The following is a 72,089-nucleotide window of genomic DNA, read 5'->3' on the forward strand; positions in this document are numbered from 1 at the left end:
TTTTTCTTCCCCATGATAGCCCATCAACTATTTGAAAACGTATACTATTTTGTTCTAAAGTCCCTTTCCAACCTTTTTTTCTAACTATACAAAATAGGACATAGTTTTAAGTTCCTTCAGTTTTCCAACTTCTTTCCCCTAAAGGAGCTTCGGTCTGTTTATACTATTTTTAAATTAGGATTCCCAGGATTGAAATGGGAACTTGAGACAATGAGAAATGCTTCTGTCTCAACAAACAGAAAATTCAGTAAGGATTTAAACCTTCAAAAAAATGTTCTCACAAAACAATCATTCCAAAGATGGTTGATTGTTGGCTTTGGTTCAGCTTCTCAATGACCTAGTCTTGTCTGCCCTACAATTGTTAACATAGAGCAAGGAGGAAGGGTGGCATATGTTAACATTAACAGTGTCTGCAACATGCAGAATAGGAGGACAATCATTGTATGTAACTGTATTAACACACTTCAAGAGTCTTAATTGCTCTTCGGCAACTATATTACACGATCGACACTGTATTTAACTGTATCAGAGAAACTGTGACACTGCAATACAATTTCTTTGTCACCTATATGCACCTTGGCTTTAGGTCCTTGAGGAATTGTGAATTATTTACTATTGCACCCTGATATCATTACAAGCTATATTATTTAAGTGATCAGTAAATATTTTTTAAAACTTATCAATGTATACCAAATATGTTCTAATCTTAAGAGCAAAATTTTCACTTGCAAGAAGTTGTTTATTAGAACATTTCTATTTATGACATATTTATTTTTCTTTCTGTTACATTGGATTTCTTGTTTAGCTTCAAAGGTCCATGAATTCTCTAGAAATTGTACATAATATTTTGTGTGCACTTGCATTTATGAAGCAAACCATAATTTTAATCAGGGTCTTAAAGTGGTATTTGGCTCAAGAAATTTAAACTTCTTATACAATATAGATTAAAAAAAAAGATAAATGGAAGATCAAAAGAAAATTACTCTGAGAGAAGAATTATTTTCAGGAAAATAGAACAACCAGAAAGGGCCTATTTTGGAGAGATCTCTGTCTTCCTATGACCCTAAAGTAAAAAAAAAAAAAAAAAAAAAAAAAAAGCATCTGCAATGGTAGCCATAGATTTCATGTAAAACTCTGTCTCTGGGCTCGCATACTGGAGTCTTGTCAATGTCAAAATTCAAAGAAGGTTTAGGACTCTATCTCTTCTGGATTATAAGAATAAAAATAGTGGGCTCCAGAAATATTCCACCAATACTGAAACAGTTTTGTTCTTTCATTAGGAGAAAGATGCAACATACAAGCTGTGCTTTCTATAAACTCCTGACCCATTTTCAGCAGTAGATGCCTTTTAAAGTCTGTGTTGATGGGTTCATATTGATTCATCCATAGTCTCTGACTAGCCTTCTGTAGGACCAATGGCAGAGGAACTGATAGGATTAGGAGTGAGGTCTATCACTTTAAAGGAACTAGAACTTGATGGTGGCTGCATTAAATAGAGCCAGATTAAGGTGTTATACACATTTCCTAAACAGCACATTTCCTAAGTCTTCATCCTCCTAATTAGAAGGATTTTACTTCCTTATGAAATGACCTGCAGATGATTGAACAATTTATTATTCTATTGTATACATCTGGCTTAATATATTTTAGAAACTAAAGATTTATTTATTACTTATTTAATTCCACATGTACAACTGATATCCAAAACTTTCTTTGCAATATTAAATTTGAGGCCTCCTTAAGTCAGGCACTAGTGGTCCACAGAATGACAACAACTTTTTAGACACATTGAAATGTTTTTTCAGGGAAAAGCAAGCAGAGTGGGAAAACAACAATAACAAAAACAAAGCAGAACAAAACAAAACAAAACAATAAAAATCAATTCATCTTCCCCAACCAACCAGAAAGATTCCCCAGTTAGGGCTGGTACACCAAGTTAATTACAAGACTGTGTGACTTATTGTCTGTAACTCGCTGATTTTGTACTCAAATGAATATAAAGGGTAACGATTTCCACTTAATTGTTAACTAGTATGCCTTTGTAATTCTAAACATTGTTGTTTCTGAAATGAAAACTTCCATATATTTGTGTGTAGAAATGACATGGTTGCACAGAAAAATTAACTTTAAAAGATTGATAGCTACAAAGAACAGCATATCGTATAATCTTTCAACTTTGGATGAATCAAGGAAGGATCTATGAATGTCGCTGATTCACGCACTGTGAAATTTTTAATTAGTTGTGTTAAAAAAGAATGTTCTGGGGCTTCAAAGTCTTTGCCTTAAGAAACCTTGTAGATTCCACTTGGTTCTCTGTAAACACCTACTCTTGGACCCCTGAGCCACCTTATAAGAAGACTGACCACAACCTGCTGAAAAGACCATGGGGAAAGACCTGAGACTACAAAGAAAGGAGGGTCCCAGCTGAGCCTGACCTTCTCATTGTCCTTGCCCAGGTACCAGGCATGTGAGTGAACCTATCGTGGACCCTCCAGTCCAGTCCAGCTACCAGATGAATCTCATCACATGACCCCAGTTGATGTGTATCTCCCAACCGAGCCCTGAGTCACAAGATCATGAGGTTCAAAAAACTGTTGTCTTAAACCACAACATTTGGGGATGGTTTGTTAATAGCAATACAAAATCAGAACATCCTTATTAAAATTTTAACTTATTTGATCAAAACCTTTATTTATTTATTGCCAACAAAAGATTTCTTAGCTGCATTTTGGAAAACATTTTTCCAGGCAGTAGATTTCTCTATTCCATGAACTCCTATCCCTTTTGCCCCTGTTTTTAACCTGTTTTTGCTTGTTCTTCTCACTGTGGCTACAGGTTCTCATTTCCCAACAAGCTTTTAGCTAATCCTGTCCTTGAGTCAGGGTGTATATATGGACCACTGTCCAGCAGCCCAAGTGACTCCATATCAAAGTTAGTGTAGATGAGGGTCTGACCTCAAGCCTTTGTGCCCGTTCTAGCAGGTTGGATTCTGTGTTTTTCCTGTGTTCCCCTTTCTCATAATGTAGTCCCAAGAACTGGTTCTTAACCTTGTTCATTCTGATTAAGGGTCTAAACTGGTAGACTTTCTAATACTCCACTCTAGATTGGGATCTTTCCTTGTTTTCATTTTCTATAAGTGCCATATCAAATTGCCAGACATTTGGCAGCCTAAAATAACACTAATTTATAATCTCACAGTTCTCTAGATGTCTAGGCTCAGCATGGCTCTGTTGGGTCTCTGCTTTGGGTATAACCAGATTGGAATCAAGGTGTCAACAGAGCTGCATCCCTTTCTGGAGGCTCTGTGGATGAGTCTGATTCCAAGCTCCTTCATATTGTAGCCAGAATCCAGTGTCTTGCCGTTGTAGAACTGAGGTCCCTGTTTCCTTGCTGGCTGTCAGCCAGGGGTCATTCTCAGCTTCTAGACACTGTCTACATTCCTTGGCTTCTGGCTCCCTTTCTCCATCTTCAGAGTCAGCAATGGTGCATGGAATCCTTCTTGTGCTTGGAATTTCGCTGGCTTCCCCTTCTGCCTTTCTTTTCTCCTTTTAAGAGTTTATGTGATTACTTGAAGACCCCCAGTTAACCCAGGATAATCTTCCTATTTTAAGTTAGGGGGGTTAGTAACATTAATTCCATCTGCAAAATAGTTTTAGAGCAGTACCTGGATTAGTGTTTGATTGAATAATCAAGGGATGGGAATTATGGAGGGAAATCTTTAGAATTCTGTCTTTTCAATATTCCATCCTAGGAACTAAAGATCTGCCTTGGAACCAAGGAGCTGAGTTCTTGCTACCACCCATCTACCCTGGCTCCCCTACTTCCCTGGCCTAACCCTGGCTTGTCTTTTGTCTAAAATGTCAGTGTTACCTCTTTGTTTAAAATATTTTCATTACCATGTTTTTTCCCCACTTGCTAAGATAACTTTGACCATTTTCTGAACCCCCTTAATGATGATTATCTGCCTGGATTGCTATCCATTCCTTCCTTCCTTCCTTCATTCGACAAGTACTTATTGAGTACTTATTATATGCTAGTTACCTTCTGAGAAGCTGGTGATACGGTAGTGGAAAAAACAAAGACTATGCCCTTAAAGTATGTGCATTTGTATGGATAGATAGATAGATAATCAGACATATACAAATGAGCATATAATAAAATTTCAAGTGATGATAAGCGCCATGAGGAAAAGTGAAGGAGGGCTGGTTCTCTTTGATTTAGGGTAGTCAGGGATGGCTTCTCCGAGAGACAACATTTAAGTAGAGACTTGAGGGAAGATTAGAAGTAAGTGTATATAAGGGCAAAAATGTGCTATGCAAAGAGTTCTGGTCAGGGTTCCTGCTCAGTACTGAGCGAATCAGATGGGAGGTAAAGCAGCTGGACCAGGGTGAGGAAAATAGGAAAGGAAGTCAGAGGGGAGGCAGGAACCGGATTTTTGGGGGCTTTAAAGGCCATGGAAAGGACACTGGTTTTTACTTTGAGTAAGGTAGGAAGGTATTGATGAATTTTCATCCAAGGAGTTAAATGCTCTGACTTATGGTTTTGCATGATCAGTCTGGCTGCTGAAGGAAGCAGGAAGCGCCATCAGGAAGCATTTGTTATCATTCAGGGTGGAAAATGCTGGTGGTTTGGACTTAGGTGGTCGCAGTGGCGGAGCTCAGAAGTGGCTATTAGCATCATCTCGAGGGAAGGGATATCTATTGCTTATTCCTGTGCACTAATATCCTGTCTGACATACCCACAGTGGTCACAGCTCTGGCCACTTCTTCAGGGTTCCACCTAATAGGCTCTTGTGTCTTTTGTATCTTCTGTCTGATAATATCCAGCTCTAAATGAGCTCCCATATTCAAACTGCCTAAAACAACACAACTAAGATCCAAGGAGCCCAGGACGGGCACAAAGGGTTGCGCCCCTCCCGTGCAGCTCCATTTTATGCGTGTTTCTTTCCGGGATACCCCTGACATTCCAGGCTTGCACATCTTGGTGGACCAGGAATCCCCCCTTGCTCCCCTATGGGATTACACTTCAGTGGCTCTCTTTGTTTAAAAGCTTCCGGGGGTGGTGCCGTTATTCTTTGGAATATTCTCAGTATTGTAAAAGTTCGTATCTGAGGGCACAGTTGATTTTTGGAAAGAGCCACAAGTAGGTCCAAGTCATATCTGATGAAGAGGCTACATCAAGCTGCGTGATCGTTTTTTAATCAAAGTAGAATGGATTGTGATTGGCGGGATTCCCAAACCTCATGGAAGCTGTGTGTTCTTGCAAATCCAGAGGTGCTGTACCAGCCACTGCTCCTAGATGTCCTCCCTGCCCTGCCCCTTCATGTGTCAAAGTCCTACCTACTTGCTGGCTTATAACAGTTAAATTTTTAAAAAATCTCCCCTTTCTAGGTTCTCATCAAATACACTACCAGCTTTCCCACAGGTACCCCAGTGAGTCTTTGAGACATTTTCTATCTGAATCAGGAAGAAAACCAAGGAATGGATGAAGCCCCTTGTCCCATTTCCAGTCTGTCCCCTCCCCCCAAATATAGGTGCAAAATACATGTAAGTTCCTCAGGGCCTCCCTCGTCCTTTCAGGGCTCTTGCAGGCCATTACTCTGATAAACCACTTTTGGTGAAAATGTGGGCTCCTTCATGTGTGCCCACCCCAGACTAGGCTGTGAGTTTTTTTTTTTAAACTTTGGTAAAAATAACATAAAATTACCATCTTAACCATTTTTAAGTGTGCAGTTCAGTAGCATTAAGTAGTTTCATTGTTGCGTAATCATCACCACCATTATCTTCATTGCAAAACTGAAACCGTACCCATTCAACAACTCCCCATTCCTCCCTCCCACCAGCCCCTGGTAACCACCATTAATTCAATTACTGTCTCATATAAGTGGAATGATACAGTATTTGTCCTTCTGTGATGGCTTATTTTGCTTAACATAATGTCTTCAATGTTCATCTACATTGTAGCATGTGTCAGAATTTCCCTTTTTTTAAAAGGCTGAATAATACTTTGTTGTATGTATGTATCATATTTTGTTTATCCATTTACCTGTCAGTGGACTTTCGGGTTGCTTCCACCTTTTGGCTCTTATGAATAATGCTGCTATGAACATAGGTGTACCAAAAAAAAAAAAAAAAAACAAAAAAAAATCCAAGGAACAAGAAAAAACATCTTTGAATAGGAAAGAGATAGTAAAAAGGCTCAAGACTAAAGGAACACTCTGGATAAATTCTTTACCATGTCTAGTAGGTACCAGACTTATTTGGAAGATGAATAGGTTAGTGGTCCCCAACACTTTTGTAGATGAAAAATTCTTTACACCTAAAACTAGTTCAGTTACTGTTTTGGGGATGAGTCTACTACAAATGATGAAGAATATACTTTCCTGCTTTCCAAGATCTAGATGCTTTTAATAGTAAATAACAACAACAAAAGGTCTGAAACTCCAAGGCAAACTCAATGAAAGCAGAAATAAGGAGGCAAAGTGCTATGGGCATCTAGAAATAAAAACAGAAATCAATATTATGGCAAAGTTAATGAAATTCAAGTCAGAGTGAGGTTCTGGGACTGCTTACTATCTTTCTCCATCCCTGGGAACTGCCCCAGTTGGTGAATCATTCTGGAATTCGAATCTCTTTAGCTATGAGATGGATATGGAGGAAAATTGGGAAAAACAGAGCTATGCTCCTTTGCTTGTGTCTACATTAAGACATATATATCTTTCATTCCGTGGGAAAACATAAGTTTAATTGAACAGATACAACAACAATATATCAAGAAAAACCCCACAGAATCTAGGAATTAAAGATGGTTTGGACTTTTCAAACGTCTGTTGCTCCATTTTGAACCATCTTCTTTGTTCAGTTTACTCCTAATCTAAAAACTACCCCCAGGACCATTTTTACGCCTTCGACCTTGCCTGAACCAGCTCATTATTAGCTGTGAAGGAGTTTGTAAGATTAAATACCAAAGTTTTTTTTTCCCCCTTCCAGCCATTTTACTAGTTTTCTACATAAAATTCTCTCTCCTTAAACAACAGTTCTTTGTACACTCTAAGCTCTTGTCTCTACTCTCACTGCTTGCCCGATTCTCCAGTTTCCATGCCATTTTAATTAGAATTTTAGGACCACTCTTGCTTTTACTCAAGGGCCCACACATTAGGGCATCTAAATACTTCCCCTCGTTTCCCCAGTCTCACACATTCTTCCATCCACCCTGCAATTCCTCCCTCAGACTCACAGTCCATATGGATTTAAGACTCCTAGTGCTTTGAAAAGCCAATAATTGATAATAAATATCTAAAGTGATTGTAACAGTGCCTGGCAGTTGGTGACACCTAGATGACCATTGACAGTTATGATGATGTGAGAGCCATCTGCAATATTGGGATCTTAAGACCAATGCCATAGGGGTCATGGAGAGAAACACCTGGGAGAAAGTTTGTGAGGTGTTTACCCAGGGCCTGACCCAAAGAGATGTTCAACCAATCTTAACCAAATTATTATATCCCATGCTTTTAAATGTTTAAGCATTCTAAATCATTTCTTTCAAAAGTATACATCCTACCAAGAATAAAATTTAATGTACAATTCTGAAATACTATTTGATAAGAGAGAGAAATTCAATGTTTGCAATATACACTAATAGTAATGATTTCAGGTTTAGAAGGAATTCATGTCCTTCGGAATCCTAATACTATAAATTTGACACCAAATATTAATAAATAGGCTTTTGCTAGTGGATATCAATTCTTTTTGAATTTCCATGCATGCATTATTATTTTGGCTCTTTAATTATATATCTAGAATATGTTCATTTTTTAAAAAGAAAGGATGAAGCAGGTAGATTATGTTGCTTGCTGCTTCTAATTTAACACCAGAAGTTTGAGACAAGACAGACTTAGGGGATGGTAGTTGGTAAGAAGAACTTGAAGCAATATAGTTCATTGTACTTTAAGAGAGAGAAAGTATTAATTGTCTGTGCCAACGTGAATGAGAGATGGTAGAAATTATAGAGAACCTAGGGCTTCATGAAGACCTGGCTTGGTCCTATTGCTGTTATGAGAAAATTAAAAATAAATGGACAATAGTTTCCACCTCTAAAACATATTATATGCAGTACATACTTTAACCTAGTTTACAATTTACATTTATTATGCCCAGTGAAACCACAAAGCCAATGTTTAATTTTACAGTTTAAAGTCACACATAGGGGAAATGCTTTACAAAATAAGATATTGTTCCTTAATGAAAAATATTACAGTATAGGTCCCAAAAGTCTCAGTTCAAGTGGTTTACCTGAATAACAGAGCTGTTGTGGAATGCAGGCTACAAGACACAGTAATGCTTTCAATAGTCAGTCGTTTCAGGTTTGAAATTTGCCAAAGCTGAAGAGACATTTGAAACAAGACCCGTCTTAGTTTTCCAAGATTTTTTTTGGTTTTCCAACAGCACTATATTTGCTGAAAAATGCCAACACTTCTGGAAAATTGAGTGTAAAAAGCAGCTTACATTTTACTGCTTGTATACAGCATGTAAATCTTCAATATTTTACTCTACCTTGAAAGCATCTTTCAAGATTTAAGAATCTCAGTTCTACCCATTTTTGTTTATTACCTGACTTGACTCACAGACTCAAATATAGAAATCAAATATTCGTGCCACTGCCTACATCAAATCGAACATATTCCCGCAATCTGTTTAGTTATCTGCAGTCTATTTACAAAGCACGTGCATGATTTCCTCTGATCAATGTGTCATGCTAAAATGTAAGCAGTATTTGTCGACTCCTACATTTATGTCATGCCGGAGTGTGTGATGCAAAAATACCATCCAGAGACTTTCTTAATCCAAAGTCTAGTTTCACAAAGTCACACACAGTATGATATTCTATCCTAGATATACTCAGCATGGGGTGAGTGTTTTTAACGTGTTGTGAATTGTTACAGAAAAGATGGAGATATAGTAGCCAAGTGTATGTATGAACATAAAATATTGCAAAGCTTAAAGTCCAGCTAAATATACACAGAAGTTCCTTCGTGTATAAGAAACAAACAAGTTTGTTTGAAAGGAATGCTGATGGCTTAGTATGTGATGGAACATGATATCTAAAAGTGGGCTACACCAACCTGTTGCTCTTCCAAGTTTGGATGTCACATTAAGCATCCTCAATGTACATATAGCTTATGCCACTAAACACTGCCAATCTGAATGACCATTAAATACAATTTCCCAAACTTTGAGTATCAAGTTGTGCCCAGGCTTGACAAACTGCTTAGAGTTCTTTTTTGCAAATTGAAAAATCATGTAGAATAAAATAGTAACTCAGAAATACCACATTTGGCAGTTGGTCACTGAAAATGTTAGCACCTTGATAAAGATTACAATTGTTCATTGGATGTGCCAAAGGAAAAGTAAAAGAAAAAATGCCCTGTTTTACTTATAAATCACAGTTTTCCTCACAGTGTTAGACTTGGGTCACTCTGATGTGGCAGTGCCTTATAGGACGATGGGCCTTTATTTATTTTTTTTCATTTGACCTATGGCAGTACACATGGACCAGCCAGTGGAGCTATGAGATAAGGACCACAGACAGCAAACTTACTATTAGTGCTAGAATATTAAGAGGGTGCAACTAACAGGGTTAATGAATGTATATGTTTCAGTCCTACTCCATTTTAAAACCAACGTTTTCTAACAACACATTCCTTTATCTTTTCTACAAAATCTGCATTAAAAATTATGATATAATGGCACCAGAAAGATATTTGCCAGGTTGAATGCTTTTCTGAGCTAAACACTACGTATATTCTCATTTTCTGGCTCACTAATGCATGGGTTGGTGTTTCAATATTTCTCATACATTAATTGAATAGAACACAAAATTATGTGGTACAGACTGATGTGTTTCATGTGTTATAACTTGAGCAGTCATTTCTGTAGTTCATGCTAACACGGAGCTATTAGAAAGACTGTATTTTTCAGTGGGCTATGGAGCTAAGTTGATCTACCTGTTTGACAACCTAAAGCTACATGTTGTTGACAAATGAGAAAATAGAGAAAACATGTAAATTCCTTTTCTGTGTGTCTATATGATAGATCACCTTGACCCTGTACTTGGTTCTATTATAGCTTTGGATGGCCATTTCTGTCTTCAAGGTCATTCATTTACTTTGCACCTTTGAAATGTTAAAAAAAAATAAGGTGTTTTTATGGCTTCAGGTTTAACTACTAATAGATTAGTAATAGTCACCAATCATACCAATGAGATTTCATACTCAGCCATAAACTATTAGCAAAATCCAGCCGTTATTAAATTCAATCTTATTTCACAAATAGTGAACTCTAAGTTATAGCACAAGTCCTGAATTTCTTTGACTCTGGCTGCTGTCCTCACCTAAACCATTACAATGACCTTGTCCAATGAGGAAGGAGTAAAGGGGAGAAACATCAGAACCAGAGATTGATCTAGTCAATTGTGTATCCGAAGGTGCTTTGCCTTACTGCTAGGACCAGACTGTGAAATCACAGTCAGGAACAAGCTGGTGTGTTCAGAGGTGTCCCTGCTTGTCCCAAGTCCTATTATCCCTCCAAGAGATTAATTTGTAGTAGTAAAAAGTCATATTGTATCAATGGAGATCCCACACTTGGCGAAACAGTTATGACTACAAACATTTGAATCATTTAAATCCACTTTGTTTACTCTCATCTATAGAATCTTAAAGATACTACAGACTGAATGATATTAATTTTAAGGAGGGTTTCTAGAGCAGCAAAAGACATTATTTGGTTTTAGATATCACTTGGAGGCTGTGATATATCAACAGCCCCTTGTCCAAGTTCATCAGTGAAGCTCATGGACCTGATTTTGAATTGTGTCTTAGCTTCTATGGGAAGCTTCCAGGCTACCTATATATCCTAGTTTAAAACTTAGACCGTAGTTGCTTGAATAAATGCTTTTCTTATCTGAAGCTTGGAAAAATTAGTATTAAATGGAATCCAAAAGACCTATTAACATAACTACAAGTGACGAACACTACTAGCCATGGAAGATTAAATTTAAAACTTACTTAGAAAGAAAAGGGATAGTATCAGAATAAGAATACATGAGGAATATATACATATACACCTGTTTCACACAGAAAGCTTTCCGTAAAAAAAAAATACAAAAGCAACCAGTGCCGTATATTATGTAAACTCACAAAGTGTACTTTATACACAAACATGAAGCATAAATTAAAAAGTAGGACAACAGCAAAACATCTTAAATATAGAAGAATTTGCACATATTTTTGTTAAATAAGAATAAATAATTTTATCACACAAATTCACATACCAGTTGCAAAAACAATAAATTACTTTTTTTTTCAGTGCTGCAACTTTTTTTGTTTGTGATTTATCCCTTCATTCTTAATGTGCTAAAACTGTTTCCACAGGAAGGCAGAGGCAGTTGAATTTGTTGAATAAATTAAAACAATATGTCCTTAAACCTCTGAACAACAAGGCAGGGCTTCGTTTGACTTTTTCTGTTCCAGAAGAAATAAATGCTATTTTCTTCTGGGCTCCCTTTGTATTTAATGAAACAACCTGGAGTATTTAGTTTTGTGAGTGAGATTAGATTCTTACCAACCTGAGCATTTTTAGACAAGCTCTTTTTTTTTTTTTTTCTTTTTAGGAAGTAGCCCCTAGCATCCTGAATCCTACACTCTTTATTCAAGATGTAACTATGGAAAGGTAAAAGGCATAACCCAATGTGAAACTGAACTAGATAATCTTCATTATAGAGGATTTTCCCTTTGCTCATCATTCTCTATGTCTACCAAACACTCCATTTCTCTGAATTTCAGTTTCCAGTCTATAAATTTTCTCAGGAGTTTAAACATACATTCCTTAGCCAGTCTATTGATACCCATACCAAACAAAACAAAACAAAACAAAAAACCCTAAAGGAAACTCCTTAAAAGCATGGAATAGTGGTTTATTTGTTCTAAACTCTCTAGGATTGCTCCCATGAGAAGTGTAAAACTTTAATATTTGGGGAAAAAAATGAATCATTGGTAAATCATATTTAAAAATCTATGAATACAGTATGGAGAAGCAGAGTAGGAGACAATCACGTTTGCTCTTCAATTATTTTTTAATGTTGCTGTCAATATAACCACAAAAGATTAAAAAAAAAAATTTGTCATAGTTTAAGTACTTGATTCAAGTTATTCTGAATACTGGAAAAAGTAAAGTTGGTCCTTCTCTTAATTCTCTCTGCATAGTCAAATGGTCGGTGTGATTTTTATTTTTAATTGTTTTTTTCTGACTGATATGAATAGCTTTTCTCCCTGTCCCTGATATCTGGTACCTTCATCAAATGGAGGTTACCAGTCTTGTATAGGCCTCCTTTTTCTAACTGGTAATTTATTAAGAAAAAAGGACCACGTCTAAGGCAAAGTCAGTCTATGAAAATCCAAAGGATGATTAACGGTTTTGATTTCTTAATGATTTCTTAAGAAAATACTTAAAACAGTGAGACATCCATTCCCCTGGTCTATTGAAATGAATGTGCTATAGCAAGATCAATTACATAATCCTTTTATATTAAAAATATCTTATAATAAAAATAAACTCTCATGAGCTTAAGGAAGCTCAAACAATAGTTCCCTAATATCCTTATATGCAAATCTTTAACAATAGGCACATTTGGTATGATTAGTATAAAATTTTATGAAAACAAGTAGCTTTGTGATATTTCACAAAGAAAAAGAAAAACCAAATGAAATGAAATATCTTAGATTTTCTGAGCTATAAGGTAGAGGGATGCAGTTTACTGTCTATGAGATTTTTATGCAGATGACTGTAAAAGTTTTCCATGTCTAACTATTCCAACTCACAACCTACCTAGACAGGCTATGGAGATAAGGGCAGACTTTGCAAAGACCATCACATTTCATCACTCAAACACTTACTGGTACAACCAAATGCTTTCTAATTGGGAAAAATCTTAAGTACAGTATAAGTATACTTGGATTAAGAAAAAAAAACAATGCAAGGAGTTATTGCCTATGGTGTGGAAACAGTATTATTAATATTAACCATTTTTTTTTCACTAGCCACATTAATGATAACCACTTCTAGATATGGCTAACTACCAAGTCAACAAGAAGTACAAAACATTGTAGGTCCTACAGAACCCTTGAACAAAACAAACAAGCAAAAACAAAATGCATTTTAAAGGCTCGCTGGTAAGAGGTATACCAGTGGTGAAGGTGATAGAAAACCCTTTGCTGTGTGTTCTGAATGTATATTACACATTGTGAGATATCAGATGGGAACCATAGAAAGAGAAAGCAGTTGTGAAAATATAACTTGAAAATATGGTGAAGCATGTATTTGTTTTCTTTTTCAATTCTAACAGGAGGAAACTAATTTTTGACTTGATAACATACACACACACGCAAACATTTCTTCTACCTCCTAATTATCCATTAGTTTGGCTGGCTGCCTGAAAAAATACAGGCAGTCAAAGGTTTAAATAAATGGACCCCTGTATGTATTTAAATGACTAGATACATTGAGCTCCTTTTTTCTTTTCAGAATTTCTCAGAAGATGCTTGCTGTCAAAATGGTTTTTGACGAAAATTTTATCTCTTGTAGTCTGAACGTATGCTAAATCTTTCTTAAAACAGCAGCAAGATCTTAATTTCCAGTAAAACATCCACAGCTCTTTCTAGAAACTGGAAGGAGTGGAAACAGCTGCAGACCTACTTTGGTCAAACACTTTTTTGTAGAAATATATATATATATATATATTTTTTAATAGAACCAAGTGATATAAAGTGACATACCAAGGAAGAATGTATCTACAAACAGTAAAAATAAGCTACTGTGTAAATAATATGCATGAAAATGATTACGATGCCTTTGTAGACATTCTGTAAGAGGTAGGTGACAAGGGGGAGACTGCTCTGCCATCTTCAAAGGTCCCCTGATTCTACATTCATCAGTGTTTTTGTATTCTTGTAGGCCCAGGGGATGTTCAATAACTCCCAAGTTTTTCTATATTCCAAGGTCACCACTGTCACATGAAGCAGTGCACATCTTTATTTGGTCGCTGAGAGCAGATTCTGCCCATAATCGGACTCCTGTTGACAATGACACTGAAGTGTGACTTTCCGTGCTTTCGGCTGACCTCGTGTTCACCACGACTGTATCAGTGATGAATCATCCAGTTGTCTCTGCAGAAGATCATAACCACAGGCTAACATTTCTTTAGCAAACATTGCTTAAACGCAGAAGGCCTCTGAGAGAGAAGACATCCCTTCGCTAACTTCCGGTTTCCATCCTGGCACTGCACCGTCCTGGTGTGCCAGCCTGTGTCACAGGTTCTAGAACAGGCGAGCCAAGGGCCCGTCACCCACTGCAGCTGTGGAGTGGGTGATCCCACTTTATTGCTGCTGTCGCTAGTGACAGAGTTTACTTTTGGAGTGGACTTCTTGGGAACAAAAAAACTGTAACGGACATCCAAGGCTTTAGTTGGGTCTGTTGCAAGAATCTGTACGATTAGAATTTCCTTCGTGGCTGAGTAGCCCATCCCATGCAAGAAGTCATCCCTGTGGCTCCAACCACTGTAGTTCATGACTGTTCCATTGATGTCAATGATGGTTTCCGAAGTGGAGATCATGTACTTTCCATTGATAAGGTACTCACCGTTTTTCTTCTTCAGGGCTAAGTAGGCAGTGAATCTAGTCTGGTCTTTGGCTTTGAACTGTCGGACTTTTATGTGAGTCGCGCCTTCGGGGATCCTCACAACATCAGTGTAACCCTTGCTGGAAGCAGGAATGTCCACAGGGGAGAGAGAGAAAAAAAAAGGGGAGGAAAGAAAAGTAAGTAAATGCTTAACAAATGGATAAGAAATGAATAGAAATTCTCTAAAAGTCTCACCTTATCTTAATATAAAGTTTTAATGTATTAAAAAGATTTGTTTAAAATTGCCTTCAAAAATTAATTTTCTTAGAACAAAATAAAGTTGCAGTCAGACTATCACATTGTATACATTTTTATTATGATGTTCAAAACTAGGATGATGTTAGCAACTTGCCTTGGTTTTAAAAATTTATACTACCTTTAGTTAAAGATTTACACAAAAATCACACATCCTTATCAAATCTTATCATCTTTACAAAGCTACTTTAGGTTTTTTCTGGCACAAAATGCACGTAAACACAAACCAACAAAAATCTACCCTCAATTAATCGCATAGAAGTCTTTCAATGAACGTTCCTCAAACTTGTTTGCATATTAAGATCATGTAAGGATCTTTTAAAAATTCCAAAGCCTACAAATTTAAATCCCCAGATGCCAGAGCAGTTAAATCCCCATCTTTCAGGATGGGTCATAGGCAGCAGTACTTTTAGAGTTCCCCACACTGTTCCAAGGTGCAGACTAGTTGGGAAACCACGGATTTAATTATTTGTTGGACTATAGACAGGTTAGAGGCTCTGACTCCATTTCTACTAAAACTCTGGATTTCCTGGGGCAGGACAGAAAATAGAACATAAAATTCTTTAACTGCGTAACCTTAGCTTACCAGAATCATCAAAGGACAAAAAAAAATCCTTAATGCCTTAGCAAATTTCCCTGAATGCTTAGGGTCTGCAAAGTGTTATGGTCAATTGAGCGAGGCTTTACGGTGAGTGACATATAAGATAGATCTCTAATGACCCATCATCTGCTCAGGAAAATGGGCAAAGGCATAAATATCTCTGATATCCATAAGGTTGCAGAAAACGCAAGGACAGAAAGGTTAATTAAGCACCAGGGGACTAACTATACCAGTGGGGAGGAGTCATCTTTTGCCCAAATCTTTGCCTCTCTAAGTAATTTCATATTAAGGTCCTCATATGTTTTACTTTCCTAGTTATTTAAATAGAAACAAATACTTTGCTTGTGCAGTTTGACTGATGTGTGTGAAATTTAATTATTTACTTCTGAATTCTTACTCAAGTTTAGAGGATACGGGATAACGGATTCATATATGTAAAATCCAAATGTGTTTCCCACTCAAGCATTTCCTCTGAATTGGAGAGGAGGCTTATCCCCAGGGAAGGCCCCTTTCTGTTGGGCATCTGACCTACCATGACGGCCAGACAGGTGTCAGAGCTTCCTACTGTGCTGAAGAGAGAAGATGCAATGCCGATGATGTTGTTTATCTATTCAATTTGATTCATTAGCTTTTTTTTTTTTTTTTGGCCGCACCACTTAGCTTGCAGGATCTTAGTTTGCCGACCAGGGATTGAACCCGGGCCCTCGGCAGTGAAAGCCCGGAGTCCTAACCACTGGACTGCCAGGGAATTCCCTCTCTTAATTTTTGTAATACATTTGGACTAGATTCTGTCACAGGATTTTTTTTTTTTTTGAAGTATCTAATATTAAGAGATGAGATGTTTCTACAATGGCTTCAAACAAAGCCAGGAGAAAACGTTCCATCTTACCTAAAAAGTCTATAACGTGGAGATGCATTAAAGTATTTGCACAAGTTCGCTCCAGAGCTAAGGAGTGGCACTTCTAGGCCTCTCGACTCACGCTTTATGCTCCTTTTACCACGTCCCCATTGCATGAAACCCTTCCCTCCACCGACTGTACTTCATAACAGTTAAAATAAGCTCTGGTGATGCTCAGAGTTTAAATGATACCGAACAGAGTGTCAAGAAAGCGAAGAATATAGGGTGAGGGAATTAGACAGGAGAGCCTTTTTCTTCATCCTTGTTCTTAGAGTCTGACTCATACTCACGAGAACCACTGGGAACTCTCAGCACTGTGCAGGCCTCAAGCTGAGCTTCCCGAGCCACTGGGAAGTATGAGGATTCATGCCCTGATTTCTTTTCTTTTCTTTTTTTTAAACATCTTTATTGGAGTACAATTGCTTTACAATGTTCTGTTATTTTCTGCTGTATAACAAAGTGAGTCAGCTATATGTATACCTATATCCCCATTTCCCCTCCCTCTTGCATCTCCCTCCCACCCTCCCTATCCCACCCCTCTAGGTGGTCACAAAGCACCCAGCTGATCTCCCTGTGCTATGCGGCTGCTTCCCACTAGCTATCTATTTTACATTTGATAGTGTATATATATCCATGCCTCTCTCTCACTTCGTCCCAGCTTACCCTTCCCCCTCCCCGTGTCCTCAAGTCCATTCTTTATGTCTGCATCTGCGTCTTCATTACTGTCCTGACCCTAGGTTCTTCAGAACCATTTTTTTTTTTGATTCCATATATATGTGTTAGCATACGGTATTTGTTTTTCTCTTTCTGACTTACTTCACTCTGTATGACAGACTCTAGGTCCATCCACCTCACTACAAATAACTCAGTTTTGTTTCTTTTTATGGCTGAGTAATATTCTGTTGTACATACGTGCCACATCTTCTTTATCCATTCATGTGTCGATGGACACTTAGGTTGCTTCCATGTCCTGGCTATTGTAAATAGTCATGCCCTGATTTCTTGATGTTTTAGTAAAATAGGTTTCCCTTTGTACTCCTTATTCATTTTCTTTGCACCCTTCTTGGTATCATTTACACTTTGGATATTAACCAGCTTCCCTGGCTACCATGAATGAATGCAGCTGTTTTCATATAACTATGAAGTATGAAGTGTGGCTGGCAAGGCAGGGGAATCTTCTTTTGTTCAGGGCTATCTCCCCAGTACAAGAACAGCACCTGCCATGAAGGAATACATGCATTCTTACATACTAAGCATGCTGCCATGGAAGGGACATTCTACTGGGCTGGGGCTTAGACCCCCAAACAAAATATGTGACGATATCTGTTGATTAAGAGCTGTGAAGAAACAGAGTAAGAAGACAGAGGAACGACGAGGATGGGGGAGAGATCCTCCTGTTCACTTATGGAAGCCACCACCTTGTTGGGGGGCAGGTAGTGGTGACATTTAACAGACATCTGAAGGAATTCTAGAAGAAACACTGCTTATTAATTGTTAAAAATTGTTCCAGGCAGAGGAAATAGTGCACATGCTGCCACTTGCCATGTTTGAGGAGTGTTGGGAAGTCCAGTATGTTAGCACAGAGCAAGGGAAGTGGCCAGTGTAGAAGGGGCTCAGAGCAGGGCAGCGACAAAATGTGTTAGCATCTCACAGGTTATGAAGAGACCTCAGACACTGCCTGTAAGTGAGAAGGTAGCCATTGGAGGGTTGAGCCCAGGAATGCCACCATCTGACTTAGGTGATAAAGTGATGGCTCTCTCTGCTTTGTGAAAAAGAGACTGTGAGGGGCCAGGGGCCAGGAGACCCGTGAGAAGGCTGCTGGATTGGTCCAGGCAAGAGACAATGACTACCAGATAGCAGTGCTCCTGCTTGGGGCGGTAAGGGGCAACCAGATTCTGGACATATGTTGCAAGTAGGACTGAGAGGTTGTTTGTGCAGATGGATGGATGTGGGGTGTGAGAGGAAATGAGGTGTGAAAGATGACGCCAAAGTTTTGGTACTAGGCAGTAGAAGGATTGAGTTGCCCTTTACTGACACGAAGAAAATTGAGGGAGGAGTGAATTAAAATTAGGATCATATTTGTGAAGAGGCTCGAACTTAGTGCAATATTTTAATATGCATTATCTCATTTGGTCCTCACAGCGACGTTCATTGGCAAGGTAATTACTATTATTTCCATTCTACTCTCAAGGATGCTAATTGTAAAGAAGTTGGGTGACTCTTCAAAGATCACATGGCTAGTGAATTACTGAGCCAGAGCGTGATTGTAAATATTCCAGCTCCAAGATCAATGTTCTCTTTTATCGATCACACTAGGCCAAGATAATTTATATAGGATACTCAAACAGGTCATTTGTACCACATACTATAATCTTGGTCAAATCAATTTGCAAGCAGTTATGTTGTATCCTGCTTGCTGCTATCATGAATGTCCTCCTTCACCTTTTCAGGTGACATAAAATATGCGGATATTCGTTGTAAATACAAAAAGCTTAATGCTAAATTTAGTATTACAAAAAGAGGTTTATAAGTTGATGTAGGAAGGATACACAGCATACAGTACATAAGGTTATTATTTTTTAAAAAATAATTTTATTTCTCATTTGGTTCCTGAATTTTTTCCCTTCCTTCTTTTTTTTTTTCTTTTTTTCTTTTTTACAAATGGCCTGTGCATCCTACTTTTATGACCTACGCTATAGCCTCTACTTTGGCATTTATCAGCCAAGTAAAGCTGGGTAAGTCTTAAACTTTCAGAGTCCCAATTCCCTCATTTGTAAAGCAAAACGTTAGACTGGATCATTTCTAAGGAGCCTTGCACCTTTGAAATATATTAAAATGCAGGATATAATTGGACTTGCAGGGTTTTTGACCTAGATGGCCCAACACAATTAGATGAATAATTATTATATCACTAGCAAATAGGATTAGTAATGCATATTTTAATACAGAATAAATTCTCCAGCCACACATTTTTTTTATCATATCAAAGGTCTTTTCTAGTTTTTTACATTACCATGGCATGCGATTGTTTTAAGAAATTCTTATTGTTGACTTGGTTTGTATATTCCTCTCCAGTTAAAGACAACACAGCACACATATCAGGAATACAGGTGAACCTGACCAATACCACTCAGCATAAGAGTGGTCTGGTGAAGAGGAAAAACAATCCTGCATTCCAGCAGACTCTTTAGCTGACTCAGCCATCCTAGCTGATAGTATAATATTTCACGCCAGAAAGTGGTACTTTCTAAACTTACATATATAAAGCAAGAGTGTAATCAAGGACCATGAGAGGAAGCAGGAAACTGACATTATTCTTTACAGAGTAGATATAAACGAGGATAGTTGTCTCAAAAACGGGCTTGCCATCTACACTACTGCAGATAACTTACATTTTGCATTGAGAAATGTTTTCTCAAGAAAACTACAGCCTAATGAGAATGGATTTGTAAAAAAAACCAAAACAAAACAGTAGTTAAGTTGGAAACCAGTCATCCCTTCCTACATGGTGTTTCAGAAATAATAGATTTGCAAGATGTGGCTAAAGTGGAATGTCACAGACTTTTTCTTTGCCTTTTTCCCACTCTGCAAAACCTGGACCCACGGCTATTGCAGTTAATCTGCTTGCAGAGGTGCCATGGGTTTCCAGTCGGCATGCAGAGCTCATTTCATGTCCTCTCCTTCCCTTCCCATATTCATAATGTGTAACTAGGTCCTGGCTAGATGTCCTCCCACAGATAGCTTATGATGTAACACGTGTCCTCCTTTATCAATTTTGCAAGAGTCTAAAGCTTCGTTCAGATCAGATAAGGGCAATCGTTCTCTCACGTTACCTTTTCTTATTGAAGGTTCCAATCACCTTTGTGCAGCTGGAGTTGTCTCCTCCACACACTCCGCACTTGTCATACTGCAGCTTCGAGCCAATGATGCCGTCACAGCCCGTCCTCACACACTTTCCCCGGACGCAGACGGAATTGCTGTATGGCCTGCATTCCGTTCCATCGGTCACCTGAATAACGAGAAACACGTTAGCAGTGGGAAATACTTGGAACTGCGTAGGTGGGTTCTTTGATAAAATTGCAAGTTCTAATTTGGGAGTTTTAAGTTTGATTGGAATAGATAGTACTTTGGAAACTAAACAACCAATCAAAAAGAAAAACCCATAGTTTCCAGGAGTATCCAACTGAAAAATTCTTGACATATTGGCAGAAAGAAGAAGACCTGGGATAGATTGGGGTTATGCCCTTTCTCTCTTCTTTATCTCTTGAGCTTAATTCCGAATGTGTTAGGAGACCCGAGGTCCTAGTCTCCATTTCTGTGTGCGTAATATGTTCCCATGGTATAGTCTTGCCTTTTTATTGCTAGAAACAATCTTTCACTTAGTGTGTGGGACTGTCTGTCACTTGTGTGGAGAGTAGAATACGAGCAGGCTCACGAATGCAGACGTCCTTTTTGTTTGCACAATTGTTTTTTGTTAATTAATTTTTATAGTTGATTTACAATGTTGTGCGAGTTTCTGCTGTGCAGTTAAGTGAATCAGTTATACATATGCATTACATCCACTCTTTTTTAGATTCTTTTCCTATATAGGTCATTACAGAATATTGAGTACAGTTCCCTGTGCTATACTGTAGGTTCTTGTTAGTTATCTGTTTTATATATAGTAGTGTGTATGTGTCAATCCCAATCCCAATTTACCCCTTCCTCCCTCCCCGCTTGGTAGTTTGTTTTCTATAACCATAAGTTTGTTTTCTATATCTGTGACTCTATTTCTGTCTCGTGCATAATTGTTATTACCGTAACAAAACTGAAAATCTACACTGGACAGTCACAACCTTGTAATGGTTGGAAAGCATTCCCTATTGTGTTGAACTGTGAGACACTGAAGTAGAGACAAAGTCGTGTAAAAAAGAAGTCTGGGAAGGTCAGAGAAAAGTACTTACTGGAAGAGACTGAATATTTTTGAAAAAAAGAATTAGCATATATTTAATAAGCTAGTTACAAAATACTATGTGTATGGACTCAGTGGTTTGTGCATATAAGTATGTATAAGTAACATATATAGTCATATGTATAAACATACATATTTTGTATTTGTGTATATACAAAACTCTTTCATATACGTGTGTGAGTATATGAGGGTGTATATGTGTATAAAGTGAGGTGGGGTGTTCTTCAACAGGTTAACAGCTCTCTAAATGATTATATTTCCAGGTAATATTTTTGCTTTTATTTCTCTATAATATTTTTAAATGAAAATGTATTATTTTGCAATAAAAAGATAAAACATTTTAAATGTTACATAACTTGGACATTAACGTATTTTTCAATAATATGTCATAAATATCTGAAGACCAGTTACAGAGGTGGTTTTAAATATAGCACCTATTTGCAAATTAGAGAAACTGTTTTAAACTGCTGCATAATGTTGCTTGTGAGAAATGAAACTTCAATAAGTTAGAAAATGCTCTTCTGTGGAAAACAAGGGATAATTTCACATGCATATATTATAAATGTGTATAACTAGAAGGACATTGATTCATTTTAAAGGTGCAAGACATTTTAAAGTCTAGGTCAGGGATGATGATCTTGAATCTATCTTCATGAATCGCCAAAGGAATTCTTCAGTAAAAGATGAAAATAGAAAATAGAAAACTTTCTTGTTTTATAGTCCCCTTTACAAATGTACCTAGGGAATACTATTTTGAAGTTAAGTTTGCAATTCACCTTCTTGACAGAGAGTTACACTTCTTCAAAAATAGCTTTTAAAACATTTACTTGTTCTGTTTACAAAATCCTTTTGATTCATTGGAGCAAGTTTGAAAATATAGAAATTACAGAGGTGAAAATAAAACCTTCCAAAACCTAGCCACCCCCCCCAAAATAATGACTGTTTACATTTGGTATGTGCAGGCTCCATTCTACCAAATAATTTCCACCAAGGACGCCTACTGTTTCTGGACAGTCTGCATGCAGTTACCTTTGGAGAAAACACTACGTAGTAGCCGGTGCCCTTAGCTCTGCAGGTCAGTTTGCACACATCTCCTGGCAGGACGCCTGCATATTTGGGAACCCATTCCACAAACGTTTTGACTCCTTTTGCATCAGACTGATATCCGTTTTTGGCCTCACACTGCTCATGACGAAAAGATTTACCTAAAAATCAAACATGTCACATTATTACTCTCTCTGTTTTGAAACTTAGATATATTCTTGTTCATTTAAATACATTTAAGGAGATGACAGATGATAACTTTCTTTTTTCCAGAGTCTCTCCACACCAGTGTTGAAGGATTTTTATCTTCAACACAGAGTTGAAAACAGCAATTATTTTCTTCCTACTCCCTGAACACTCAGCTGTTTATAATAATAATTTAAAAATCACTCATGTATTTGTTACTGATTTGCATACTGGTGGAACTGTGCAGTACAAGATTAATAGGCTATTTCTCCAGCCTCCGCTATTTATTACTGCTAGAATACAAATTACACCCGACACATGATGGCTGCTGACACTTGGGAGTAGCGTACCATTGGCCGGGCAGGGTATGACACTGCAGGAGCGGTAGATGGCCCTCTTCCCTGTGCAGTAACGGCCATTGTTTCTGGGCGCGGGGTTATTGCAGTGGCGATAGGCAAACTGTACTCCTCCCCCACATGAGCGAGAACACTGGCCCCAGGACCCCCAGGATCCCCAGCTGCCATGGCTCGATGTCTAAAACAGAAAATAGAAGATATTTTAACTGAGAAGGGAGGAAAACATTCAAAATATACATTTGGAAATCACATGCATTCAATGACTCAGTGGAATGTACATTTGGAAATCACTTGCATTCAGTCACTCGGTGGAAACTTCATCACAGTTAAATAAATTTAAACATGGTCACAGGTATTGAACACTCTGGAATTACAATGTGATTCCAAATCTTGGCAATCCACCTTTTCTGTCCCCCACCCCCCAGCACTAGAGGGTCTGAACACTTCACCCTAAGTACTGAGCACACTGCAAGGATTGCTCGTGGCTTCTTTGGACCTTCTGATACAGTGCATTTCTGTTAATAACCACCGAACCACGGTTCACTTTGTGTCCACCCTGATCTTCCATCTTTAAAGAACTGTGTGATGCTAAAGATTTTGTATGATTCCAGGTTGATTATGCTTACATCTTTTCTCCCTCTTTAGCACTGAAGTTCTGCAGTCCCTTTGTTGACATCACACGTCCCACCTGTGACAGACCCTCTGCCACATGCATAAATGTATCTGACCTGGGCTTGGCTTCATTACACCCCGTAAAGAGGAAACGGGACAGATACTGAAGAGCATCCAATCACATGCACCCACAACACAGGGAATGAAGAGTCCTGTTATGACATCCCAGGTCTATTGCTATGGAAACACGGCAGGCAGCAGGAAGCTGAGAGACTCCAAGAGGAAGATACTAGAAACGTCTTTGCCGAGGGAACTCCTGAAGAACTTCCGCTGGTTGTATGTGTCAGGGTATCTGTGTCAGGGAATCTGAGGATGCTTGCTTGTGTGGTAGTCTTGAAAGGCACAGGCAACACGCCTATGGCAACACTCTTCTAGGGACTTTGAAAATGTTATGAGTGAGAGGGAACAAATGCTTTGCTTGGACCTTGACAGTGAAGGTGGCAGTTGCTGACCTGAAGCTGGACCGGGTGCATAGGGAGGGAGGAGGTGTCTCCCTGGAGCAGGTGTGGCTACTTCAGTTCCTGAAGTTAGATTAACTTGCCACGAGGGGGAAAGCATGACCATTTTGGAGTTCACCAAGTATGTATGAGGACCATGTGTCAGCTTTGCTGCTATTTCCTTACCGATTTGAAATAAACGTATGCCAATAACTTTAAGAGCAGTTTGAAAGTAAACTCCCAAGTGGTAATTTGGGGCCCTACGTGGGGTCTCAATTAGACAGAATCTGGGCTCTCTACTTATTTGCTACAGGATATAACCTGAGATCTGCATTTTCTCCAGTAATTGACAGCTGGGGATGGCTCTTGCAGGTAAAGGAGGGAGCTGTAAATAGATCCCTCAAGGAAAAATATTTTAACTAGGAAATAGAGCCTGCTGTGGCCAGTTCCCGCACGTGTCACAGGAAGGTACATCAGGCCTTGGGTCTCCAGGTCCTGCGTGACAAGAAAATCACTTACTGAATAATATTTTTTCTTCGTCTTGTCCACACACTTGCCCTGCAGGCAGATCCTCCCTTTTCCACATGGTGTCCCTTCCACGGCTGGCAGCTTCTTGGTCAGACACACCATCTGGCCCTGGCGCACCACGGCGCACCAGAGGCGGGCGCACACGTCCATCCCGGGACACACCGAGTACTCGGGCCCGAAGGTCAGGTTGCACTGCTGACTGGCATCATAGGTCTGTCCCGGGAGTTCCTCGGGGCCCAGGAGCTGCTTGCGTGGCAGGTCTAGCAAACAGTTACCTAAAAGAATAAGCAAGATTGACCACTGTTCTGTGTTTCTGTTTCAAACCTTGAAAATTATGGACCTGCAAATGCAAGACTCCAGCTGGTGCTGAAACACGATGCATCTACAGATCTGCAGTGTGATGCCCTGGGGAGGGCACTCCCTGTGGACGTGGCTGCTTGCCTCTGTGAGCTCACCAGCGCCCACTAGGATTTCCCATGGATGATGTGCTCTGGGGTATACATAGTGATGGGCAGTGGTTTGATTAAATAAAATTACTTCATAATAATTAGCTGTGAAAATAGTCATTGTGCTGAGGGACTAACAGAAACTGGGATGGACCTAGAGGAAGTAAGATAGTGGGTATAATAACAATAACAACAGCAACAATAATAATAAATAGGTGTTTACAACTTTGAGAAACAGAGTTTGTCCTTGTACCCTTTCTATGTCCCTTTCTCCACTTCCAACTACCCCATTCTTACTTCTTCTTCATGCACCCATCCCTCATCCATGTCACCTTTCCATTAATTCCATAAGTAATAAACAAGTGGATGCCTCATTCATTCCTGCACTCACTCAACCAGCATCTGCTTAGCACCTACAATGTTCTAGCAAACATACTAGATATTAGGGATACAGAAAAATGACCCAGATCCGCCCCTAAAGGTCTCCCAAGAAACTGAAGGAAATAAAGTCTTTCTTTTAGACTGAAAGAATTTTAACAAAGAGCTTTCAAGCATCACATATCAGGAGCAGTGGGAGAAGAAAAGAAAATATCTTTGATAACTTGGGGCTAGGCCCATTTTTTTACTCTTTGCATCCCTTTTCTCCCCTTTGTATTAGTTATTGAATGCAGTTGGTATTTGTTGGGTCTTTGGAGTGTGTCTGTCACAAACAAGTTGGTGCTCTCAGTACATAGTGATGTGGGGATTATAAAGGGATGGGGGGGTGGTCAGTAGAAGCTGACATAGTGCAAATTCAGAAGCGGAAATGTGCCTCACCTTCCCCAGAAAGCTTCCCTAAGAAATCCCTTCCCAGTGAGTTAACTCCTTCAACTTCCTCTCTTCATACAGGAGCTTACATATTGCCCATCAGTTCTGGTATTTTTCTGTTCACTTGATTTTAAGATTTACACACTGATTATTAACAATACTAAAAATAATTAATATTTGTTACACACTTAACACTTATCAGTTCTTTAAATGCATTAGCTTACTCAATCTTTACGAGAACTCTATGAAGCAGATTCTTTCACTGTTTTATTTTGCAGATAAGGAAACTGAGGAATATAAAGATGTATCAGTTACCCAAGGTCCCACAGCTGTTAGGGTTTTATACTCAGAGGCCCATCCTGCCTCTGCTTAGCATGTGGATAGATTGCTTATTTTATTGCTAAAGGGCAGGCATGTGTAGGGATCCTTTAAATGGTAGCTAATGGTAGAAACAGTTGATCTAAAGTTTAATTCTGGCAAAACACTAAATGGCTGAGTGTTCTTGGCCAAATTAGTTAACCGCTCCCTAATTTATTTTTAAGATCTGTGAAATGTTTCTCTCCTCACTGTGACACTGGAAGGGTAAAATTAGCTCACAGAGCTATAAGGGGGGACCAGAAAAATATAAAACAATCATATCGGTACTATGCCCAACATATTTAACAACATTTCAGATGTATTCAAGTCATTCTTTTTATTCAACAAAGGAAAACCATGTTTAAATCCTACTTTCCACTGAGAAATGGAATATTCAGCACATTTTAAGTATACTGCAAATGTTTTTACAACTACACTCAAGTTTCTTCAAAGCGAATACCTTGAAATTTGTCAATCTGTGATGGAGGCATTATATGAAAATGAATAAAGAGCAAAGTTCCTACTTAACTTCTGAGCCAGAACGTTTGAAGAGGTAAAGCTTCTTAAGGCAAGCCAGAAAAAGCATTAAAAATCAGTATCCAGCCAAAGAGAACTTGGGGAGAAAAACATCAAGTTAAAAGAAAAACATCAACAGCAAGTCAATAGGAAGGAATGATAGTAAAACCTCACTAAGCTTTGTTTAGAAGATAAAGTGAGATGAGGCCCTTTGGAACTCCGGGAAAAGCATTATCTTCCTTGCTACATAAAAAAGAGTCTGTGTAAACCAGGGAATGCTTAGCGGATTGCTGATGGTAGAAGACTGTCAACAGATCTCTGAGGCAGAAAGAATGCTTTCCAGTTCTCCAAAAGTGCTGTTTGAAGAAACTTTTCTTTTTTTTTTAAATGTTACTGAAAAGCACAGACTGTAAGACTGGGTAACTAAATATTAGCTGGGAAGTCTTTAACATGTTGTGGGTGCATGTGGCATGGGTCGATCTCGTTTCTCCCAAGCTGAAATAACTCAGCACCTCTCCATGGATATGCGGTCACTGATATCTTCTCTACCTCCCTGATGATGTATGATGTGTGAAAAGAAACGTACAATGCAATTTGGAATCGGCTTATGACAAAGGGGGCTTCAAGATGTGACCTCTCTTTATGAAGCTCAATACCAAAGTATAAGTTTTAAAAATGTATAACATAGTTACTTGGCTATTAAAAAAAAGAGATATCTTAGCTCTATGGTTTTCCCCTAGAGGTTATTTGGAGATGAACTTTTCTTGCTTAAAATAAAATGATTTATCAGATTTGCTATTCATTTATTACTTTAATGCTTTCAACATTAGGATTTGTTGCTGCATTAGTTTCTGTTAACAGTGAAATCTACAGTCTATCCATTTCATCTATATGTTGAATTATGTCCTTTGGCAATAAAATAGGTACAGACAGTGCTACCAAAGGGCAGACTTGTGCCAAGGGACAACCATAAAAAAATCAATATAAAGCCTGATTTCGAATCTCACGATATGAAATATTTAAGATTTAAGTAATAGTGGATTGGATATACACTTTTCATCTAAAAAATATGTACAATTTGGGGGAGGGGTGAGAGAGAAAATTGATCAGTCTTTTAGTGTCTTTTATATTGACCTCTAAAAGTGTCCAATCTATTGTTGACTTTTCTTAATCTGTTTTACTTTTATTCTCAACCATATCTTCACATATTTTAAAATTTATCTTAGCCTGAAATCCTATCTGGGCTTTGCTGCTGACATTTTGTCTGTTTATTCTGTTCCACAAAATTGCCAAGTTCTTTTTCCTTTTCTCTCCTCCTTTTTCTCTCCCTCCCTCCTTTCCTTCCTTCCTTCCTTTTTTTTTAAACATTCTGCGTATATAGATGGATAGTTTCTAAAAGAAAGACAATGGAAATGTGTGCACATCACATATTTGTTTTCACCATCCATGTTAAGTTAAATGCTAAGTTAACTGTTAAGTTATAAGTAAAGTAGAAAATTTAAAAAGTAAGAGCCAGTGATTTGAGATGGACAAATAAAGGAAAGAAAGTGGTAGTCTCTCCATGGCCACAAAGTACACTTGGGGTGATGGAAGGTATGCCATGCTTCCAGGAAATGGAGCAGAAAAATCTTTGGTTTTTTATATCTGACTTCTAGCACTGTTTGTCTTTCATATTAATGATTAATGAAACTTATCAGATGAAGGTTGGTTGTTCTTTATTCTTCTCATTCCCCCACCCCACCCCGTTTCTAGCACTGTAGTTATTTCTGTCTTCTCTTCCTTTTTAATACACACACACTGAGAATAAGAATTGGCCCAAACAGGGAATCCCCTGGTGGTCCAGTGGTTAGGATTCTGCGATTCCACTGCCAGGGGCCGGGTTCGATCCCTGGTCAGGGAACTAAGATCCCGCAAGCTGCATGGCGTGGCAAAAAAAAAAAAAAAAAAAAAAAAAAGAAAAAGAATTGGTCCAAATATCCTTGGCCTAGGAAAAATCAATTAATATTCCTAATGAAACTAATTCAAAGAAGGCTCACAACACTGCAAAGTTTCTTCTTTTATCATCATCTCCCTGATCTTGCAGCTCTTCTTTGAGGTCTTTATTTGCATGTTTAAAAGAGTCACTGATGCATTATGGGTTCAGTGACGAATAAACTAACTTGGGCAATGACAAAGGCACAGACAGTGGTTGCTGACCAAAGTAATTCAAGGGATCTGTTTGTGGTACACTGTTTAGCAGATGTCATGCCAAGGAAATTCGATTAAAAATTCTCTGTGTTAAAGGCTGAAGCATAGCTTTTTAAACATATGGGTCACTGTGGACTGAAAGTACATGTTTTACTTGCAGACCATGTTAAAGAACATATTTATTGTGAAAATAAACAGACTACCATCATGGGCTTTGAATTTTATGAGTAGGGCCTTAAAAACTGAATGTTAAGATCTTATTACTAGCTTCACTGTATACACTTAACAAAGGATTCAGAGAACTGGTTTTCTAATACCATTTTCTCTCCCAAGTTCTGTGTTCAGTAAGTGGCTGTAAAGTTAGCTCTTTAAATATGAATTTTTCAAAGCTGTCTATAGATTTTCCTTAGCAGCCTGTGTCTTCTTGAGCTGTGTCTGCTTAGGCAGTGGTCCTACTTATCACCTGGCACTGTGAACTGAGGGATCCAGCAAACAGGGCTATTGTTTTTGGCTTCATGGTTATTAAGCATTTGAGAAAAGAAATTTAATAACCTGCTTTTGCTGAACAGTTTCTCTGCCACTGCTTACCTTTATTTTTGAGGATCATACTCCTAGCCAGCTTGCCTAGAGCTAACTTGTATAAACACTGCAGGAAGTCTACAAGTATCTTGGCCAGGCTGGGTTGGAGGAGGTGGTCTCCATAAGATATGGCTTCTTCCTTCCTGAATCACAAATCTGCAGGCCCAGTTATTTTAGAGTGTGCACACTGACTTTTCAACCATAACCTAATTGCTGCATATTTCTTGTTGGAACTAAATCGGGAAACACTCAATATTAGGAAATTTAAATTTGGCAGTGGTAGAGTGCTACACATGTCTGGCTACTTATGGCTAATAATTTTAAAAACAAATGAAATGATTCAAATTTAATTGCACTCTAAGACATCATTTCTCCAGCATTGCTGGAGGTGGGAACAAGACAGATAAGCTATTACATAAATGGATTCTCTAGGTAATGTAGTCTTCAGATACCACCTAAAAACTGTATCAATTTTGTGAGACTATCTACCTAAAAACATCAATAGCTTTGTTGCCTTTTATATGAGTGTCCTAATTTAACCTTCCTAAGTAACAGAAAATCACTTCTTTTCTGAGTATCGATTACTGTATCCTGCTGAAATCTTGAGGGATTTCAGCAGGATACAATAATGGGGTAAGAGGGTTTCTGACCTTCTGGAGCATAGTGCCAGACCACTGTGCTTTTACTGTTTCAGGGCTACATTTTACAGCTCTTCTGGTTTCTCTTTTATTGTCAAATGATTTTACTTCTTTCTCTCAGCTTACCTGTCTGGCATGCCCTATGCACCCAAATGACTATTTTATTGTTTTTGCTCTAAATAGTTAGTGGCCTAGAAAATTAGAACAGAAAAATAGTAGAACTATTTCTACTACATATGAATGAATGGGCTCTGCTTGCAAATGTGAGTAGCTCCCTACCAGTAAATTGAAAAGGTTTGATGATATGATATCAGCTTAGTCTTCTAACAAAGATGTATGTGTGTTTGCTTTTTCGTTTTGTTTTTCCATCGTCTTGGGCTTTGACTGTCCCCTTGGTTCTCTCCTAAGCTCTGGAGTTGAAATGTCAGAACTGCCACCATCTGAAAATCCTGTTGATTAGTTCCTATTGTCATACTTTGGCTTTAACTGACTTAAGTCAGTTTCTGGTTGCAATCTACATGTTATTAAATTATTTAAATTCAAGTGTAAATGACAGTGCTACAGAGAGTATTGTAGCTTCAGTTCTGTATCTGTTTTGAAATGAATATAATTGAACTTTGCCACTGTGTCACAGCTACAGTGCCTTTCTTAGATTCTCATCATTCTGAAATTACTTTACTCACTATAGGCTACTGATAAAATTGAAGTCTTTGGTGGGATGGGGCAGTTAAAACACAAGACTGCCTAACCAACACATTCAAAAGTGAGAGAGCCTACGCGTGATGAAATGAATGAATGAATGAATATATTATGAGAATTTCCTGTCCAACAAATGCTGGTAACTGAATTTATTTATTTATTTAACACATAAATGGGGAATTCAAATGTGATTTCCTCAGTGCAAATGAATAAGATCTATTTCTAGCAAAAGTATGGTTTTGGTTGTTATCTACCATGAGATCCTTTGGAGTAGACACAGAAAGATGTATAAAATTTGTTGTAAAATTTTTAAAAATCTGAGTGTAGATTCTTTTAAATACAGAAATAATGTTTAAAAAATGAAAACAATACTGGGAGCATCTTTACTGCATGGAAAGTAAAATCATGAATTCCACAAACATGAAATAAATGAATCATTCCAGAAATATGGCAATAGGAACAAAATTCTGCACAGCATTGTAATTAGCTGACCTAATACTTACACAGGGAAAAAAAAGTTGGTCCCATTTTAGCCATAAGTATTTGCTGCCTTAGCAACTAAATCTGTTCATTTAGTGATTCAAAGTTTAGCTCAACCTTTTGGAATGAGTAATGTGTGATTTTGAAATGAAATATTAATGTTATTCCATTTTTAGGAAACTTGAAAAAAAACAGTAAAAGTAATATTAAGAGTGGAAACTAAGATTCCACCCAAGAGGAACGTTATTAGATATGGACTTGATCAATGTAGGTAGGCAGATAATTAGGTAAGCATTCACTCCAGGACTATATCAGCATATAATCAGCATTATAAACTGGGCTAACTAAACAGAAAATTACCACTTTATTATTAGTCTAGGAAAAACCTAATACATTGATTCTTGATATTGTTTCTGAATCGTGAAGATATTAGGCCATCCTTTCAACTAACAAAGAACATTTATTTTGTATTAAGGGAAATTTTAAAGCAAGATGGGTGTGGATTGTTTTCAGGAATAGGAAATGTTAAGTAGTTGAGAGTAGCTAAAGCATTACCAGTTCACCATTAACATAGCAAAAATGAGTTTATGAACATTTTGGCTACAAGATAGCAAAGAACTGTGTAGTGGAATTTCTTTTTGTCTGAAAAGAACTGAATTTATTAATTGTTGTGTAATTATGTAGCCAAAGCTCAAGATGGCCAGCTCACTAAGAAATTACAAAAATTTCAAGCCATAAACTTTGTGGAACAAGGAAAGACAGTTATTACAGATTCTGTTTATCTAACTCTGAACCATACATCATGAGATAAAATTGTGAACAATTATCATGATCAAGAATTTCTGTCACATTCACTTCAACCACCAGTTTTAGAAAGAGACATGTTTTAAGAGAAAAAAAAAAAAAAGGAATGAGATATCCATTTCTGTAATATGAGAAACTTGAACGCTGTGGTCTCTGAAGATCTCTTCCAACTCTACCTCATCTCTTCTCCTGTGTTTCTAATATTTTAAGGTAACAAGGAATGCTAGGAAATTAGCAACAGCTTGTTTCAAAGATTACTTAAGGGTCAGAATTTACTATTTCTAAAACTGTGACTTCCTTAGTATTTTTATATAATTTACAGCACTAATCCTAGATTTACAGAACTTAACAAAATGTGCTATGCTCTTGAACTGTACTTAGGGGATAAAGCCAAGGATTTTCTTTTGAAGTTCTTAAACTGTTTTCTCAGCATTCAGAATGATTTTCTATTCCTGTTCTGCAGTTTTCACTCCACTTTCAGGAAAACAGGCTGTCAGGATGAAACCAAACTTTTTAGTGAATGCAAATCTAAAGAGCTTCCATTCTTGGTTTTATGTCGCCATAAAGAGAATCTGACAGAACTGTCACCTACATTTTAACCACACCCCTCTAATAAGAATGTAACAAATAATGCTGTGAGTCATATTAATAGCAGGGAAACAAGACTATCTGCCAATGTTCTCACAGTAAGCTAGTGGTGAAAGAGGGAATAAAAGCCAGGCTTTCAGGGCACTGGCTAGGCATTCTGTGTGGTCTCCCACATTGCTTCTCTTTGAACTTTGCAAATTCAAAAGCAAAAATACCATAGCTATAATGCCACCGAGAATGTTGGCATTACACACCAATGGACAGTCCCCTCCCTCGTTCCTTTTTCTGACACTGTCTAAGCAACCATTGTCTTAGAGGGTAAGGTGAACATCACGAGGATATAATGAAGTACAACTTGCAATAATTCCAAGTTCTGTTGCTGAGCCTATGAAACTATACATACCATGGCCATCATCCAGGAATTCTGTGATGGTGGTTGAGGTGCATTTGGACCAGGGCTTGGATGCATCGATGCTGGTTAGGATGGAAGACATTAAGCGCTTATCTTCTGTGGAACCGAAATTTTCTTCACAGAATTTGGAATCGTCATGGGAGAGGCCAAGTAGATGTCCTAAAGGACAGAACAAATGAAGTGCAAATAATGAGTGATTTTTGCATTTCTGCTTTTCCGTGGCAATTATACTAGCACTTGACTTTTTTCCTCCCAATTGTATATGAGTTTATTTTAACTGCCTTTTCACACAGAGGCTGGACCCCCGGGTAAATTAAAGCTGCATGTAGTTAAGAGTGGTCACTTCTGGTGAATATTTAGAGGAAAACTGAAAAATTACACTAGAGTAGATGTTCCTATAATCCACCTGGATCACACATGCTCAAGGATATGTAGAAACAGGCCTTATTTAGAATCTAGAATTTGCAAGGCAACTGTGGGATTATGTCATAGCCGTCACTACATATTATTTTGAATGCTTGTCTAATTTTCCATCTTCTCTGATCAACTATAAGCCGCAGGAGATCAGAGAGAATCTCCCTGCCTCCCCCCGCCATCCACCGTTGAAAAAAATCTGTATTTAACTCAATGTTCTGCAAGTTACAAACACTTAATAGATGGTATTTGAATGTCAGTGACTTCTATTTTCTTGGCCAAGTAAATAGGTAGCCATAAAAGAGATGACTAGAGGAGGAAAAAAAAAAAGAAGATTTCAAGTAAATTTCTGTTTCCATGCATATGTAAGCTTGCTTCACTCCCATTTCTTTTAGTTATTTAGTGAGTTGTGAATGTATACTAGTCCCACAAGTAAATGGTATATTTTGAAGATATACCCACTTACACTTAAGAAATGTCTAAAGCACCAAGATGCCCATTACAGAGTGTTAGCGCTTAGAGAGAAAACAAATACTGAGAAGGTAAGTGATTGTCCAAAACTACTCAGGTGGTGTTTGTGCTTAAGTCTACGAAACACGCTCTCTGCACTCCCACACTGCCATTCCCATTCTATCAAGCTAGGTATTATTTCACGGAGTACATACCTCATTCTTATAATCTGACTAAATTTTTTTGATTACATAAGACTAATTTTCACATAGTCTAAAGGTATAATGCATTCTCCAATCAATTTAAAATATTGTTGAAAAAAATCCAGGACAACAGTTTGGAGAGACTCTAAAAGGTAGACAAGTCATCCTAGTAGTGTTTTTTGCAAAGCTTTATAGAATCATACACAAACCACCAAAAAAAAAAAAATGTGGAAAATACCACAGAAATGTGATTACTGCATTCCCCTTGGGTTCCGGAATGCCAACGGCAGGAACTTTGTCCATTCCGCCAAGAAAAAGTCCAGTGAGCAACAGTAAAACCCAACAGAGATGAAATTTTTTATGCCAAATTCCAACTACTTTTGGCCAACTTGTTAAATCACTAACACCTCATAACAGAATTGTCCACAAGCAGCTGGTTGATGTTGTGGTTGAAACTAAGTGGCCAGGGCTCAGTGACCTTCTAAGGCTACACATTTTGATGCTATTTATGCAGTTATTTACTTCAGTAGCATTTACTAGGCTAGTCAGTTTTCTGCGGGAAACCCTCTCACCACCACTCACTTTCTATTTGGTCAGCAGCATAAACGCGCATCATAATCTGTAAAGTATCTTCCAAATAACATGCAAAAGAAGACTGGAAAGAACTCGTCCAATTTTTGGGTGGTGTGTTGAGTTTTTCACCGCACTCACAGAAAAATAGAACCTTTCATTCATGTCCTATTCAAAACTGTTAGAAGTTACTTAGTATATATCAAACACTGTTGAGAATGTAGAATGTTTATCAGCTAACACTGTGGGATTAGTGCGGAAGTTTCATACTTGAGTTTCCCCACCCCCCCCCCCCCCCCGCCCGGCATAGAAGAGAAAGGGAAAGTGGCCTAAGGGGACCTCTATAATATGAATCCAGGTTTTCTACTTTAAAAAACGTGATCTTTGCACTCTATTTCATAAGATATTTATATTTATTTAATGGAGTAATAGTCTTTTCCTCCAAATGTATCTAAATAAATAGCACTTTTTATATGCCTTTGTGTTACTGCATCAAGAGACATTCCCTTCATTTGGAGGCTAAATTTTAGATTTCCGATTTAAATACAAGCCAGGTGGTAAACACCACATTCGCTTTGAGGGACCTGGGACCTCCATTTTTTTCTTTTATACAGAATGGTGAAGCCTATAATGTTAAATATCAATTATCTAAGCAAAGCAATTTATTTTAAGATATTTTGGTCTCTTTTAATGAATCTTTTGGCATGCTCTCTGGCCCCTAAGTTGCTAATTTATCAATGTAATTTACTTGTTGCTGAAGATACATGTACGAAATGCTTAGACGGCCATCAGAAAAGATTGCCATTCTGGGCATGAACACATCTCAGTTCCACTTTAGCAAGAGCTGAAACGAGATGTGAATTTTGTAAGATCTCCAAGAGTCAGTCAGAAAGGGACTGCTCGAGGGTCAGCTGAGAGAGACAGACTCCTTGGAGGGAGGATGAATGTTCTGTTCTCCATGAAGAAAGCTTGTCAGCTGGCTGGGAGAGGTATGCTCTCCCAAGGACAATGAGAGTCATGGGCAATGTGAAGAACGTTTAGGCACCCAAAGGAACAGGCAGCCAGTGCCACAGGGGCTGGAACCAGGGCACAGCAAGAGAGACCCATGTGATTTCCCTTCAGGAGCCGAAGAGGAATTGAAATGGAAGAACAATGTGAGGGATGTCTGGAAGCTCTCCTGGAGAGACGTGACAGGCATACTAAAGGCTGTGAGCGGCCACAGAAATGGCATTTTCAAATGTGATTCCCCCAATCATTAAGCTAGGACACCTAACGTCAGTCTGAAATCTGCCAATATCTTTGAACCCTGAAATGACAAGATACATATAAAAGCATACGTTATTTTCAAGGGACACTTACATTAGAGATCACACACTATGATATTCAAAGCTTTTTAACAGAGAAAAATCTGGAATCTAGGAAATTTCAAATGTAATGTCACAGCTGACAACAACACATTTTAAGGAAATGTTGTGAAGAGCTTAATCAGAATTTATCACCATGTCACTGATCGCCTAGGAGTGACTTTTCCAGTGAGACTGTTCCTAAATCATCCACAGAAATGTTTAAGGATTAGAGATTAAGCATTTCTCCCACAAGCAGCCTTGGGCAGGATTAGTGCAGCTGAGATTTAAACACGTGTGCCCCAGAGAATAAAACAATGTTGGAGAAAATATTGACAACTCCTAAAAAATAACGTATGGTTTTTTAATCAAAATGTATTTTATGATGAGTTTTTAGAGCAATGCAGACCAGAGTTAGTTGAGGGGTGAGGTCTTGGAGGAGTCAGGGCGATGGGTTCCAGAAAGCCACAGAGAAAGGCGATTCTTTCCCTTGAAAGACAGAGGAGATACTTCTTTCTGTACTCCAGGTATAGGAAAAGAGTGAGGAGGGTTCAAGGCAATTTGGAAGGGTAAAGGAAGAGATCTGAGGAAGTTCAACCAAGCTACCTTAGTAAAATAGGATGTGAAAAAGCCTAGTGAGAGGACAGGGCTGATATGCATTAAGGACCACAATCCAAGGTCTGGGTTTAAAGCAGAGGTCCCAAAGACTCGCTGCAAGGAAGCATGAGCATTTGTATTTGGAACCATTTGTAATCAGTAGACGTGCAAAAGATTGAAGAGCGGTTTGTTGGCCTTAATGAAGTTAGGCAATCTTATTTACAATACTATCTTTCTTAGTGAATCTTTAATTCTTGACTCCTGTTATTGGAAGCCACTTCTCACCTAAAATCCCGACAGAGTTAAGGACCAAACAGTTATGTAGTGGGTGAGTTTGTTAATGGCATTTGTATTCACACACTACATTTTTTTAAAAAGTATTACAGAAGTCAGAGTAAAATTTACAGAGTAATGCAGGGGTCCAATTCAGTATTTTCCCAAGTGATGCAGCCTCCAGAACTGTGTCTTGCTGTTTGAAATCATTAGTAAAACCCAAGGTGTAAATTAAGCGGGCTTCTGCATAAAATACTGACCTATTCTTTTTTTTTTTAAATTTTTTTTAACATCTTTATTGGAGTATAATTGCTTTACAACGGTGTGTTAGTTTCTGCTTTATAACAAAGTGAATCAGCTATACATATACACATATATTAATAGATATTAAATCATGTCATAAATACAACAGTCCTGCTGAGTGCCCATCACACAAAATAACCTCAGGAAGGAATTTATTTGAATTATGCTAAGGAAATGAGTTTCATGGTAAATTACATTAAAGCAAAGTCTGTAGGGTAAGAGTCTGAGTTATAGTGTTAGTTCAGAAATAGCAAACAATTAGTCACCTGATAATTTTTCTAGGACAGTAATCGTCTTTTAAAATTGGTAAATGGGTGACATTTCATTAAATAAATTTCATCTTGGACATTCACAATGTAGATTTAAAAAGCATCTTGTCTCCTTAAATTCACAAGTGAATCTGGTGTTCTAAAATCTGAGATAATGGACACCCGGGTAAAGACACATTACTTTAAAGGAAAATGTTGGTTCAGCTTCTTATTCAACTCAGTTATTACCGTACAACTAGGGATGACTTATAACATTAACCTCAGGAGGGAAACTGGGTTGTTTTTCTAAACGTTGGTCTGTAAATTAAACAGAATTTCAAGCTCTTGTCTCCTGACCCCAAACTGACCAACAGACAAGGGGACACAACACCACATCTTTAAAAAATGTCACAAGAAGCTCTGTCATGTGTTTACTTAAGAAAGCACTGCTCGGATGAAGCATCTGTTTCTTAATGACGTGATGTTTTTATTTTTACCTAATTTTCCAGCTAAGATTATTGAGGTGCAGGAAGGTCTTGCCAGGGGTTGAAAAGAGAGTCAAAAGCTCACATGGGATCAGAATCTAGACTCCTTGGTGAAGGAAACCAGGAGCTCCAATAATTGGATCCTGCGTGTCTATTCAAACGCAAATCCTTATGTAGCAGTGATAAAACTCTTAAACTTCCCTTTCAAAACATTAAACATAAATGCTAAATGTTATATCAATGATGTAATTTAGAAGGAAGAAAACAAATTTTTTTCACCTTATAAAAATAGCTGTGTCAATAACCTTTTGAATCAAATTCAGGATTATCTCCTTCAAAAGGAACACTAGCAAACCATTATAGGATAGTGTCCAAATCTCGGGCTCTAGAGCCAGATGAACCGGGTTCAAATTTTCCCCAAGCAGTATACTAGTTGTTGACCTTAGACCGGTTTAGAAACTTCTCTGTGTATCAGCGTCCCCTCTTGGGTGACTCATTAATAGTACGTACCTCATGGGATTTTGTGAGGCTTAAAGGATATAAAAGATGCAAAGTGCTTAGAATACGTGCTTAACAAATATAAATACCCAGTGATTGTTAGTTAACTTCATTGTTCTCACTAATATCTTGGTTTTGCTATAACTTTACTTATGGGTATTCTAGTCTTTGGTAGTTTTTGGTAAATTTTGATATTACTAGACACTCTTGATTTGTGAGAGAAGGTGAAATTTTCTATTCGTAAGAGGAAAAATCACTCATTAAGTGTGTGATATATTTATTTTATGCCACCTTCAACTTGTTGGCTTTCCACACACGTGACAGACAATCTACAGGCCTCCCCGAGAGAAATACGAATTGGGATTTGATTTAAAAACAAACCGACTGATACTAAACGCTAAATCTTTCAATGCTGCCTCCGGACATGGAGCAAAGACCTATTCCCACCTTTCATCTGGGGGCCAAGAAAGACACAGTGTGGCATTGCTCCAAACTGGACAGAAAAAAACGCTCAGTTCATGCTGATTAAAGCTATGGGTTTGAGGGTAAATACCAAGTTTAAACCTAGCTTCCTTTTACCTCACATCTCACAGCCAGTCCTGACATCTGATTCTGTGCACTTGGCTTTGGTGTATGGTGTTTCCAGGGCCTCTGCAGCTTTTCAAAACATGGCCTCGTTTAATCTAATCATCGGTGGGAGCAGAGTCACATGCAGATCAACATAACCAGAGAACCGCAGAGAATCACTCCAACTGCAGCAAAACATATGCAGCCATACTGTTGTGTCTCAACCACTTCCTAAGCCTCCAGCTGAATACTTGGCCCTGACACTTTGCCTGATTTTAGCTTAAGAAGCATTTTGGAGACTTTCATGGTGGAGAGATCCACTTAGCACGTTTTATAATTAACTACTCTAAGGTTAAGCTTCGGCCTATTTGCAAATTATGGATTTCATTAGTCTAAATAAAATCAGATTGCTCCCCCTAGCACATTAGAAACTGGCCTAACATCAGTAAAATTATTATGCTGGAGAACCATGTGTGCAGCAGGTGAAATCTTTATTATTGAAAGCTGATAATAAAAGTTTGACAAGTTAAAAATATAAACTCCAAATGTAAACTTACATTCACTTGAAACTTGCTACAGTTCACATTTGGATTGTAAAACGGCTATAACCACATTCTTACCTCCACCCAAGGTCCAGGGATGGGGACTGAGTTCTTGATAGTTTAAAACAATTTTCTTAAACGTCCTAACAATTTACTCAGTGTTGACATGCCCCTAACATAGCAAGATGGCAGGCAATTTGTTACTGTCTAGGCAGAGTCTAGACGCATCAAACTCTATTTTCCAGAAGCCTATATTGACATCAGTTGACTACGCATCTCCAGAATCTAGCTCTTTTTTTGGAAAGAACTAGCAGGAAAAGAGAAGTGTTCCCATTTACACGTGGCACATGAAGAGTCACTTTTCAGAACTGTTCATTTAAGTCACTTCATCATGACTTTAACATCATGGATAGAAAAGGTACAAGATAAGGGCTTCAGGCTTGCCTCTGTTTATTGACATTTTACATAATTCTCAATGTAGGGGCATTTTTTGATGAAGGGAGTAAAAGAACAAAAAGCTTTTTATTCAACTGTAATGACTTTGTATTTTAAACCGCTATGTACAGAAAGAGGAAGCAGTGAGTGGGACATTCCATGTGAAACGGAATTTAAATCGGTTAATAGAAGTATTAATCAAATTTATCATTTCACTTCTTATAGAAGAAATAAAGTAGAAAGATCATGGGAACAGCCTGGAAATTTTCTCCACAGCTTATGTTTTGAGCACAGGAACGTATTTACACCGTATGCATGAAGCAAATTGCTCATTTTGGAATGGACTGAAGCGAATTCAAAACACTCTGGCAAAACCGAGGTTTCACAACGTCATTTTATCACCATATGTAGCCTGGATATATAACCTCCAAATTTGCAAAGTAGTAAATGTCTAATAAAAGGGAAGGGAGGAAATTACATAAGAAGAACAGAGTAGAATTAGAATCCAGAGCATAGTTAATTCAAGCTGATGGCTTCAAGCAACCATCTAAAAATAAAGCGCTGGGAACAGAATAGCGAGCTGCACTACCCAAAATCACACTGGCTGCAAAGGCAAAGCTCTGTAATTGTATACAGATGATTAGGAAATATTTTGTAAGGTTATCTTCCCTACAATTTTTAAGGCTTATACTTTATAACACATGTTCGCAATATTTAGGCGAAAAGTGAAATTAAAGAAAAATAAAGCAATTAGAAAACAAAGTGAATGAAAGCCAGATCCCTTTATGAAAGGGAAATTAAATCCATATCCCCCTATTCCCAGACCTTAAATTTCTCAGGTTAGGGCACATGTAATGCAAAAAGGGAAATTAAGTAGGCACTGTTTGATTGGAGAATGAATTACAGAGAATTCTAAAGAAGTAAATAGAAATGATCCAAACAAGAAATTAAAGGGAACACAGAACATAGTCAGACATCAAAGATTTAGGTATGATTTTTTTGCATAGAAACCCACATTTCTCCCACGTTGTGCTCTTATAAAACTATGTCCACTATTCTTGTATTATTAAGAAAAGTTCTTATTGTACACATACAGTTTTAATAAAATGTTCTCATTAGCAACTGGCTTCCTACCTCTCTGACTGCTGCCTGCCTGCATAACCTCTTGGTTTAGGAACTCAGGAGGGCTGGGAGAGATGATGCTGGAAGGTTCTTCATTCCAGTCCAGTTGCCTTGGGGATCAATGCAGCCTCAAAGAAGCTGCATTTACTGCCACAGTGGTTCCTTTACAAAGAAACCAGAGGCTGTCAATGTGTAAAAATGGATCAGTAGAGGATTGAAGGAAGAAACAGCCCTTCCTTCATGGAATCTGTAATCTCTATTTCACAAGGTCAGGATTTAGGGCTCATGATCTTATGGGCGGTTGTTGCCACAATTCCACTCTGTTGCTTCTTTCTTTCTTCTTTTTTTTTTTTTTGTTGGAGTAAAATTGCTTTACAATGTTGTGTTAGTTTCTGCCGTACAATGAAGTGAATCAGCTCTATGTATACCTATATCCCCTCCCTCTTGGACCTCCCTCTTCCCAAATTCCCCGCCCCCCCCCCACCCCGACATCTAGGTCATCACAGAGCACCGAGCTGAGCTCCCTGTGCCATACAGCAGGTTCCCACGAGCTAGCTATTTCACACGTGGTAGTGTATTTATGTCAAACCTAATCTCCTAATTCATACAACCCTCCCCTCCCCTTCCCGACCTGTGTCCACATGTCTGTTCTCTACATCTATGTCTCTATTCCTGCCCTGCAAATAGGTTCATCTGTACCATTTTTCTAGATTCCACACATACGCGTTAATATACGATATTTGTTTTTCTCTTTCTGGCTTACTTCACTCTATATGACAGACTCTAGGTCCATCCACATCTCTACAAATGACCCAATTTTGTTCCTTTTCATGGCTGAGTAATATTCCATTGTATATATGTACCACATCTTCTTTATGCATTCATATATTGTTGGACACTTAGGTTGTTTCCATGTCCTGGCTATTGTAAATAATGCTGCAATGAACATTGGGGTACATGTGTCCTTTTTGACCCACCTCCTAGAGTAATGAAAATAAAAACAAAAATAAACAAATGGGACTTAATTAAACTTAAAAGCTTTTGCACAGCAAAGGAAACCATAAACAAGACGAAAAGACAACCCTCAGAATGGGAGAAAATATTTGCAAATGAATCAACGGACAAAGGATTAATCTCCAAAACATACAAACAGCTCATGGAGCTCAATATCAAAAAAACAAACAACCCAATTAAAAAATGAGCAGAAGACCTAGTAAACATTTCCCCAAAGAAGACATACAGATGGCCAAGAGGCACATGAGAAGATGCTCAACATCCCTAATCATTAGAGAAATGCAAATCAAAACTACAATGAGGTATCACCTCACACCAGTCAGAGTGGCCATTACAAACAGCAAATGCTGGAGGGGGTGTGGAGAAAAGGAAACCCTTTTGTACCGTTGGTGGGAATGCAAATTGATACAGCCACTATGGAGAACAGTATGGAGGTTCCTTAAAAAACTAAAAATAGAACTACCATACGACCCAGCAATCCCACTACTGGGCATATACCCTGAGAAAACCATAATTCAAAAAGAGTCATCAGTATGCTAACACATATATATGGAATCTAAGGGAAAAAAAAAAAAAAAAAAGGCCATGAAGAACCTAGTGGCCAGATGGGAATAAAGACACAGACCTACTAGAGAATGGACTTGAGGATATGGGGAGGGGGAGGGGTGAGATGTGACAGGGTGAGAGAGTGTCATGGACATATATACACTACCAAATGTAAAATAGATAGGTAGTGGGAAGCAGCCGCATAGCACAGGGAGATCAGCTCGGTGCTTTGTGACCACCTAGAGGGGTGGGATAGGGAGGGTGGGAGGGAGGGAGATGCAAGAGGGAAGAGATATGGGAACATATGTATATGTATAAGTGATTCACTTTGTTTTAAAGCAGAAACTAACACACCATTGTAAAGCAATTATACTTCAATAAAGATGTTAAAAAAAAAAAAAAAAGACTCATGTACCCCAATGTTCACTGCAGCACTGTTGCTTATTTCTCATCATTCCTCTACTCAGTGTGAGACGAACCAGCCTCTACCTACCCAGGGCTTAGAACTTTTCTTACGGAACTTCTCTCGCTCTGAATAATGGTGATTAATTACTGGTGTACTTTTTAAATTGTCTCTGCGTCACTACAATGCTCTTGAGTATTTGAACTAATTCTTCTTAGCTTTGCTGCAAAATCAGAATATTGCCTTGGGTGGCTCTTGTGTTTCTCCCACTTATTCGTGCACATACAGAGATATGTAATAAATATCAATGAAGGATCAATGTTAGGCTGTATTTGTTATCAGTGAGTTTAATAGGCATGAATGAGAGATAGGTGAAGACATAATCCCAGCCCCAAAGCTCAAATGGCATTTGTGTTTTAAAAACACTTTCAGACATACCAGGTCTTCTACTGCAGCCACCACAGAGCCATGCCTCATTCATTATTATTAGTTCACTTACTAGGGAAGAAATGGAGACTCATTGTCTGAATCTCTTTCCTGAGATAAAAGAGAACATGGAGAGAGAGCTGGGATTCCATCTTGAAGCTAAAGATGCTCAATTAATAAAGTATTAAATTGAATTGTTATCAGTGATGCTATTGGACAGTTATTTACATTAAGATGTTATGTTTGTGTTTTTTTGCTTAGGTGGTAAGAAGAGTGTCAGTTAAGAGAATTAAGATCATGATTAATACATACGAACTGGAATTTAAGTACTGATTTCTATTTTACTGCTCCAATATACTGACTGATACAGTTACACTTTTGATGTGAAGTTATTTTAAGTCCCAAAAGAAAACATAGCAGCCAAAAATCAACACATTGTGAAATGTTCTTTGCCTACTAAAATTATGGGAAAAAAGTTTTAATTTCTATTTTAAAATTATGGTTTTAGCTTAAGAAAACAATCTGCTTAATAAAATACAGCAAAAAAGTACAATAATTATCAAGCCATACTTTGCCTCCAAAAAGATAATGCTAAAAGGTGACACATTAAAAAAGTAAATGAACTAGTTAATTAAAAAGAGAAACAGAAGTGTATATGGATATAAATAACAGCTGGTATCTGTAACTTACCCAACTTGGTCCCTGAAATAATTCAATGAAATAGGCATTATTATGCCTATATTTCAGATATGAAAACCGAAGCTTAGAGAGTTTAAATAATCAGACCAGCGTGACACAGGTAGAAAGTACTTTAGCAAGAACTGAGCCCAGATGCGTATAATTCTAACATTTAATCCTAAGTACTAAATTAACTTCTTATGTACCTAGTAGCTAGGTCAATTATTAGGAAACACATATTCCTAATTGCTGGGATACTTTTCATATTTAACTCAGTCCTAAATTTCTAGTTTTAGGATTTAGATGAGTTTCTTAATGTCACCAGGTAAGTGACATTTTAAAACCAACCCTGGTAACAGGTTTTGTTTCATTTGCTTTGCTGTTAAAAACAAGACAGGAATGTTGTCCATAAGCTATTGATTACCTTTTCCAGGAGCTGTTATCCCTTACAGTGGAATAAAACCTGATGAATTTCTGTGTAAACTGATTAGCCCTGGATGAATCAGTAGAGTAACTTCTAAGGCAAACATCTCTGCATTCCATTGTCAACTGTGACAAATTTTGTCTGAGTCCTTTATGGATGCTTCAAAAGACAGTAGCACTAGCGAATTTCTCTTAAACTTTTAAATGGCACTGACATAAAGGAAATATCTACTGTGTATGCCTGACTTTGTTTTCCTTCCATCTTACTAGTTAACCCTAAAAGTACAAATATAAACAAATGTAATCCCCAATGCTGCATCTGAACCAGGAGAAATCTGGAATTAATTGCCACGTATTTTGGTTCCTGTTGCAGCTGTTACAAGTGTTTGATTTGGCCAGGGAAGAGAAAAGACACTGCATACCAATTTCGTGAGCCACGGTGAAGGCTGCATGGAGACCATCATCTTCAATCACAGCACAGCTGCGTTCGGGAGAACATATGGTCCCAACGTCTGCCATTCCCAGGGTGTCACATGAATGATGACCACATAAATCCTGCCCGGGAGAAAGAAAGAAATCATTAAAATCAATTTACATCCAGAAGGAGCCACCTTGTAGAGTCACTTGCTCGCTCCAGATGTCAACACTGGGATATGTTTATGGCATCACCTGCTCAGCTCTGGAAACCTTCCAAAGACAAACTAATAGCGTTGACTCTTCTAAGCTTCTCTGGGTCCCAGAAGCGCAGAAGGGACTCAATTACGTTTTAAAAGATGTCATAAGATTGTGGCTTGTCCATTACAATAGCAGTCGCAGCCTTAACAAAGCTGTACTGTGTACGTGCAGGTACATATGCCATGGATCACATTCACATACAGTCACGCTTAGGAAAGCCTTAATATTCTGACCTAAATTCCTGCTAAATTTATCAGAAGCCAAGCCTAATAATTTGTTTTCCACCACAGGGGCAAATCGCAATCACCTATTTATGGCACAATATAAATTTCTCAGTAATTTGGGTAAGAAACTAAATTTTAATCTATAAGGGGTAATTCCTCAAAAGATCACCTCTTAATTGCCAAATCGAGTTGTAATTTCATAGGTTGTGTCTTCAGATATGTATACACTCTTTCCCACAGTGTTCGATGGAGTGTTTTTCAACCTGGTCAATTCTCAGAAAATATATGTAATATACTGTATTTATATAAACGGGCATACGTGTTTTTCTGGAGAGAAATTGCACAGCTTTTAAGAGATTCTCAAAGGGGAACATGATCACACCTCGCTAATGGTTAATATGATCAAATTAGACGAAAGAGACATCAGCAAGACAATTTTAAATTATGAAGCATAAAGAGAAGTTATAAGCCAAATTTTTTGACATGATAGATTTGTAATGATAAACTTTCCATTAAATGCTATTTGAGTATTAATGGACGTTAGACTTTCTTGTATTTGACTCCTGTTTTCAATGAAAATTAATTGACAGGATATATATTTCTATCCAAAGCAAAAGCCATAAGTGAATAACTGCAGAAGAATTTTTAAAAAATATTAATTACTGTGAAAGATGACTATTTACTAGTTAAAATAAGTGTTCTCTCTGTTGCAGTTATTATCTTTGTATCTCCAACTACCACAATGCCTGACTTATAATAGGAACTCAACAAACATTTGCTTAATTGAGGTGAATTCTGACATATAGTCAGATGCAATGTAGACCTCACATAATTTTATTTTTTTATTTTTTTACTTATTTTCTTTGATGACATGGAGCTAATATTTTTATTCTCCCAGGACAAAGACAAAAGATGGTTATCCTATACAGATTTTTGCATTACTGAACATTGTCACATACCTTTAATATGCTCTATGCTAGCAAGACCTCAGCAGACTCCAGGAAGCCAGCACGAGATATTACTACTACATAACTAATGCCGCCTACTCAATGTCAACATACCCTTCTAACTTTTCTCTGCATAAAAAGCTGCATAAGAGTCCAGTTAAGGTGAATGATATTTAAAAGGTATACCCTACGATCTCCCTAGTACATTTTCAGGTCCTCATTGTGTTCCGTATATTATGAGATCCCAGCTGGGATGAATTGCACTGTGGCCGCCATATTATTATAGCTGCAGACAGTAGAAATCTCAGCCAAGTAGCCTTGGTGAATCCAGTCACCAAACCAACAATAGCCTCCCAATGTCTCCTGGGTATCCTCATACGTCATCCCATGGGATCTCAAATTACAGCTGTTGAGAACAAATTAGTAGTTTTTAAAATTGAAATTGGAACACACTTTTGCATAACAATCAGTCTTTGAGATAATTATATAGTACAATACATGTTTTAATCCATTTTTCCCCCAGTCATTTTAGTAGCTTTAAGACCAAAGGCCCAGGTCATGGTGTAAGTGAACTGCTGGACACTGTGGGTTATTTCTGCACATGCATATTTTTTTTAAACCGAGCTTTATGTTTATCTTCACGATTTGGGGTTCAAGTAACAAAACCGAAGAATTGTTTCCCCTTCTTACTCCTTACTTCATTAATAAGCTCGGATGAACAGCCACAGCTAATGGAAATGGCCCTCTTGTTCTGAAGAGAGTTTAATGTGGATTCTTAATCTCTCTCTGTTTACTGCTAATCAATTGCTCATTAGAGCCCATCAAACCTCCTTGTCATCCTTGAATTGCATTAAATGCATTTGGCCCTTTGCCACGGAAATTTGTACATGTGACAAAATAATGAACAGAAGCAGTTATTTTTTTAATCACACTGATTAAACCCTTGACTGCATAGCCACAGACTATATTTCTGTAACTGTAATTATGTAAACTGGCAACCTTTCCACTTCACTCATGCAATTTCAAACCGTGGCAGCTCAGTCATGGTTTCTTCCTCAAGATATACAACGAATGCCTGTATTTCTTTGGGATGCAGTGTTCACTCCATTGCATTAAACTCAACTTGTGGATCAAATTATTAAGAATACAGCACATCACATCCATGTCTATTTTCTGATGGTGATTTATAACAACATTTACAGGTGCAAACCTTATTTGAAGTTTATAGAATTTTTTTTTTTTTTTAATTCAGAGAAAGAGGAAGGACACCATTGGGGCAATAGCATCTATCTATCTGTCTGTCTGTCTGTCTCTCTGTCTGTCCACCCATCCATCTATCTTCCAAATCCGGAAGCAGGGGATACTAAAGAAATGTAAATCACATACAGTAGCCACATAAGAGGCAAACAAAATAAAAGGGCTGTCAAGAATTTTTCTGCTTAGTCAGTGTAAATCTGAAGGGAAGTTATATCTCTGTTATGTTAAAGATGGTTCTTTTTATGCAGGACTGATATCTTATCATGATGTTGATATCGTGTAGACAACAATGCAATGGAAGATTTAATAAAATGTAAGGGTTGCAAGAGCATGCAGAGATTTAACTGGCGGGTTTGTGGTGTGGTCCTGGCCAGAAGCCAGGACTGGGACTGTATCTAAAATAGAGCCGAGATAGTCAGCAAGCCCAGCGAAGACTCGACAGGGAGGTCACTGACACGGTGACTAGGGGTGGTCATTTAGAGGATCATGAATATGGCAGTATCTGTGACTTATCGTGAAGTTTAGAAGGACTCACAGTACCTCAGACCTATTCTTGTGGATGGAGTGGGGTCGGGGAGGGAGCCAGCAAAGTCTGCTACCTTGAGAAGCAGGTGCCCAGAAGCTAATACAACTTGGAAAATCCCAGTGGTCGGTACTGGGTGGGGAAAATGAACTAAGCCGATGTGGGCGTGCAAAGTGGAAGGCATAACAGGAGACGCAGGATTTCTAGTCTTGATGGGAGATTGGTCTCTCAGGCAGCATAAATGCGCTGAGGGAAGGAAGGAAATGTGAAGGCTGATGAGAGCAGATATCATCACAGCTGCGGTAACGGCAGCCAAAATGAAGGCAGGGTACTTTGTATGGGGGAGTCTGGAGTTAAATAGCAGCATCTTCTATTTCTACAGATATTACCCCCTGGTAAGGACAAGCCCAGAGCTCAAGGGAAGGGCAGAGAAGAGGGTTTAAGTAGCCTCAGGTATCTACCTATCTGTCTACCAGATTCCTAGCGAAGAGGGATTAGTGACAGGAGAATTGGGCGTGGTACGTATTTTAGCCATCAGTAGTACACAGACATATACTTATTCATCATAATTCACATTTGTCCTGTGGATCTGATTCTTGAGGTGTCATTTGCCTTTCTGGCTACCTAAACAGCAGCCCCCGATAGCAGAGGTCTTGATTTGGACCTCAGCAGAAACTACATTAATAGGGTCTGTTAGGCCAACCATGACAATGACCCATGTTTCTGCAGTCTCTGTCCATGCTCCTGGATACAACTAGGTAACACAAAAAACATGGCGCTCTGCTGGATTAGGGACCAAGGGATCCAGGTACACTTATTCCTAAAACAATTATTGTGCGTCCACAACCTGCCAGACACTGTGTGAAGTGCTGACAGTGTGGTGAATAAATACAATAAGATCTGATCTTGACCCTTAAGAAACATCATGATCTAGTGGGCAAAACAAGACATGTCAAGAAGGAAGCCGATTGAACAGATTGCTGAGGGAGTTCAGAAGAGGAATTGCCAAGCTCTCCTTGGGGGAATCAATAAAGGTGTTTCAAAGGAGCTCACTGTATCTTGAGGGATGAAAAGGAGTCTGATAGTGTTAGAGGAAGGGTATTCAAAAAAAGGAAAGACTCGTGAATATATCAGGGGTGGGAAAAGGCAGGGTCTGTTTTGGAAATGACAACATGTTTCTTGTGGCTGGAGTACAGGATAGACCCGGTGGAGGATGAACAAGGGAAGCTGGAAAGGTAGTCTGGGCCCCGAGTTCCAAGATAGGGAACTTATCCTGGTAAATATGAGATAAGAAGAAGAGAAAGGAAAGATGGAGCACATTGGAGATTGAGGGGAATAGATGCTCAGAAGAGTGGTTTTGGAGAATGGAGATGGAAGCTGATTAGAGATAGTGATGCTTTAAATTCAACTCTATTAATTAGAATCATTGCGTGAATTGTTTATATGCTTTGAGACTACTTTCCTTCATCAATAGCATTAGGAATTTGGACCAGGTGGTTTATGGGTTTGTTCCAGCTACACGTATGTTGAGATTAAGGGAAAACACTTCAATTTATAGATGGAGAAATTAAAGCTCAGGGGTCATTAGTGTCCAAAATCAGAAGCTTGAGACTGGTGGAGCTGCAATTCAAACCTATATCTAAACACTCCAATTCCTGAACTTACTTCACCAAGGTGCTGTTAAATCATCACCTGTGTTTCCCCCGACATTACTCTTATATTTTACATTCATAATCTCTACTTGGGCAAGCAAATTCCTTTGTTGTAACAAATAACACAGTCTTTCTCTCCGTGGTATATCAGGTGAAACTCAATAATCTAGAGGCACAGTAAAATACAAAATGCACTGAGAAAGAGATTCCAGAAAGCAAGAAACTGGAAGTGATGGATAAGAAACCTGGTGACATCATTAACTTGCCTGTCTCTCACCTGCCGCATCAGATCAGTCACTGTAAGTCACTGACTCCATCTACCAAATGTCTCAGGTAGGTGTCCTCTCTTTCTTGTTCCTTCCTGCCTGGACTATCACCTAAGGCTTCTAAATGGTCTTTTCGTCTCCTGTGACTTCCCTACCTATATGCTGCAGTCAATTACCTTTTAGAGCCCAGATCTTATAGGATTCCTCCATTCCTGCAAAACTTAAAAGGCACGCCAACCTCAGCCTGGCATTTAAAACCTTGCACAATGCAACCCAGGCTTCCTCGTCAGCTTTAACTGCACCTTCATGATCCATTTTGTCCACTATTTCCTGCCTATCTCCCCAACTTTTTGGGCCCAAACTTTAGCCCAAATATTCCTCCTGCTAGAAAGGATTAATTTACTCACATCCACTTCTTTCTAACACTTATTGACTCGACCCCTGCCTCTCTATTTCTAATGCCACTGCTTTAGTTTAGACCATCTAGGGTCTCTCCTTGAAGATTACCGAAATAGTCTGTAAAGGCTCCCGCAGGCTCTAGCCCAACTACTTAGGCCAGAAGGCTCATTCAAGAACACACCTCTGATCACTGCTGTTTTCCTTCTGATGCTCTTTCCATAGAGTCCCACTGAATTTAATTTACAATTTAAAATCTTTATGCTACCGACTGAATCGTGTTCCCTGCCACTGTCTAAATTCATGTATTGAAGCCTTAATCCCCAATGTGACTATATTTGGAGATTGGGTCTATCAGGAGGTAATTAAGGTTAAATTAAATCATAACGATGGGGCCCTGATCTAATAGGATCAGTGTCCTTTTCAGAAGAGATGCCAGAAAACGCTCTCTTACCCCTGCCCCCTCAAACACACCATGTAAGCACAAAGTGAGAAGGTTACAGTCTACAAGCCAGGAAGAGAGTTCTCACCAGAAACCAAATAGGCTGAAACCTAGATCTTGAACTTCCCAGCCTCCAGAATTGAGAAAGTAAGTTTCTGTTGTCTATGGAGTTTTGCGATGGTAGCCCAAGAAGACTAATACACATGGCATAGAATTTCTTCTATAAGCTGGTTGTTATCATCTTCTCTAGACTAATCTATCACCCTTCCGCTCTCATACCGTCTGTCCTATCATACCTAAACCCCTATATTTCCCAGAATTACCATGCTGCCTCTGGGCCACTGCACTATTAGTTTGGTGTGTCTGCAATGCCTATTTCCTCCTTATAGATCTGGTTAATTCTCCTCTTTCTTCCAAATTGAACTCAGATGGGTTAGGCTACCTTCTAATGTACTTCCATGACATTTAATGACCACATTTATTTACAAAAGTCATCACACTGTATAACAATTATTCATTTCCTTGTCTGTTTCCTAGAATAGGTTCTTTGGAAAGGGGCTACTTTTCAAACCTCTTCATCCCTCTTTGCCTATTAGAAATATATTGAATGTTTGAATAAATTTGCTGTAATATTTTTATTTTAGAGACCAGTAGACAGGACGAACTTCCCTCTCAGCCATCTGTCAGCTGTTACTCTGAGAAGTTTATCTCTGTTTCTCTTTGTATGAATGTCCTTATCTGTCAACTTATGATAATGTCACTATGGTTGTAGACTGTTGAAAGGATTAATTATAAAATGGTTTATGACTATGGATAGCCTCTTACGAAATGCTCAATAAAAGTTGGTTGAATCCAAATCAAATCTGTCCATCCTTCGAGGACCAATTCAATTCTACATTTACAATGAAGCCTGTATAAAGATACAGAGGCAGAACTGATGCTTCCTTCCTCTTTCCTTTCTAAGCCTTTGTTTATAGCTTAGTTACAGCATTTATTAGAGTTTTCCTAACATTAGAGTGATTTATGCATATTATCTGCTTCCTCTCCCCTTGTGATAAGCTGGGCTGGGCAGGGACCAGGTATTTTCCATCTCGCTGCTTTCAGCTCCCTAAATGAGCGTCTCACACTTAGGAGATGCCCAGAGGCATGTGCTGAAAGTGAGGAAGACAACAGTGAAATATGTCCTGTGTGCTGTGGTTTACTGTCTCTCATCTAATAGACTTCAGATTTTACGTAATATTCTTCACAATTAATTTAGATATAATTTACTTACAACATTATATTAGTTTCAGGTGTACAACATAATGATTCAATATATGTGTATATTGCAAGCTGATCACCACAGTAAGTCAACTTAACATCCATCACATACATAGTTACAATTTTTATTTTTGGTGATGCAAACTTTTAAGACCTACTCTCAGCAATTTTCAATTCACAATTTATTTTTAAAACGTCAACTTGAGCTGCTGAATCTGCTCCCAGTCTTCCCATTTCTTAGACATTTAGCCTTCTATTGGTTAGAATTGACCTATCGGCTATGATTCCTTGATAAGGGTTTGCTTTTGAATTTAAATGGGATTTGAACTCAAATACGTGATTGAATTAGTCAATCCAGTCTGCAAGCAAATAAGAAAAAGCAGATCCGTTTCCTTCTTCCAAGCTTCCAGTCTTCCTCTAGGGCCCCCGATTGTCATAACCTTGCAAGGAGCCAGCTGTTAATTCTGGGTGGACTCTCCACCACAGCATTATAAGGCAGAATGCAGATTGGGAGTTTGGGATTGACATGTACACACTGCTATATTTAAAATACATAACCAATAGGTGCCTACTGTATAGCACAGGGAACTCTGTTCAGTACTCTGTAATGGCCTAAATGGGAAAAGAATTTGAAAAACAATAGATACATGTATATGTATAACTGAATCACTTTGCTATACACCTGAAACTAACACAACATTGTTCATCAACTGTACTCCAATATAAAATAAAAATTAAAAAAAAATAAGGCAGAATATAGAAGTGAGGTGTTAGCTGACACACAATTGCCTGTTAACTGGCACACTGATGATTATTGAAAATGAATGAACCTTTTCTATTGTATAGTCTCGTAGCTGGTTCAGTTTCAATCCAATGCTTCCAAGCCATGAAAAAGTAAAGCTTTCATTAATGTTGTGCAGGGGTGAGGGAATGTTAAACAGATGAGATCGGGCATGTTCAGGGTGGTATGGTCATAGACAGCAGGGAATGTTAAACAATTTCCCACTTTTTTTCTCAAGCAGGTAGGTGTTTTGTTTCTAAAGGAGAGTGCATCGTCTCCAAAATGGGTTTAGGAGTGTAGTGTGCCTTTAAGGAAACTATCTTAAAAGAAAAGAGGAAGCCAGGAACCAGAAAAGGATTCTGGAAAGCAATCATAAATCCTGGGGAGATCAGATTTCTACTGTTTGATGGCAGAAGTGGTATGAATTCCAGCGTAAGTGCCACTCTGGAATGAAAATGGCTCCTCTTGCAAAAAAGTGACTGGTGCTAAATTTCCCTAATTAGGACAGCGCCTTGTGCTGGGGTACAGTTCTGACAGTGAAGCCTGTTAGTTTGATAAATGAATTACTAGCGCTATTCTGCTGATTCCTAGACATAACGCTCAAGGTGCCCTCGGCTAGTCAACAGGGGTGGAAAACATATCCTCGCACATTTGCTTCATGCCTGGAAAACAAGCAATTTAGGAGAAGACATCTGGATACAGAATTTGAGCAGTGCTCAGAGCCCATCAAAACATGGATTTCATGGCTTGGCGTCCGGCTGCTAAGCAACGTACCTCTTACATTCAAAACAGAGATGTAAAAGTAGATCCTGGTGCCAACTCCGGGTATTTCTCATTGAAAAAAAATAGCCATGAAAGTTTTTCTTTAGGTCCTAGATATCTGATTTCCATGAAACTGAAGATCTCAGATCATTTCTCCTCTAGCCCTCTTGGTTTCCACATTCTGAAGTATTAGGCGGAGATTAACATTATATTTTAAAGTACTCTCAAATGAATGCTACATGAGTCTTGTAATATTTTTCTCAGCCCCCTAATTAACTGTGCTTTTAAAATTAGGTGCATACATTCATAATAATATGCTCTTCAAATATTTGGTTCTCATCAAGTTAGATGTATATACCAGAGGGCCAACCACAAACTAAATGAGATTTACTTTACTAAAAGTATGCTTCTGCTTGGCAAGGAGGCCAGGGAGGGCCCATGTAAAATATTTTCCATGTGTAGACTAGTTTGAAAAATGAACGTTCTTGTAATACTTATTAAAATTAAGATAGATGTTAACTTATTTCCCCCTTGCTTTATCTATTTAAAGGTACTGATATATTTCAAAGCTCGGAAAATAAGAATTGTTAACTACCCAAACAGAAAACAAATCCAGAAAAGGCAACAGACAGATCATTTTGAATCACTGACTAGTTTTCTTTTTTTCTAAGAAGCAATTAAGAAAATTATGGGGCAGGAACTAGGGAGTATTGGGGTCTTCTATTAATGTTTATGGAATGTGTATTTTTATTCAAAAATGAAAGTGAACCATGAAAACGTTCAAAATGAACACTTTGCAGTAGTATGCCTACAAAAGTATTTTTTCTTCTGTCCTTAGAGAACTTCCTTCCATAAACTCTCTGAAGCCTCCTTCTTGGCAGCCCCTAGTGATGTAGCAAAGCAAGAAATCCAGACATGGAAAGTTGTGTACCAAAAAAAAAAAAAAAAAAAAAAGACTTGGAAACCAAATAAGAAAGGGATAGTTTTACAGGAGAACTTCACTTCATATGGAAGGCTACAAAAATGAATGTTCTTCCGTTTTAAAGATTAATGCTGTGCAGAAAAATTAAGGGATGGTTTCCAGGAGATCACTTCATGAAGAGAAAGGTTTTCCATGGTGCAAAGCACTGTGCGTCACCCACTTCTCCCTAAACTGCTGCCCTCCGGCATCTTTATTTACATGTGGTTTACATCTGTGTCCACCCCGTGAACCACAAGTGTTTCTCCACTCCAACTTTATCAACACTTTTCCTTCATACCAGAGGTGCCTTAGTAAAAATAGGAGAATTAGGTGGTGGAGCTATGTGATTCTGAAACCTCCTGCAAGCCATCATTGAATTTCCTGTCCTAGTTCTGGTCGTTCCCTTCGTACCATGATTTTGCATAATATTTCAAAGCTTCTAATCCTTCTCTCTATCCTGGATGGATCTCAAACACTTAAAGAATGAGCTTTCAAAGTCCATTCTTACCAGGCATCTGAAAGCATGACTCAAAACCGCCAATCAGAGTAGAGCTGTGAAAACTGAGGCTCAAAGCTCAAAACCAGTCCAGACTCTGTATCTGAATGTCACACTTTTGTGGTGGTCTACATAGATATTGTGTTCCTCCCAGAACCTCTGGGCCTATAAAGATCAGTATTTTTTCCCTTCCTGTAACCCCCTTCCTTAAAAGAGGGAAATCCTGGGAAAACATTCCTTCATGTCTTGACTCTTTGCCCAGATCTTTCCGCACTGGGGCTTCAGAAACATTCATCCAAAACCCAAACATGCAAGCTGGATGTGACCCTTGACTGGCAGCTGTGGAGGACGGAGCAGTTCTTGCCATGCATTGGAGGACTAGGCAAAGGAGTTGCTAAGGAACCTCACAAGATTGGGTTTCTATATCCTCCTGGCCATCCCCAATCCCTTCCATCCAAGGAAGCAAGATTCCACCAAGCTGCATATGTAAGAACTCCATTAGGAAGCCAGATTGGAAAACAAGTCCTTCCTTTGGAAAGTCTTCCCTTGACTCATGTCTTGAAAGGGGTTCAAGTAAGAAGATATGGACATTTACAAAGGAAGATGGTGGATAAAAGTGACTACAGTGAATGAATCATCAGCCCTTTCCATTAGGTTAGACAAAGTTATATCTTTGGGTTCATTAGAAAGTAGATGATCCCTGATTCCAAAGACAAACTTGCTTTCCCCCTTTTCTCATTTAACGACGCACATTTTCCCAAGCATTCTAGCTCCATTTTACCATATTTATGCGTCTATGACTGCGTATCTCAGACTGGAGACATCCTGCCTGTTTGACTGATTGTGTAAGCAGGTCTTGGTCATTTAAGGCTTGAATTGCTCCAGCTCTATCCCGAATACAGGAGCAGAATTGGAGGCTGGCTGGGTTTCCTGCAAGAAGCAGGGAAGCAAACCCATGGGGGCAGGCGGTTTGTGGGAGAAGCAAGGCTGTCAACAAGGCTGTCCCGTTGACCTACCTCCGTACTCCGGGGCTTGAACCACTCACCCAGGCGAGACCTACCTCCCGAGTAAACAGGATGGCCGCGTCGTAGTGCTCCTCGTGGTCATCCCCCAGCTGGTTGTGCTGGTGCTGCCATTTGCAAAAGTTCCTGAGCGTGGCGGCCGCGTTCTTGCTCACTTCCAGGCTCTTGTCTTTGTCGCCCAGCACCACCACCTTCACCACGACCAGGCGGATGTGGTTCTCGATGCTGGCGTGACTGTACAGCTTGTTGGCGATGGAGGCCAGGGTCAGGAGGTAATGCTGCAGGCCCTGGCCGTATATCCGCGCCATGGACGCGTCGGCCACCAGGAGCAGCTCCACCTGGCGGGCCCGGGAGACGGAGCGGCGCCGCCGCCGCCGCCACCACGTCTGTGGTCCCTGACTCCCATCGGACGAGGGAGCTGACTGGTCCGGGAGCTGCGGGGCCAGCGCCCAGCGTCGGTCCGGGCTGCTGTGCGCCGGGGGCCGCTCACGGGGCCCTGGCGGGGACGTAGGGGTCTCGCAGCTGGTGCGAGGAGGCAGGGCCTCAAAGCTGAAGCCCTCGCGGGTGTAGACGTGCAGGATCCGCGCGGACCCGTCCCCGTACACGCGCCCGGCCTCCGCCTCCGCCCAGGGCGCGCGCAGCAGCGGCTTCAGGGTGTAGCGCGCGTGCTTGACCGCGAAGAAGCCGTCGAGACCACCGCAGAGGTCAAAGACGGCCAGAGAGCGAGGGCTGCCGTCCACCGTGCCGCGATAGAAGCAGTGGCCCCGGTGGCGCCGGGTCGCGTTCGGCCCGCCTCCTGCGGGCACAAAGCCAGCGGCGCCCACCGAACCATCCCGCTCTAGGTCCAGGAGGAACCTCCGGCCGCCCGCGTAGATCAGGTAGCCCACCTTGCCGCCGCCCGAGTAGAGCTGGTCGACGTTCTGCACAAGCCCGCGGCTCCTGCGCTGCGGCGCCAGGGGGTGAGGGTGGCCGGGAGGCTCGGCCGGCTCCTGCGCCTCCTCCCCCTGCCGCCGGCTGGGCTGGGCGGCCGCCGCAGCAGCCCGAGGCTGCCCGGCTTTATCCTGGGCAGGTGCCGCGGCGGCGCCGGCCGCGACCGGGGGCAGGCGGAGCGCGCACAGCAGCAGGGACGCCCACCCGAGCAGCATAGTGCGCTGCCCGCGGGGAGGGGCTGCGCGACGGGGACTTTATGGGTATTTGTTATTCGCTCTGGAAGTTAACCGGGGCGGGAGGTGGGGACACACATACACTTGCTTGCAAGGTTGAGTCAAGTGTCGGAGCGGGGGGGACCCGGCAGCAGCGCCAGCCGGTCCCGGCCGCGATGCCAGCGTGCGAACTTTTCTTTGTTGGTTTGGAAAATGTTTGGATTCGTGCTCCCGAAAGAGGAGAAAAAAAAAAAAAAAAAAAAGAGTAAAGAAAAAAAAAAAAAGAAAAAGAAAAAAGCCGGGTTGTGGAGATTCAGCAAGTACGAGAAAAGGGGAAAAACTCCAATCCAACCCCAGCCAGGATTGGGGCACCGAGAAAAGTAAGGAAGGTGCCGCGCACCAGGCGGGCAACTGGTGCGTGCTGCCTCCAGCCCCCTTGCTGCTCGGGACCCGCCGGCAGCAGGGGTTCCAAGCTCCGGAGCCCGCTTCCTTTCTTATTTTGTGGATTTCCTTGACTCTACTGGAACCGGGAGGAAGGGAAGGAAGAGAAGAAAAAAGGCCATAAAAATTAAAACAAAAATGCAAGGGGCGGCCTGCGGCGAGCCAGCGAAGCTGCGCGTCCGTGTCCCTTCGGATGCAGTGTCTTCCTGCCCGCCGTCATCCCCAGTCGGCCGCTGCGAGCGCGGAGAGCAGCGCGAGCGCTGTGAAGATGCGAGGAGGTGGAACAATGAATTTATAGCGGCATGCCATCCTGCAATGGCAATTTCAACAATTCGTCACTGCAAGCTGCCTCTTAAAGGGAGAGCTTCCCCCACCACTCCCACCCTTCCTGGTCCGCGCCTAATCAGATGGGGGAGGGCGGGCCTGGGGGGTGATCGAGGAAAGGGCGACCGCGGAGGAGGAAGGGACCCGGTGAGGTGGAAGGAGGGCGGGGGGGGGGGTGAGGGGGGAGGGAGCAAGGGCGAGGGGGAGAAAAGTATTTGAGTAAGAAAAACAGATTTCTTTGGTCTCATTTAAAACCACAGCGGCTGGGGTTTGTCTGATATTTCACAACCAATCGGGGTTGGCTAACCTCGGCTTACCTCATCTCCTGACGGGGTGTTTTGGTATGTTTTTAAAGTTACTGAGACGTTTCAAGTCTCTCTCTGCCCCCTTTTCTCCTGCTTCTCTTTCCCTCGGTGGGAAGTTCCTGACGCACGTTTTTGCCCTGTGCACGCCGGTGCGCTCTGGCCTCGTAGACCTTGCAACCGCATCCACCAGCCAAGGGCTTTCAGCTTCCCGTGCGCCCCCTCGCCCCGCTCTCCCGGTACCGGTTTCCTCCCTCCGCATCCCTCGGACTCTTCGCTCTCGCTCTTGGACGCACGCTAGGTTCGGGCTTCGGGTGACTAACTTTTCCCAGCCACCAGCAGAGTGGCCGGGCAAGCGGAGAGCCGCGAGCGCTTCCTGGCGCGTCGCTGCGCCCCGAGGGCTGAGGTGTCCCCGGGGCAGGGCCGCGGGAGGCCTGGGAACGCCGCTTCTTTGTGTGCGAGCCGCGGGCTACCCCCTTTCTCAAGCGCGCCTTTCATCCGCGCCCACGATCTGTCACTTAATCCCGGATGACTGGAACTTCCTTTGCTTTGCTTTAAGACGGCGAGGGCGGGAGGGGGGGGGAGAGTTAACTCTTGAAGGGAATTGCGCTCATTTTTTTTTTCTCCCCATAAGATTAGGAAAAAAAAAAAATGTGCCCACACTTTTATTCTTTCGTCTAAAATGATATTTAAATGATAAATACCCATATATGTATTTATTTCTCCTAAAACAACCACCACCACTCTTGGCCCTGACCTACTATCATTCTCAGAAATTCCTTTTAGGTGAAAAAGAAGACTTTTGGGGGGAGGAAGGGCGCAGGTTGGTGTTTATTAGTATCTGAGTGGTATTGTTACTGCTACTTGGTTTCTCTCTCCTCTCCTCCACAGAGATGCTTGCCAAGGATAGCAGGGGCACCTCTGTGCACTCCAGGCTGCTGGTGGTTTTCTTGTATCTTTGTTAAGAGATCTGATGACTGTTTCAGGGAATCGGGAGGGTCCTGAACTGGCTTGAGGTCCTCCGAGTAGCGATGAACCCAGGAATCCCAGAACTGCCCAGCGGCGATGCCCATTGCCCTGTGCCTGGAGCACCCTCTGGAGTCACCTGGAAGGAGGGGTGAAGCGTGTTTTGAGAGTTAGTTCTCACTTATAAATGAACTGGGGATCACTGGGGCTCCCGGACCACCCAATAACTTCTAGTGGATTCTGAAATACCTCAAGATCTGGGAGGAAGTTCTATTGCTGAAGGCCATTGCCTTTTAATTCCACGACCCCTCAGTTTCTCAGTGGTCAGCTGTCCAAGGCCAATAGTACCAGTTGAATATTTTGAGGAACCAGAGACATTCAGAATGAGGAAATAAAGGAGAGCCTAGTTCCTGAAGTCTTCCTGTTCCCCCAGTAGCCTTCAAGTTTGTGCCGGCCATTCTGTCTTCAGTGGTCATTGCCTGTGCCTTTAGATAGGATTTGTTATTGTTATTATTACCAATTTCAGAAAAAAGTAGCCCAATATTCGTCACTAAATACCATCTCTAAAACAACTTGGATTCATTAATGTTAACCCTTTCATCATTGTTCATCTCAAAGGATCATTCTGATAGAGAAGCAGATGGCAGTGGTGTAAATTAATTATAATTATTTGAATTCACAGATTTCATATTTAGCATCTAAAGAAATTCCAAATGAATTTTCTTCTTAGTGAATGAACATCTTTCTCCTCTCTCAGAAACACTGCATTTCTCACATGAATCATGCCTCTGAATTTTATGCCTTCAATTTTAATTACATAATGATATTTGTACTCAGGTAGATTATTCAAATTTTTAGAAATATGTTGAAGAACAAGATAGATACAGATAAAGCTCCAAACGTGAATATCAAGTACTAAATATAAATATAACCACATATTCACAAGGACAGGAACTAATACAGCTTATAAATTTAATAAGTAAATTCTTACATATTCAGAACATTTCTAGTTGGATATAACCTTTTTCTTTTTCTGTGGAAGTAACTTGGGCACTTTAGGAAGTTCATTTGGTAACACTTTAAAAATATTACCCTTGTGGATTAGGATGAATATTCCACAAATATTCCAGAAAAATTAATGTCTGTCAGTCCAGTAATATACTTTGCACTGGCTAAAAGTAGCCTGTGTTTTTATTTTCTTTTTAAAGAAGAGAAAGAACACGTATGAGGAATCATGTTTAGGGGGACAATTTTCTACTTCGTTATTTCATTATTCCAAGTGACAGTGTTACTTGTGCATATTTAATGAGAAGTTTCCACTGCATTTCTAGAGTATATGACCACACCTGATGTGTAATTTTACATTTCCCCAAAGGAAGAGAGACTTTCTACTCCAGAATGTTACAAGTTGGAAATTATCTTAGAGATTATCTAAGAGTTGAGACCAAAGTGAGTTGCCTGGGAGTCAAAAGTCCACTAGTGGCCAGCTCTCCTGCAACCTAAATTCCTTCCCCCTGATTTGATGGGCAATCCACAACCTCTCTTAAAATCCACCCAGTGTAACAAATATCTGTCGAGGGCCCACTGCAAAGTGCTCTGGAGGTTCTCTGGAAACATATAAAAATGAATAAGGCGTGATTAATGTTCAAAGATGCTGACAGTTCAGAGATGGAGCCAACTGTACCAAGAGGTACTTGGAATGCAAACTGGAAAATGCAAATAGAGAGGGGAAAAAAGCAAGAGAACAACTCCTGCAGGTGCTTTGAGCTGTGTATTTCCAGTACAGCTACACTTCATAGGATGTGTATATCCTTGTAAGTAGTATTTTCTCAAATTTCCATTTGCTAAAGTGTCATTGCCTCCCCTTCCCCCATCTATGATTTTAATGCTAAAAGTGAGGAAATAACTGACAATAAAATATTCCCCTCCAGTCAAACACCTGCTCCTTACCTCCCAAGTAGGAGAATGACAGCCTGTCAACTCTGTAATAGTTTTCCTTTCCCACATGAGGATCCCTACCCTAGGTCTTGCTGTATTTTGAAGTCCCTGAGTATCATGTCCCTGAGTGGCAGGATGCTGGATGCTGGGAGGAAAGCAGCTCCACTGCTGCTTGAGGCCCTATATGAATGTTCTGAAGATTCTAGGTCAGCCTTTTCCTCAAGTGCCACTCAACTTTGCAAATTCCAGTTCTCAGAAGACTTGCTTCAAAACCAAAGGTTATTTTAGATACCTCATAGAAGTGTAATCATGCAGGATTTGTTCTTCTGTGACTGGTCGATTTCACTTCGCATAATGTCCTTCAGGTTCATCCATGTTGTCCACATAAAATAGTCAAACTCATGAAAGCAGAGTGTAGAATGCTGGCTGCCAGGGTCTAGGGGGAGGGGGAAATGGAGCGTTGCTCTTCAAGTGTATAAAGTTTCAGTTATGCGAGATGAATGAAATCTAGAGATCTGCTGTAAAACATCGTGCCTATAGTTAACAATGCTGTACTGTATGCTTAAACATTTATTGAGGGTGGATTTCATGTTAAATGTTCTTAACGCAAAAACGAAATGAAAACCGAAGGTTACACTTGGGGAATAGGGAAAGGAGTGTATGCTACCTTTGATATGAATCCTAAATTTTTAGAGGGTAAAACTATCACCTAAACTATCCTTCTCTTTTTTCCTAACCCTTTACCTCCCTCTCCAGCTCCTCCTGTAATCTACAATGGTGTACACGTCAGTGTACACGCACAATCTCACACATATTAGACACACAACATACAGCAGCGTGTGTGCACCTGCGCACACACTTCGCCCTAACTCGGTTTCCCATCTAGGCTGTACTGATGTGACGAGGGGATAGAACGTCCTGAGAAAATAAGAGAGGGTATTATGCCAGCTCTTCCTTTCCCCTTGCAGAGAAAACTTTCTTGAGACCTTCATTGTAGAGATTTTTTTTTTTAGGGAAGTATACCGCATTTCTGATAAAACTCAAAACCATTTTCTCTGGTCTCTGCTTAGGACATATTACAGAATGGTCTACCTCTTGTGACAGATAACATATGCTTCAGAATCAGTGTTATTTAGTTGTATAAAGAATAAATTTTGGGCAAAGCTAGATTTTCATTTTTTTATATGCAGAAATTTTATACAGTATAAAAGTCTTCAAGTGAGTAATGTACATGGTATTATTTAAGACATACAGGTGCTATCTGTAAAGTAAAACCGACAAGTGTTTTTATGCTGACCAGCTGTGAAACGTTGTTTTAGCTTTTCTCACACAAATATGCACATATTACTTTCTTTTATGTTACTCAAGTTCTTTTTTTTTTTCTCTTTATTTTCCAAAAATCATCTCAAAATCAAACGTCACTGGAAACACATGGAAAATCAGGAATTTCCAGCCTAGAGTAATTTGAAACATTTGAGGTTTTTATTTTTTCCTTCATGATGGCAAATTTAAGCAAAGATTTCAAATTGCTTAATGAGTAGTTGTTGCCATTGTAATTGTAGCAGGTAAGAATTGTTGTTCCATAGCCCTACAACTAGTTTTTGGGGTTTTCTAAAAATTAATTTACTTATTTATTTATTTTTGGCTGTGTTGGGTCTCCGTTTCTGTGCGCGGGCTTTCTCTAGTTGTGGCGAGCGGGGGCCACTCTTCATCGCGGTGCGCGGGCCTCTCACTGTCGCGGCCTCTCTTGTTGCGGAGCACAGGCTCCAGACGCGCAGGCTCAGTAGTTGTGGCTCACGGGCCCAGTTGCTCCGTGGCATGTGGGATCTTCCCAGCCCAGGGCTCGAACCCGTGTCTCCTGCATTGGCAGGCAGACTCTCAACCACTGCGCCACCAAGGAAGCCCTTTGTTTTTTTAAGTAAAGTTTACATGGTAGCAACACTTTGTTCAACCTCTGCAATATCACAGTCTCCTTGGAAACCAGTGAATCTCTCCTTATTAAAAGTATTTGCCTTATTCTGGTCAGTAAAGTAAGAAGCGGAAGTTAGTCCAAACAAAGCTGATAAACATCAATTGGAGCCTGCCTGCCTCGCCCCTGGCTAGTAAGGAATGAAGACAGTGGCTGCCTAATCAATAAGCTTACCTTCCGGAAACCCATGTGCTGGTTGCTTAGGTGGTTTAAGAAAGAAATACAGAGTATCATTTTTCATGACTCTCCATGGACTAATACATACCCGTCCAACACACACTTAGACAGGAACTAGCAGGTGGAAGGAGCAGTTACCCTGGTTATGATCCTACGTGAGGATGGGGGTGCAGGTAAAAAGCTTGCAGTGTTCCCTTATTTTACTTCACAGGTGTCCCTCTTCCTATACCCCTCTTCCCAAGCCCCGAATCCTGGCGGAAACAGGAAGTAACAATGCCGCTATTACTTACTGACTTACTGAATAAAGATTTTATTCTCAGTTCCAGGAAGGAGCCCATTCATGACAATCACCATCAACTCTCCCTCTTTTCTCCTTCCCGTTGGCCTATCCTGAACCTGTTGGAAACTCCCCTTTCACCTCTACTGACGTGACCCAGGGTCCCAACGAGGTTGTTACGTCTCATCTTTAAGAATATGACTAGATGGGCTTGAGGCAGCAGGAAGAGAAGAGGAAATAGAATTTGATTGAGTTATAGTTGAGGGAACTAATCTTTGCCCACATTTTTCTGTATTTGTCCCCAAAGCCAGACTCTTACTTTTGCTCCTTCATTTTTCTCATTTCGGGATCCTCTTTCAAGCCATCTACACCCTTTCCAGTCTATATACGTGATGAAGCAAGATTCCCCTTGTCCTTCAGGCATTTGGGGCGTCACATTCTATTAAGAACAGAGCTGGGTAGGAAAGAATGAGGTTGCGGTGCTGTCACTCAATGAAACTCAGACCTACATTCAGAATCATCTTCTCAAAGGAGTCCTCACCAGATCTGCCCACAGTCATTATCAGACCTTGATAGTCCATGTCAGTTTGGATCCAAATGTTTTAAGTGACTGTTGAATTATACCTGAAAGAGCTCTTTTGACTCATGACTTTAGAATTAATTACCAGTAGTTGGTTGTGAATTACTAAACACATATTTACAATGAACTATATAATCTCTAGCCTGTTTTTCTGCATCTCAGATCTTCATTTATTTCTGCCAAAGCAGTAATCAAATCGGTCAGTATTTTATTCACCTACTTGCTCATGAGATTTATTTTAGAAAAGTGGGTTGAGGAAAATGATGCAGGTTGAAACTAAATAAGGCAGAGGCATTCACAGCAGGAAACTATCAAGTATGACATAAAGAAAGCCTCTCATATGTTTTTCACAGCTAAATTCTACAGAATTTTCAGAAAATCTAAAAATAATTTTTAAAAAATTAGTAGTCAGAGGATTAAAGGGTAAACTATCCCAACTGGACTCTCTGCTAGCTTTCAGCCAAACAATTTATTCTCCAAAAAATGCAAAATAATGTTTTGCTTTGATCATTGACAAGTTTAATGGTTGGGTTCCTCCTACACAAGTAAACTTTTTGCATGCCCAAGATAACTCCAGGTATCAGAATTATTCTTGGCCTCTTTCTCTTCCTTCTTTCTCTTTTTCCCTCCCTCCCTCTCCCTTTCTTTATGCCTGTCTTTTCCACTAGAACGCATGCGCCATGAAAACAGGACCGATGCTTATCTTTATCACCTTGTAACTCCAGTTTCTAGCTTGGTAACTTGCAAATGGGAGGCATGAATAGATAAATGGTAACTATCCAAAACATCTATGTTAACTATTTTTTAAAAGTATTTGTGCATGTGTTTTTTGATATGTGTCTGTCACCTTTCTTAACCATTCTTTCTCTAATAATAAATCCACACCTTTTCAGGGAACCCTAATCCACATGTTTGAGTAAAGCTGATCCCACTTCTGTCCCCTTCCCACAGGTCTGGGCACTTGACACCAAACCTGGCAACTCAGAGCTCCCCATAGACCTGGCCATAGAAATTGGTCCCAGAAAGAGCTCTGCCCATTGTTTTCTCACTTGGGACCTTTGCCCAGGTCATTAGGCAAATGTACTTTTCTTTCCATGATCAAAAGATGTAAGGACCATGTACTAAAAACAGAAATCTAACTGCTGTAAAACACCCACAAATTCTCAGTGGTCTCACACAATTGAAGTTTATTCTAACTGGTATAATAAACACCGTCACATTCTCAGTGTTTTTACGTAATCGCATTTTCTCCTTCGATATCCCAGTTCTTTGTAGGTTGATGGCCGGTGGGAGGCCTGCTCCACACACTCAATCAAGAATTCAACCTTGTTTCATCCTGTGCTCCTACCCCATTCTTCACCTGTTGCCTCTGAGGCTGACTTAGAAAGGGAAGAAAGAGAGGGTAGATAAGGCATTCTCTCTTATTTGCCTCTTCCAACAGTGGCATACTTCATTTCCCTTAACAGTCCATTGGCATAACTAGCCTTAGGGACCAACCCAGATGTAAGGCAGAGGGATGCAGGTGTGAACCCAAGAAGAAAGGGGGTGAAAACAACATTTAGGCAGTCTCTGATGATTGCCATTTATCTTAGAGATGCCACCAATGGAAAAAGATTAAGAATGAAGCCAAGCAGTGGTGAGAAAGAGAACAAGAGGGAGAAAATAAGAAAGAGGGAGAAAAAAAAAAAGACAGTAACATTAGAAACCTTAAATTCACAATGTCAATAAGATCTTTACTTTTGTTTATGCTAGCTTAATTAGAAATTCTGTCACCTAAAATAGAAATAATCTGAATGAACACACTCCTGTTTTGCTTGCTACACTATATGTAGGCCTAAACACAATGCTTTGCATATGGTAGACAGTCTAAATATTTTTTGAATCACGGATTATAGGAATGAACACTCAATATTAGTATATTTGTCTGATGCTAGCTGTCAAACTTATACTAATAAATGCATCACACAGTCTATCATTATATTTCCTGTTATTCTGTTTCGTGTCGCTGATGTGTCTCATGATGATCTGTATCAAAATTTTCAACACTTTTTATCTGGGTTGATTCACTTATTGCAGAAATTTTCACATTTATGATTAGTTAAAACTGAGACTTCAGTTGTACTTCTTTGATTCTAAATCTGTTTAATCCTATTAAACACTGCAAATGTCTGTGAAATTCTGGAACATAAGGACACCTAACATCCCTCTGATGTGTGCTCTGAAGAGATGTTTGGCTCCCTGCCCCCTCTCTGTGCTGACCCCGCAGTGTGGAAAGATAGTCATCACGGGGCTTTGGTAATTAGAGGAAACCACCAGAGCCAAACATCATAAGAAAATTCTTCTACTAAACCGTGAGGCACGGGAGTAGCAGAAGATATACTTTGTGCCAACTTGCTGTATGGTTGAGTACATCCCTCCAAAACAGCAGCAAGAAGCCGAAATGCCCAAGATTCTCTCTCAGCCCAGGCACTGTCTGTGATCCTTTGTAATTTAGAAGTCATTTAGACCCTTTGTTGCACCAGTTTTTCATGTGCCAAAGACTGACGATTGTAACACTTACCTTCCTGGGTTCTTATAAAGATTGAGTTTAAATATGTATGAAGTGCCTGGTGCACAGCAAATAAATAATATATTACTATTATTATTATTATTATTATTATTATTCCACTACGACAGTTGCGGATTTAGTTTTAACTCTTTCATGTCCATTTATATTTTGGCTCGGAGTGTGTCTCTGACTGTCCTGAAAGGAGGTTTTGAAAGAACATCACTAAGGCTGTGAAGAATAAAGATACTTAAAACATTCCAGGTGCTAAATTTGGAGAAAAGCCTGATGCAAAGTGGAAATTCCAAAAGGGTTTAGAGAGAAGTATCTTCTAATGGTCATTATTACCTCTGATGTCTGAGTGAACGGTAAAGAGGAATTAAAAAAAAAAAAAACTTTATTTCTTCCATTCATGTCTTCTTGTGTTTATATTCCCTGATGGTGTTGAAGTCATTTGTGTGCTTGTTTTTTTGTCCCTCTGCCATGTGCTAGACTGCCATCGTAGAGTATAGGGACCATCACCCACATCTACACATACCGCCAGAGCCTAGCACATCAGACCTTATAGTCTCTCCACAAACATTTGCTTTAATTTATTTCAATTAAATTAATCTCCTTTAATCCCACAGGGTTTAAGTGAGGAGAAATAAAGCACAAAATATTTAGTTTCTGTTTCTTTTCTATAATCTTGATCTGAGTTCAAGGAAAAGAGAAATAATTGTAGCTTATGAAAGCAATCATGACCATCTATAACTCAGTCTAGTAGAAACTTCTAGAACCCCATGTCCAGAAGAGAATATACATGGTGACAATACGGTACAGGTTGTTGGTACTTGAGGGAAGACCCAATGACACTTATCTTTCCCATCACATGATATAATATATGGGACGCTTAGGGTTAGTGGACATAATATTCACATTTCCAGTTTCTTGGTGGTTCCTGGAAGAAGGTACATAGTACACAGCAATTCATAATTTGGAATGTGGTCAGCCTAGGTAGCTGCCTGGTATTTCTGGTTCTGGGTTTTGTTTGTTTGTTTTGTTCTGCAAAGTCCTTATCACACAACAAAAAGCTAAGGTAAAGAGATTAAACAAAAAACGAAAACCACAACTTTTTGTTTCTTTAAAAGAAGCCGTCCAGATCCACAGAATGTGACCTTATTTGGAATTCGGGCTGTTGCAGATTTAGTTAAGATGAGGTCATACAGGGTTAGGGTGGGTCCTAAATTCAGTGACTGGTGTCCTTATAAGACACAGATACAAAAAGAACAAACACACAGAGGGAAGATGGTCACGTGAAGACGGAGAAGATGGAGCAGAGATTGGACTGATTCAGCAGCTATAAACCAAGGAAAGCCAAGGATTGTGGACGACTACCAGAAGCTAGGAAGAGACAAGAAAGGATTCTTCCCTAGTGCTTTTAGAGAGCATGTGACCCAGCTGACACTAATTTTGGACTTCTATCCTTCAGGATGTGAGAAAATTAATTCCTGAGCCAAATGTTTTGACCCCAAAATAAAAAAAAATTAAAAAACTGAAAACAGACATTTATTGTCTCTTATTTAAAACAGACGTTTCTTCAAAGCAGGTCACTATTATTATCGGTGGTAGAAGTGAAGAGAACACAAAGTGTAAAGCAGTTGTGCTTTAAGACAGAAAATAAAATGGATAGATTTGAAAAGGGAATTCAGTAAAGGATCAGATCTACCATGTAAACAATTTCACTTATGTTGCCCAGAGGTATAAGAAAAGGAAAGAGTTGGGACGGTGACTCCAAGTGGTTTATGCAATGCAGTTTACTCACCAGTGAGATAAACATTTGGAAAAAAGCTGCAAGATGGCGAAATGTATTAGGTACAAAAAGCACACAACTGTGGGTCTCCATTAAAATAAGGTTGAAGAGAAAGTCAAAAACGCAAACAGAGCTACAAATGGTGAGGGCAAGACAGTGGCAATTGGACTAAGCATGCCTAGAGTAGATGTTGGTTTGGAACTTCCCAAAGCATTTTATTTTTCGACACATGTGAAATCAACAAATGCATTATTTGACTCATTGCCCCAGAAGTGTTCTCTTGAAGTGGAGAAACTCATAGTGGAGAAAGAGCATGTTCAACAGAGAAAATTTCTTCCTAAATATTCATTCGTCCATGAGATGGGTAGGAAAACACAAGGATTTAAGGAGGCCAAGGATAAACTGACTCATCTACTTTTGTGGCAGAGTAGCATATTTTGGGATTAAGACTCACTTGTTTTCCTGTTCTGTCATTTGCCAACATTAAGGGACTTGAATAAGAACTGCCTTAATGTTTATTGACGTTCCATTAAAAACAGTATAAAGCATGGTCAAATTCTTTTATTTTTTTCTTTCAAAAATGTCCACAAGTACTTTGTGCTAAGATGGCATTTTAAAATGTGTGTCTTCTCAATGTTTTCTTGGCATATCTATAGAGTAGAATACTTTGTCTATACTTTCTTTTTCGTCATGTTTTTGTTGAAACAAGGGAAAAAATATTTCCATCCTCTAGAAAGCAGTGAATCTCAAAAATTTGGGGGTCCCTCTGTCCCTTTAAAAATGATTGAGGACCCCCCAAACTTTGATTTATGTGGGGTTCTCAGTATATGATTATATCTACTGATAGTTACCATAATAGAAAATAGAATTGGAAAAATAAATATTTGTTGATTCATTTGTAATAATAATAAAACTATTACATGCTAACATAGGTAATATATTTTTTAGAAATCTTGAAAATAAAAAAAGTATTTTTAAAGTATAAAACTATTTTAATTACTTTCATTGTTCTGGGCCTAGGTCTTCATTTATACATATGACTGAATGACAACACAGAAGGGCAATGCCATTGGAAAAAAAGTTTAATTTACTCATAGTTCCTCAGAAATGACAGGCACAACTTTCATCACAGGACCACTGGAGGAACACCAGGTTTTAGTCAGGAAGCAGAAACAGGAGCTGGGGAAGGCCTAGGCTATGACCTTTCTCTGGGTTTTCACTGGAAGGAGGCAAGGCAGTGCAGGGTCAACAGTTTAGGAATATCTAGTTTGCGTAATTTCAGTGGGCTTTGAGCTATAGGTGTGGGCTTCAGTTGCCTGGCTTTAGTTCCCTGGGATGATTAAGGCAGAGGGAATCGTCAACTGTAGTACAAAGACCAGCTAGAGGATCTTCTGTTGTATGAGGGCCACATGATAGAGGAGGTGTGGCTTTGCATTGGTTGGTTTGCATATCAACGGTATGTTCCCCAGCTGAATCCCTGAATCACCTTCTACTTCTAAGAATCTGCTAGCCCTGGGAGGTGTAGTCTCTCCCCAGCCAGAAAGGTTTTTTTAAGATGTCAAAACATCATAATATACAGAAAAAAAAAAAAAAAATATATATATATATATATATACACAAAATACATCCATAAACTCTGCATACAGTTGAAGATAGTAATTTGGAAGAAGGTATTGAATTCATCAAGGTGCATCTGCCTTAGTTTGTTCAGGTGGCTTTATAGAATACCAAAAACTGAGTGGCTTATAAACAACAAATATTCATTTCTCACAATTCTGGAGGCTGTGTGTTTAAAATCAGGGTCCGGCATGGTCAAGTGAGCCCAAGAAAGACTCAGTCACATTAAATAACATTCTGAAGGTCACACATAGCTAGTAAAGTGGCAGAGTTTTTTTGAACTGAGTTTATTTTATTCCAAATTTTGTAGTTCTAACCACTATGCTATACTCTACCATATGAAGTGGCTTACTTTAAAAAAAGGTTAAAAAAAAACCCTGTTCCTTCCTAAGCTCTAGATAGAAGCTTGTTAAATAAATATCTTTCTAAATGTTAAATTTTAATGATATATTGGAAAATATTCACTGACTTTTTTTTTTTTTTTCTTTTTGCTGCTCAGTCTGTGGTCAGATGGGCCACAGACTTCTTATTGTATTCACGCAAGGTGCAAGGGAGATCTGTGGGGTCTTTTATAAGAGCACTAAACCAATTCATTAGGGTTTCACCTTAATGACCTAAACCACTCCCAAAGGCCCCACCTCCTAATGCCATCACATTGGGCATTAGACTTCAATACGTGAATTTTGGGAGGACACATTCATTCAGACCATAGTAACATCATATAGAGACAAAAGAGCAGGCAAAAGATGTGGGTATTAATCAGGAAGGCTCCAACAGACTCAGTGAACAGAGAGGATGGTTGAGAAGAAGTATATAAAGGGAAAATATTTGATGTTTCCAGAATTCATTAGATCAAAAGTTTACTCTGAGTATCAAAATGAATTAATAAAAATAATTTCTATTTAACTTATTGCTCTGAATCTTCCTAACATAAAGGATTATATAGTAAAGGTTACCAGAGTGAGGGGAAACCCAGATAAATATTTAGCAGACTTTTGGTCAGCAAAAAATAGGTAACAGAAAACAGTGGGTTAAGATCTTAAAAAGACTGAAGGGAAAACATTGTAAGCCTAGAATTTTATACCCAGCCATATTATTTTCCAAGAATGAGGGCAAAATGGAGATCAGAAAATTTTTTCCAAGACTATGAAATTTTGCCATCATCCAATAGGCCCCTATATAGGAACGGTTAAAGTATAAAAATTAGCAAGAAGAAAGGTCAGCACAGAGGAGAAGCATAGAATACAAGATAAAATGATAAATGCAAAATTGACATAATATGTTGATTAATATACTGAATTTTGACATAATGGCAAAAACAGCACATTTTGTATGCTTTTTCTTAAAGCATTTATCTAAAATAATAAAAATGGTGGAGTTTATTACGAGCTTTAATAAAGGAGCCAAACTGAAAGAGCTCTCAAGTGACTAAAGATGGGACAATTTCAACAACAAAATAAATGAAGTATTATTGGATTATAACCCAGAGTGTATAATGAATATCCATGAAATCATGTGGATACAAATATACTATTGAAAAAGTAAAAAAAAGAGACAAATTTCCCACACAATATGTAAATACAGTGCCCCTTACATAGATGGAGCTTAGCTCTCCAGCCCCTTGAGTATGGGTTACACTTAG

The 72,089-nt window shown here is 39.3% G+C and overlaps 1 protein-coding gene across 1 annotated transcript; it reads right to left on the reverse strand.

Moving 5' to 3' along the window:
• Positions 1-11,609: 11,609 nt before the first annotated feature.
• ADAMTS5 (ADAM metallopeptidase with thrombospondin type 1 motif 5) lies at positions 11,610-58,290 on the reverse strand. Its single transcript, XM_068546945.1, has 8 exons — positions 56,416-58,290; positions 45,136-45,268; positions 33,165-33,332; positions 24,652-24,935; positions 23,018-23,201; positions 22,467-22,642; positions 20,320-20,495; positions 11,610-14,812 (listed from the first exon to the last, which is right to left on the reverse strand). Exons 1-8 carry the CDS (start codon positions 57,520-57,522, stop codon positions 14,245-14,247), a joined length of 2,796 nt encoding a protein of 931 aa, XP_068403046.1. The 5' UTR covers positions 57,523-58,290; the 3' UTR covers positions 11,610-14,244.
• Between the last annotated feature and the right edge of the window lie 13,799 nt (positions 58,291-72,089).

The sequence above is a fragment of the Eschrichtius robustus genome, chromosome 6, assembly GCF_028021215.1.
Source record: "Eschrichtius robustus isolate mEscRob2 chromosome 6, mEscRob2.pri, whole genome shotgun sequence".
In the NCBI taxonomy this organism is placed as follows: Eukaryota; Metazoa; Chordata; class Mammalia; order Artiodactyla; family Eschrichtiidae; genus Eschrichtius; species Eschrichtius robustus.

Bases quoted from the DNA above. Each gene is read 5' to 3' on its own strand.
- ADAMTS5 (XM_068546945.1), bottom strand. From the start codon at position 57,522: ATGCTGCTCGGGTGGGCGTCCCTGCTGCTGTGCGCGCTCCGCCTGCCC. The intron at 45,269-56,415 runs GTAGGTCTCGCC...TCTCCCGGGCAG, and splicing joins CCATCCTGTTTACTCGGGAG to GATTTATGTGGTCATCATTC. The intron at 14,813-20,319 runs GTAACGTGAGAG...TCCTGCTTCCAG, and splicing joins GGAACCTTCAATAAGAAAAG to CAAGGGTTACACTGATGTTG.